The sequence below is a fragment of the Schistocerca piceifrons genome, chromosome 11, assembly GCF_021461385.2.
Source record: "Schistocerca piceifrons isolate TAMUIC-IGC-003096 chromosome 11, iqSchPice1.1, whole genome shotgun sequence".
In the NCBI taxonomy this organism is placed as follows: Eukaryota; Metazoa; Arthropoda; class Insecta; order Orthoptera; family Acrididae; genus Schistocerca; species Schistocerca piceifrons.
In genome coordinates, this window is record NC_060148.1 from 36,718,462 (window position 1) to 36,790,550 (window position 72,089).

General features: G+C 42.4%; 1 protein-coding gene across 1 annotated transcript; it reads left to right on the top strand.

Moving 5' to 3' along the window:
- Window positions 1-11,367: 11,367 nt before the first annotated feature.
- LOC124720347 (ankyrin-2-like) lies at window positions 11,368-47,032 on the top strand. Its single transcript, XM_047245676.1, has 4 exons — window positions 11,368-11,454; window positions 22,744-23,320; window positions 30,097-30,237; window positions 46,331-47,032. The coding sequence occupies exons 2-4, from the start codon at window positions 22,755-22,757 to the stop codon at window positions 46,833-46,835; spliced, it is 1,212 nt and encodes a 403-aa protein (XP_047101632.1). The 5' UTR covers window positions 11,368-11,454; window positions 22,744-22,754; the 3' UTR covers window positions 46,836-47,032.
- Window positions 47,033-72,089: the final 25,057 nt, after the last annotated feature.

Genomic DNA, 72,089 nt, shown 5'->3' on the forward strand with positions numbered 1-72,089 from the left:
GCGATTCGGCGTAGATCCCTCAGAGTGGTTGGTGTGTCACGTCGCACATTAACAGCCCTTTTCAATCTGTCCCAGCCATGTTCGATAGGGCTTATGTCTGGAGAACATGCTGGCCGTGAGATACAGGAGGATTCCAGTTACATTACGTTATAGTCAGGCAGAGGTTCCGAAATTAGGTATTGGATTGTAAGGCATACCCAGTAGCAGTTATAGACTCAGCTCACAATTTAATAGTGGTGAAGAGTAGACTGAAGTTTGAAACATTAGTCAGGAAGGAACACTACGCAAAAAAGTGGAATACGTAAGTACTAAGTAATGGAGAGGCAAGCTTAAATGTCTCCGAAGCTACTGATACTGCAATATAGCGCATTATCCAGTTCAGTAGAATAAGAACGACACTTCTACAAAAGGGCGATCAGAGAGAAACGGTCCAGTAAACTAAGTTCTAAAATGCATACCTTACGAGCTATGAGCACTTTTTCACGTTCGATACTGTGGAACGAGCACTAAGTAGTTTACCTCTCACTCTTTTTGACGTGTCAGTCCTTTTATATTTCGTTCTTTGTACCTTAAGAATATGTCTATACTAGTGGAAAAGGCCAGTCACTTGTGTGCTGATAGCAAAATTTAATCATCCTCCACTCGACCGTCATTTCAGCATCGTCAGAGTTCTGAGGTGCAGCGATCATGGTTCATTAAGTTACTTCCTCAGTTTGCACACATACCTGCAAATACCATCGCTATCCTCCGGTGGAAATGATGAAAGTAACTGTGACTGTTGACATGTATGAGATACACGTGGTCATTATCGAGGCATTTCGAGCCACGGAATAGAGAATAATTTTAGGAACCGGAAAATATATTTTAGAAAATGCTGCTTGTTCCAGATATAGGCACAGAAGCTCAGGACGACGCACGAGAAATATGCACAGACAGTCCAGTTACGCTGGATTCCCTGAAAAATTGCAGCAATCTTAGATAAATAAGGGCATAAATGAGAACTGCGCAAGGGGGAGTGGCACCTCATCTTGGAATGATCAGAAGTAAAAGTCTGCAGTCCTGAGAATGAATCAGGACACAAGCCGGCCAAAGAGCGAGCCCGAGAAAGTGCAACAGGAAACTAGAGCGGAAATTTTGCGTCAGTGAGGAAATGACAGATGCAGCGCGAAAGAGAAGTGAGAAAGAGTGGTCTGAAACCATGAAAGAGACTAAAAAAAATTTTTTTTCAGCTGTTCAACATCGCCATTCTACCATTTACGACTGTCGCCTAGTGTTACAGCTGTGTCGGCTGTGCAGGGGAGATTAAAGGCTCTCTCCAGCTTGCTGAGACAGTTGAGTCTGGTTGGCCTGGAGGAGGGGCGCGCGCCCGGAAACCGAGGCGTCACTCGACGAACTCTCCTCGGGTTATCAGCCGAGTGGCGTCGTCGTCTCGTCCCAACACTCTTTTATACTATGGCTAGCAACTCGCGATCTCGTAAAAGCAGTGGAATTTGGGGTTTCTTCGCCGATTTAGGTGATGGCAAATCAAAGTGCAGCTGTCGTTCTAAGTGTGTTTCATATAAAGGAGGAAATACGTGTAATCTAGCGCGTCATGTTCGAGTGCTGCATCCGACAGTGTCATTGTCAGTCAGGCGCTTAGCGCCCCCTGCTCCTGCATCTTCCGATATTTCTTGGACAAATGACCCGGACAATCCGGAACCAACACCAGCAATTGTCAGAAGCGAACAGCAGTCGGTGCCAGAAAATAACAGTATCACTTCAGTATCAGACAGCAGGCATCAATAACACAGGACATTACCTACGTATTTTTCGAAACCTCCTTCGAACAAAAGAAATCAGGAGATAGATTTCACACTTCTGGAGATTGTTGTAAAGGATTATTTACCCTTCAACATAGTGGAAAGCAAACATTTCCAAAGTTTTGTAGGCAAACTAAATGGTGCTTACAGAATGCCAGCTCGGAAGACCATTTCCAATACACTACTACAACAACAGTACACCATGATGAAAGAAATTGTAAGAGTCAAAATAAATTCTGCGGTAGCGGTTGTGCTGACAATGGATGGGTGGACCTCAACCACAAATGAGAGTTATTTGTTGGTGACAGCACTCTACGTTAAAGACCTGGAGCTGGCATCTACCCTCCTAGAGTGCTTTAAATACGACGAAAGGCACACGTCAGGAAAACTCTCCGAAGAACTGCGACATGTCACAAGGGAATGGGGCATTCCAGAAAAAGTCGTGTGTGTTGTTAGTTACAATGCTGCTAATATTGTGGCAGCTATAAGACTCACAGCCTGGAAACACATCCTCTGCTTTGCGCACACACTCAATTTAATTGTTCAGAATGGGCTTCCGCACATTCAACCCATTCTGAATAAAGTAAAAAAAAAATTGTTCAATTTTTTAAAAGAATTTCATAGGCCTGCACGAAACTGAAAATGATGCAGGAATTTTAAACATAAAACATGTTATGCTATAGTTGCTCTCTTTTATGCTACCTTTTTGTATTTTGTATCTGAAGAAGTCTCGTCAATGATCTGAAACTAGTAATCAGTAGAGGAGTTTTAGCGATCTTGAAATACGACTTTTATCCACACATTTTAACATAACAGATCGCCCATAATCCCTTGTGAAAATGGGAAATAATAACGAAAAAAAACTTTAACTTTTGTGCCCAAGGGCATATTTTGCACTGGGTTGACGCCAGCTGCGACCGCAATTCTAATTCGGTCTAAATTTCTTTTGGCAACCCAGAACGCAAGTTTGATGGCGCATTGTTGAATGTCTAGTTGCTTAGTTTCATTTTCATGGTTGATTTATAGACTAACCATTATTATTAGCAGTTTGTCACAGTTGAGCAAACGTGTTTCTTTTGAGGAAGATTTTCTACAATGAGTCATAGAGACCTGAATGAGGCGGAAATTTTCGCTTAACATCTAATAGGCGAACAACTATCAGAGTTAAGGGATTTCGAGTCGAATTATATAGACATTGAAGAGAATAAAAATAAAGAAGATACGGGGAGGGGTGGGGGCAATGAAGAAACAATGCACACGACAACACTCCCAATATGCTACAAGTTCTGGTAGAGTGCATCCAGAAGCAGCTCCAAGAATACGTAAAAGTGGTTCAGCGAACTTGGCCCATAAACCTCAGCGAAGAAGTACAGCTGGGAAAGAAGTATCTGAATCAATTAAAAAAATTATCACTCCTGAAAACAGAAAAACAACTGACGATACAATTGTGTCATGTGAATGCAAAAAATTGATCTCTTGTTAGCGATCCTGGACTATACGCTGTACAGTAACACATACTACAATATACTGCCCTACTTAACGTAATCTGTTACATCAGTTTGCTTTTAGCATGTAAGATCTACGTACTCACTTTGCATTTGACGATGTATTCGTTGTGACGCCTGATTTGAAACGAACAATCTGCAGAAATCGAATGTTTGAAAATAAGAGATACCTCCCAAAATAAGCAAAAAAAAAACTAACATTGGATCCTACAACCGATACATTTGTCCGAAAATGGAACAAAAATACGTAATTTTATTCGGTAAGTCGCAAAAAGAGACGTCCTAAGGGACTTTATAAATACAGCGTTCATGTAGGGTTTAGATGAGACCATTAGATTCCTGTGTTATAGCCTAAATAGAGCATTCATGTACGGTTTAGATAGAACCATTAGATTTCGATGTTATAGCCAATAAGTCGTTAAAAGTGATGTCGCTACGAACGGTCTCGACTGAATGTATCCACAGGACGTGTGGCATGTAATTGAAAAAGTGTTTGGAATTTCGTGTGTGGTGGGGCATTATGCGGCCACGTGCAACACTGCAGCATGTTGTTGAAGACAAAGGGAGTTGTGCCTGGAGTATTTGTTCTATCATATCCTACCCGGCTAAGGAATGCAAATAAGGAAGCAGTTCTTGGCGTAATCTTTATTCGAAAACTACTCTATAGCTCAAAGTACTCTAAAATTTTGCCATGTGGTGATTTTAACACAGAATTTTTTTTTTTTTTTTTTTTCGTGCTCTGCAGTATTGTAAACCTTTCCCAATCAGGTTTATAACTACACAACATTACAAAAAGCTAGTAAGAAGGATTACAAATTTCTTGCAAAAATAAAAGAAACGTTTCATGACTATTTCAAAATGTGTAAAAATTTAGGGAGGTAGTCTGTGAGGCAAAGAAACTGTACAACAGACAGTTTATACTCTAGGAATAAATATAAAGCCATGTGGGGAGTTAAAATGATAAAAAACGGTATGCTGCTAGTCTACAATTTAACATAGAATGGCATTTTCCATAAATTTAAGATAAAACAACACGAATTAAGAAACAACGTAAAGCCTAGAAGAAGTACTGGTCAAGTGTCTTGTAATCAAAAAAGATTGTTTCACGGAAGGCGGGTTTGTTAAATTCTGCTAAACCTGTCAATATATTTGAAACAAAATATTTAATTCAAGACTGGCCAAATTTGCCTGCTTAATCAGCTTTAAGTAAGTATATACGTATGTTCGTATGTATATAGCATTGAGAGATCTAACAGCGTCGAATTTCGTAAACAACACTAAAATGTTGAATTCGGCTTAAAGTGCACATTTCTATAGCCACATTCACACTGAAGTACCTTATATTCAGCTTTTCTATGCGGTTTTCGGGATACCAACTTTCTTGGAGTACCAGTTCTCTGTTATCTCATGTTCGGCTCTTTATTGTGACATAATGCAATTCGTGCCAGAAAATGAAAATGTAGACTTGAAACTGAACGAAGTTGACACTAGCCAGTAATGTGAAATGGAACACTTAGTTTCAAACAAATTGAGTGCCTCGGCGGAAAAGATTAATAGAATCAAATTTCTCTAGCAAACTGACAAAAATAAATTAAGACGATTAATGGTTTATTGCTAATAACGTGGGAATAATATAAAATCAGAAAATTGAAACTACTAATTTTAGTCTTCCGTGATAGTGGGAATATATATATATACAAAAGAAAGTCGTGTTATTTACACTATTTATAACTAAAGAACGGCTGGACCGATTTGGCTGAAAATTGGTGGAGAGGTAGCTTAGAACCAGGAGACGGGCATAGGATACTTTTTATTCCGTTCGACCGCTATAAAACGTGGTATAACAAAAACGCATCTGGCATGGAATAACAAAAGGCAAATGACAGCAAAACGTCCGTGGTTAAGTGTCAGTGTATATACTTAATTAAAAATTTAAAGGAATAATTTGCATTTTCTTTGAATCATCATTAACAATGCCGCGACCAAGACGATCGAATATTTCTCGACAAAGCCGTAATGCAAGAAGGATACAAAACATTGCGATTGAAAGGACTGAAGAAAAATTACAAATTGCCCGTGAAGAGCGCCGCGTTAGTATGGCTCGACTTCGTGCTTCTCAATCACAAGAGCAAAATGAGAGCAGCACGTGAAACGGTTCGGATGGCAATGCGAAATCGTCGAGCGAACAACAGAGATCAACATGTAGATAATTTTCGACGCACAAGAAGAGATTTATCACGTGATGATTTGAATCGAGCAGCGTTTAGATACGATTGCAGCACTGATTACTTCCTGCATCCTTGCGTTTGCATTGGGCCGGTGGACTTTGTTTGCTAGTATTGTGGCGCATTGAAGTTTTCCGGAGAAACGCACGGATTGTGCTGCCTTAGTGGGAAAGTGAAATTGCCATTATTGACTCCGCCACCTGAGCCATTGCATTCACTGCTTTGTGGCGAAACACCCGAATCACGTCATTTTCTTGCAGACACCCAAAAATACAATAGTTGTTTCCAAATGACCTCATTTGGGGCAGATAGTATCGAAGAACGAGAATTTAATCCGACATTAAAGGTGTTTATTTATTTTTGTACTTACACACAATATAGTAGAAGAATAACTTACTATACTTATTCGTACGTATTACGTTTGCTAATTCTAAAAAATTACAAACTACAAAAGTAATGAATGGTTGAGTGAGCGAGCAATTTTAGCGGCTAAGAATAAAGATCTAGATGACCTAAACTACATAATTCAGAATGAGATCATTGGTAAAATGCATTCATTCATATCTATTGACTGATGAGGCCACCACCTATCCAATTGAATTTTTAAACTCCTAGGATGTGCCTGGCTTACCACTGCACAATTTACGCCTAAAAGTTGGCTCCGTAGTAATCATGCTTCGAAACATAAACCACCCAAAACTGTGCAACGATACGTGTTTGGTGGTAAGTAAATTGATGAACATTGTTATTTACGCGACGATACTCAAAGGAAAATTCGAAGGTGAGGAAGTTCTCATTCCGAGGATCCCGATGGTCCCAACCGATATGCCGTTTGAGTTTAAAAGACTTCAATTTCCGATCCGTCTTGCATTCGCCATGACCATTAACAAATGACTAGGCCAATCCTTGAAAGTTTGTGGTTTAAATGTGGAATATCTATGTTTTTCACATGGTCAGTTGTATGTGGCATGTTCACGGGTCGAAAGACCATTTGCATTGTTTGTTCATGCGCCTGATCATAAAACAAAAAATGTCGTGTATCACAAGGTACTTAATTGAAGAGTGGGAGCTATGCACCAAAAAACATAATCATTAAAATACTTAATTTTTTATTACAATTTCCTAACAACAAATTGAACTTTACATTCAAAATCTGATTATTTATTGGCTTTAAGGCGGAACAGAGTTCACCGGGTCAGCTGTGGTTCCCAGCCACAGAAACATTTTCTGTTTTCATTTGGCGTGGGAGGTGTAAACCGAGAGAACAGCAATATCACAAAACGTATACACGGGTCACGTGGAGAATAACCCCCATGCACACACACTATAAATCGTATTTCTTTGCGCATGCGCGAATCTGGCAGCTTGGGCGCGCCAAAAAAAGTTTTCTGCGTAGCATCTGGCGACTTCTTGCTGCTACTGCTCACACTGCAAACAGCCTCTCCTCAAGTAGCCAGAAGTGGGAGAAGGCACTGGTCATATGAGAATTCAGCTCTGCACATGCGTACGAGCCCACTGGCAACTGCTCGAACGAACCTACACTAAATCATTGCCGTGCGGTTTGAGGCGGCATGTTACAGACTGCGCGGCCCTTACCGAGGGAGGCTAGTGTCCTCCCTTGGGGTGTGGGTGGGTGTTTTTTTTTATCTTAGCATAAGTTAAAGTAGTGTATAAGCCTAGGGACTGATGACCTCAACTGTTTGGTCCTATTTGTATTCACACCCACTGAACTTTTTGAACTAAATCATTTACCTTTCATCTTAAAAATAAAAGTTAAAAAAATCTCTTTCGTTCTGAACTTTAGTTTGGCGTTAAAGTTGATGGTGGTGGGGAAGCAGTTGAGGTAAGTGAGTGGTGTTGGGCGGGGGTGGGAGGGGGGTGGGGGTACTAAGTAATACCGGATTGCACCCATCCTCCCAGGGAGAGTGGTCTAAGAAAGGTTGAGTCACTGACATAGACCATCATGTGTTGTGGCCTTCAGTCCAGAGACTGGTTTGATGCAGCTCTCTATGCTACTCTATCCTGTGAAAGCTTCTTCATCTCCCAGTACCTACTGCAACCTACATCCTTCTGAATCTGCTTAGTGTATTCATTTCTTGGTCTCCCTCTACGACTTTTACCCTCCACGCTGCCCTCCAGTACAAAATTAGTGATCCCTTGATGCCTCAGAACATGTCCTACCTACCTACCTACCTTCTTCCAGTCAAGTTGTGCCACAATTTCTTCTTCTCCCCAATTCTGTTCAGTACCTCCTCATTAGTTACGTCATCTACCCATCTAATCTCCAGCATTCTTCAACAGCACCACATTTCGAAAGAGTTTATTCTCTTTTTGTGTAAACTATTTATCATCCATGTTTCACTTCCATACATGGCTACACTCCATACAAATACTTTCAGAATAGACTTGCTGGCAGGCAGAGTACAAATAGTGATCCTCTACCATATGGAACAAATCGGGTACAAGATTTGAAGAGCCAGTCTGTAATGTTATGTGAGCCTCACTGCCCTTTTCTTAACTAATTTGTGCCTAATTTTATTCTGAGAAACGTTGTAATGTATGTAAATATCGTAAATGCAGATTTGATTCAAAAAGTACTTGAAGAGCAACTTGACAGCAAGAAACTCTTTAGGGCGCAACCCCCGCAACGGTAGTAGTCGTAAATCTTTGAGTACAGACTCAAAGACAATTGATTTATTAAAAAAAGGGCTGTTAATCTTTATCTTGTGGAAAGAGTGCGTGTTGCTAGGCCGTATTGTTACATTTAATGAAAATTGCTATTTCAGTGTAAAACAAAGTATGTGTATGAGTTGCCAAACATTTATGTATACAAATTTTCTGGAAGTGAAGAATAGAAATATCTTGTATTTGGATAAGGAAGTGAACTTGATTGTCGTCGCCGGCTATCAATCGACAGAACTGTAAGTGTACAAATTTCAATAAAATACAGGAAAGGAAATGCATTCTCTATAGTTTTAATTCAATACGTAACAACCTCTCTTCATTTCTTAAGTGCAGTAATTGGATTACGTTCTTTTATAATAGTATGGAGCAGAACTCCGCCGACCAATTTTGATGCAACAGGACATGTACTTTGAAGGAAGTTTGTGTGCCAAGCAATCTCCTTTTCTCACGAGAAGCAGCTTGCTGTTTGATCTTATTTACATACGTCAGTGGTCCCTTTAGGTATGAAAAGCTACAAAAACTTGGGCTCAAAGCTATCTGCAATACGGCCAAGTAACCAACAGAGTCGTAATTTAAATCTTATTCCTCCAAATTGCAATACGTCACCAGCTGGTGCAGAGGCTGATCATTTAAGGAGGCAGCAACCAAAATTCTGGTACCAGTTAAAAGTTAAACTAAAGTCTCAATCAAAAATCAATCTCTCTCTGTCCAAACACATATATAAATATTCATATTATTAAGATAAAAGTCATTTTATAAGTGCTGTGGAAACGATCTCACTAAATGATTTAAAAAAGAAAACAAGTTTGAAATTCTGTCCTAGTCTTCCTGAAGAGCTTTTTTTACGTCTTCCTCGTTAGAAATTTGTCTTTTTAGATTGTCTCCCAGCACTTTCCAAGGGTATCCTGTGGTATTAATATCTGGGCTTCGAGGAGACGTGTTGTTTCGGTAGATTATATTGTAAGATGTTTATATAAATTTTTTGATCGATCAGACCCTCCACAAAATGTAGTTGATAGACACCTCCAGCAGTCAGACATCCACACGCCACCAGGAAACCCCTACCGTGTTTCCCAGTGGGCGCAAGCTTCGGCGGCAGCCTATCTGTGTTCCTATTACGCCTCACCATTCGCTCACAATGCGGTATATCTACTTTATCAGAAAATACGACTATCCAGAAGACTACATTCTTGAATCCATGTTCAAGGGTAAAATATAAATATTTCTTTAGATTTCGACTGTCCCAAAATTTCTTTTTAGGTATGCAGCCATTATATCCGTAGGTCTTGCAGGTATATTTGACTGTGTTGGGACATACTTTCTTGCCCATCAAATACACAGAAAGATTGTAACATTTATCTGGATTTCTCTGATGATAAACCTGACGTGTTCATAGTAAGTGCGCAAGGGTGTCCGGTCCGTGATGGGTTTCCGTGTTCTGGCTACGCAAAAGCGTCCTGTTACCGATTTAACCATTGCTCTATACAGGGTGTTACAAAAAGGTACGGCCAAACTTTAAGCAAAAACATTCCTCACACACAAAGAAAGAAAAGATGTTATGTGGATTATGTGGACATGTGTCCGGAAACGCTTAATTTCCATGTTAGAGCTCATTTTAGTTTCGTCAGTATGTAGTGTACTTCCTCGATTCACCGCCAGTTGGCCCAATTGAAGGAAGGTAATGTTGACTTCGGTGCTTGTGTTAACATGCGACTCATTGCTCTACAGTACTAGCATCAAGCACATCAGTACGTAGCATCAACAGGTTAGTGTTCATCACGAACGTGGTTTTGCAGTCAGTGCAATGTTTACCAATGCGGAGTTTGCAGATGCCCATTTGATGTACGGATTAGCACGGGGTAATAACCGTGGCGTGGTACGTTTGTATCGAGACAGATTTCCAGAACGGAGGTGTCCCGACGAAGACGTTCGAAGCAATTGATCGACGTCTTAGGGAGCACGGAACATTCCAGCCTATGACTCGTGACTGGGGAAGACCTAGAATGACGAGGACACCCGCAATGGACGAGGCAATTCTTCGTGCAGTTGACGATAACCCTAATGTCCGCATCAGAGAAGTCGCTGCTGTACAAGGTAACGTTGACCACGTCACTGTATGGAGAGTGCTACGGGAGAACCAGTTGTTTCCGTACCGTGTACAGCGTGTGCAGGCACTATCAGCAGCTGATTGGCCTCCACGGGTACACTTCTGCGAATGGTTCATCCAGCAATGTGTCAATCCTCATTTCAGGGCAATTGTTCTCTTTACGGATGAGGCTTCATTCCGACGTGATCAAATTGTAAATTTTCACAATCGACACGTGTGGGCTAACGAGAATCCGCACGCAATTGTGCAGTCACGTCATCGACACAGATTTTCTCTGAACGTTTGGGCAGGCATTGTTGGTGATGTCTCGATTGGGCCCCATGTTCTTCCACCTACGCTCAATGGAGCATGTTACCATGATTTCATACGGGATACTCTACCTGTGCTGCTAGAACATGTGCCTTTACAAGTACGACACAACATGTGGTTCATGCACGATGGAGCTCCTGCACATTTCGGTCGAAGTGTTCGTACGCTTCTCGACAACAGATTCGGTGACCGATGAATTGGTAGAGGCGCACCAATTCCATGGCCTCCACGCTCCCCTGACCTCAACCCTCTTGACTTTCATTTATGGGGGCATTTGAAAGCTTGTCTACGCAACCCCGGTACCAAATGTAGAGACTCTTCGTGCTCATATTGTGGACGGCTGTGATACAATACGCCATTCTGCAGGGCTGCATCGGCGCATCAGGGATTCCGTGCGACGGAGGTTGGATACACGTATCCTCGCCAACGGAGGACATTTTGAACATTTCCTGTAACAAAGTGTTTGAAGTCACGCTGGTATGTTCTGTTGCTGTGTTTTTCCATTCCATGATTACAGTGATTTGAAGGGAAGTAATAAAATGAGCTCTAACATGGAAAGTAAGCGTTTCCGGACACATGTCCACATAACATATTTTCTTTCTTTGTGTGTGGGGAATGTTTCCTGAAAGTTTGGCCGTACCTTTTTGTAACACCCTGTATATACCGACCACTTAAGCAGTCTCGTAAAGGGTTGTGCGCTGATTATGCAAGCTTAGAATGTTTTGTTTGTTAGGGTCGCGCCACTAACCTCACGGCCCACGTCGCAGACTGCACTGTCTGGGCACCGTGCAAAACAGGCGGCAGAGAGACTGTGGCTGCGCCAGGTACAGTATTTTCTTTTTGACATTTTGTTAACCTTGCTATTTGCTAAAAATGTTCTTTGTTCCTTGTTAATCACTAAAAATGATTTACTGGTGTACTTTCCACAGCATTGGTATTTCAGATTTTGTATTGGTTTCATTTTACATGCCACAGATGTACTTTTTTAAGGGGGGTAGGACGTCAAACAGGCCGATTTGGAGCAGGAGAGGCATCACAGGACATTTTAATTTCCAGTGTCTATAATTTTACAAATAAATTCATAAAACTTAGTCAGCAAGACCAGGAAAGGTTCAGGATTCACTCTCATTGCAGTGGAAGTTCGAAAACATAGCAAAATGAATTTTTTTACGTGCGAAATTTCATCATTTTTTCACTTACTAATGGCTGCATTTGTTGCTATAGGTACACTTTTCTTCATAAGTTAGAGAGATTCTTCGATGAATTTTGCAGAGCATACATACCATACGCACAGATGTATGAAACTCTTAGAATTTATTTAATTTATGAAAAAACGAATGAACTGCTATATTTTAAACTTCATGTTTAGAAAAAACACAAATATTATAGTTAATTACCTCAATTTTTTACCACGGTTTTTAATAGATTTGGAAAATTCTACAGTTTTATACACCTTTAAGTGTGGTTTGTGTGCTGTGCAAAATTCATCGAAGAATCTCTCTTACTTACGAAAAAAAGTGTACCTATAGCAACAAATACTGCCATTAGCAAGTGGAAAAACATGATGAAATTTCACACGTAATAAAAATCATTTCGTTATGTTTTCGGACTTCCACTCCTATGAGTGTGAATTCTGAATCGTTCCTGGTCATGCTGACAAATTTTTCTGAATTTATTTGTAAAAGTATAGACAGTGGAAATTAAAATGTCCTGTGGTGCCTCTCCTGCCCCAAGTCGGCCCGTTTCACGTCCTATCCCCCTTGAACAAGTGTGCAGCTAGATGAATATTTTTTGGATACACTGTAGCAGGCTTCCCAGTCTGCCTGTCAGAAGACCGTAGCGCAAGATACATTGACATGTGAGCGGCAGCACAGCCCAATGCAAAATGTACATATATTATGAATAATAACCAACCCAAAAGCGGTTCACTACAGGGCTTTCCCTTCCATGATACAAAACAGTACGTGGTGGTTTCCGCAGTTAGTCTCTACCACAAAATATGCAGCTTAATTGGTGCATGACATCAAAGTACTCTCCAAAACGTCTCTTCTTTAGGGAGACGAGTTGTTCCAAAGTCTTGGGAAATGACATCACCTGCTGAAAAGGAGCCACACTAACACAATTCCATAAAAAGGCTGCCATTTTGAGGGATGAGTAGCAGCCGTGTCTGCGTACACACACACACAGCTTTAATGGGGGAGTAACGTTATTTGTGTCGCAGGAACGTTCACAGTATTTCTGTATTCTGGATGGTTTAAATTCTTAAGGTGTTTGTCCACTTGCAAGATTTGTCATAGTTAACTGAAATTTCTCAATGCTGTGTCTCGCTTCGTATTGTTTCCACCATTAGTAGATGTGATCCGTGGGGGGACAGTGGTGAGGTGTTTCCCTGAGGTGCGGAATAATGTGTGGGTAACGCGTTGGACTGCTTCTGTGTGTTTTTGTAAAATACGGTTAACATACATTTCAGGTTCATGTATCAGACGATGTGGCCGCAAAACATATAGGAATTGGTTAATTAAAAATGTACAGTTCTCCATTTCTGGCATGTGTTTACATTTGCATTTCACTTTCGTTGAAGTATTTACCACTGATTACGCCAAGGAAATACCAGTATTTTCACTACAGGCAACTGCCTGAACTGGGATAGCTCGAACCTAGCACTCGGTATAGCCCAATGTCTAGGCTACGTTGACAGGTCAGCCAGTCGGGCGATCTGCTGTCTTATATTTTAATACCTTCCACTACTTTTAGATTCAGTGTCCGTCATGATACCCCATATGACCGTACTTTCGACAATAAGCGTAGGTGGGATACTGAGTCAAATGCTTTCCAGAAATCAAGAAACACTGCACCTACCTGGTTGCCTTGATCCAAAGCTTTCAGTACGTCCTGTGAGAAAAGTGCGAGTTGAGTTTCACATGATCGATGTTTTCGAAAACGATGCCCATTGGCACTGAGGAGGTCATTCTATTCAACATACTTGATCATGTTTGAGCCCTGAAAATGTTCCAAGATCCTACAACAAATAGATGTCAAGGATATTGGACAGTACTTTTGTGGATCACTTCTACTACCTTTCTTATACACGGGTATGACCTGTACCTTTCTCCAAGAACTGGAAGCGGTTTTTTGTTCCAGGCATCCACGATAGAATAGAGGGGCTAACTCAGCAGCAAATTCAGTGATGGTAAGAACAAAAAAAAAAAAATGGTTCAAATGGCTCTGAGCACTATGGGACTCAACTTCTGAGGTCATTAGTCCCCTAGACTTAGAACTACTTAAACGTAAGTAACATATGGACATCAGACACATCCATGCCCGAGGCAGGATTCGAACCTGCGACTGTAGCAGTCGCGCAGTTCCACACTGCTGCGCCTAGAACCGCACGGCCACTTCGGCCGGCTGGTAAGAACAACCGGTTTTTTTAATCTTCGTAACAAGATTTTCGGTTGGTTATTGGAGTCGGGTATAATCGCTTTGGAGTCGGGTATAATCGCTTTTTTGAAGGAAAAAATAGATAACCAATAAACAGCGAATGAAAACGGGTAAAAATTCGAGCTGTATCAGTGGTACTAAAAACTGCTGTTTCTAAATTAAGAAATTGGAAATTTGTGGTAAGTTCTTATGGGACCAAACTACTGAGATCATCGGTCCCTAAACTTACACACTACTCAATCTAAGTTAAACTAACTCGCACTAAGTACAACACGCGCGCGCACATATGCCCGAAGGAGGACTCGAACCTCCGATGGGAGAAGCCGCGCGAACCGTGACAAGATGCTTCAGACCTAAATTAAGTTTTGATTTGTAAAATTTCCACTGGTCTCACATACTCGATTATTAAAAACAAAGTAACGCAAACCGTGCTCGTTTAATAACAACCCCGAGCAACAGTCATGTGACACTAGAAATGTGGCGCCCATGCAAGTTACATTGCCCTACTAGACGGCACACGCTGCACGCTCTCGTTTATTCCTTTGTGGAAAAGGCAGTTTAAAAAAGAACTACCGTACGATACATTGGAGAGGCGTAACTACACTACTGGCCATTAAAATTGCTACACCAAGAGGAGATGCAGATGATAAACGGGTATTCATTGGACAAATATGTTATACTACAACTGACATGTGATTACATTTTCACGCAATTTGGGTGCATAGATGAGAAATCAGTACCCAGAACAACCACCTCTGGCCGTAATAACGGCCTTGATACGCCTGGGCATCGAGTCAAACAGAGCTTGGATGGCGTGCACAGGTACAGCTGCCCATGCAGCTTCAACACGATACCACAGTTCATCAAGAGTAGTGACTGGCGTATTGTGACGAGCCAGTTGCTCGGCCGCCATTGACCAGACGTTTTCAGTTGGTGAGAGATCTGGAGAATGTGCTAGCCAGGGCAGCAGTTGAACATTTTCTGTATCGAGAAAAGCCCGTACAGGAACTGCAACGTGCGGTCGTGCATTATCCTGCTGAAATGTAGGGTATCGCAGGGATTGAATGAAGGTAGAGCCACGGGTCGTAACACATCTGAAATGTAACGTACACTGTTCAAAGTGCCGTCAAGGCGAACAAGAGGTGGCGGAGACATGTAACCGATGGCACCCCGTACCATGACGCCGGGCGATACGCCAGTATGGCGATGACGAATACACGCTTCCAATGTGCGTTCACCGCGATGTCGCCAAACATGGATGCAACCATCATGGTGCTGCAAACAGAACCTGGATTCATCCGAAAAAATGACGTTTTGCCATTCGTGCACCCAGATTCGTCGTCGAGTACACCATTGCAGGCACTCCTGTCTGTGATGCATCGTCAAGGGTAATCGCAGCCACGGTCTCAGGGCTGATAGTCCATGCTGCTGCAAACGTCATCGAACTGTTCGTGCAGATGGTTTTGTCTCGCAAACGTCCCCATCTGTTGGCTCAGGGATCGAGACGTGGCTGCACGATCCGTTACAGCCGTGCGGATAAGATGCCTGTCTTCTCGACTGCTAGTGATACGAGGCCGTTGGGATCCAGCACGGCGTTCCGTATTACCCTCCTGAACCCACCGATTCCATATTCTGCTAACAGTCATTGGATCTCGACCATCGCGAGCAGCAGTTTCGCGATACGATAAACCGCAATCGCGATAGGCTACACTCCGACCTTTATCAAAGTCAGGAATGTGATGGTACGCATTTCTCCTCCTTACACGAGGCATCACAACAACGTTTCACCAGGCAACGCCAGTCAACTGCTGTTTGTGCATGAGAAATCGGTTGGAAACTTTCCTCTTGTCAGCACGTTGTAGGTGTTGCCACCGGCGCCAACCTTGTGTGAATGCTCTGAGAAGCTAATCATTTGCATTTCACAGCGTTTTCTTCTTGTCGGTTAAATTTCGCGTCTTTAGCACGTCATCTTCGTGGTGTAGCAATTTTAATGGCCAGTAGTGTATAATATTGTGGACTTTACAACACTGACCTCTGTTATGAGTCGATGACTGATGAACGTTGCCGTCCTCGGACATATTCTAAAACACAGTATGAGAGAAAATGTATTTTACAATAGCAGTATAATATTTTCAACTGAGCGTCCTGGGAGATCCAGACTAAAGATGGGCGAACTCGTTCATCCTTGGGAAGTAGTTCACTGGTGATTACTATTTTTTGGGAACCGTTCATTTTTACTCATTCACCGTTCATTTGTGCTTGGTATGTGGTTCTTATGAAAAATTGAAAATTAGTGGCATAAGTGACTGAAGGATTTGGGAGGGGGGGGGGGGGGGGCGGGCGCTAAGATGGAGCATTTGCCACACCCCTGGAGTACAGAATTTTTATTCATGACAGAATTCTCACACATTTCCAATTTTCGTGATCCTGAAAACATCTCTATAGCGTTATGTGGCTGACCGCAGTGAAATAATATAAGGTGGCGCACGAAAAACCGGTCCCAAGTATAGACTGCTCACCAATTACGCACGATTTGTTGACAGCTACGAGCAGAATAGATAAACATGTAATAATTAGGCACTGGAGAAAAAACAAATAAGCTAATGGAAACAACTACTTCGGAACAATAGATGGCGATTGGTGGGCGACAATGAGCAGTCTAGTACTCGGGGCCGATTTTTCGTACGCCACGCTGTACTACTGAAATGATACGCCATTCTGTTTCCTGAAAAGATGTATGTATTACATACCAAGTAATTTTTATGTAATTTACGTAATTATAAAGTACATTTTAATTACCGGTTGTGGACCCTGAATAGAATACGAAAAGAACCAGAAGTTCAGACTTCAAAAAAGGTTTGAAACAGATCTAGAATGGGCATGCGCAGTGAACAAAATGAATAACTCCTCGATACTGAAGTAACTATGAGCAGTCGGCAGTGGAACTGCGACGAGTGGCCACGTGAAGGAGGACGAGTCCGGCCGAGCGAGACCAATGGGAACGGGACCGAGGCTGGAACGAGACCGGCTGACATGCCATTGCAGGAACGAGACCGACCGTTTCCCGTTCCTGGGAACTGTAAGTATAAAGCCGCGACCGAAGTGAACTATGAAAGACCGTTCCTTAGAATTCGTTCCTCACTCGTTTCGCACACATTGATGAACTGTTCCTTTGGGCCCGTTAGTTCACGAACGACCCATCACTAATCTCCCCCCCCCCCCCCCCCGCCTCCATATGAGGCTTGGGCTTGAGGTATTTTGGATTTTGCCACTCCTGCCCTCGCCTCCCCCCCCCCCCACCCCCACCCCCACACCCCCCACCCCGCCCCCTCCGGGGCCTCCGGATACCACACTAATCACTTGCCTATATGTCGGTGCTTATATACCTATGTCAGAGTTGCGCGACGTTGAATATACACTGGAGCAACACACTCAAATGGAAACTTTTTGATCACCCCTTGTATTTTGAGCAACTGTTGGAAACCCTTAAGGCAGTAGACTGTGAGTCGTTGGTGCTTATTCACAATACTTTATATTGGATGTTGCAATGTCTTTTAAGTAGATCCAAAACTAAATAAGTGTTACCTGATTATTCCGAAACAAGTACGAAACCTTTCCTACTTGGCCCTCGGCGTACATTAGGTAAAGGACATTTTATTTCAATTGGTACAAGGTTAGCTGCATTTTTTACTTGAGTTGATTACATTGATTCACAATTAGCTCGTTTCGGCGTAAACGTCATTTTAAAATGTTGCTGTTGATATGTAATTATTGTGGTATATGTATGTCTATGTAATACTAAATTACATTGTGCTTACATCTTGGCGGAATGACGTTCATAATGCATCTTGAAGCGACTTTTCTATCTGGTAACATGTATGTCATTATTGTGAATGATTGCTTTGTATTGAATGTTCACTGGATCTCTGGTCGACTCTACGCCATCAGTCCTGGGATGTGTGGAACTTGGAATGGTTTGGCCTGGGCTCCCCGAACTGAAGACAAGAAGAGAGATGACGACATGGCAGTCTTCCCTTTGTTCTTCTTGCAGGGAATCCACTGTCTTGTCAGCTATGCATTCGGCACACTTCACTGACCCACAGCCACATTCTCTGAAGTGAGTACCCACCTTACCTGATGGTGGGCCACATCCAACTAGATTGCCTGAATTTGGCTGCTTTGTGGTGATCTCTCAACCTACCTGATATGGTACCTTTTGTGCTAGCAGATGACACCAAAGTGGCTGACATGATTTTTACATTTTACCCATGAAAGTGGTTTCTACTTGCCTCTGAGGTGGGGCACTTCAATCTCCATGATTGCCCTGAGACGTTGGAATAGAAAGGGTCCCATTGCAGCCCTTTCATGGCAGTATGGCTGGCCCCGCTATCCTGTCGACCATTTTATTTTCCTTGATCTTTTCCATTTTCTGTTTTTGATGTTATATCTTACCTAGACTTTTATCATCTCGTCCGTGTTGCTAATTTTCTTGATGTAATGGAGGGTGAGGTGGTGATGTTGGGATGCAGAAGGTCTCTCTTCCTTAGCATACCCTGCTCTGGGGACGTCAAACAGTATTCTGGGCAGAGCAGTTAGGCCACCTTACCTCTCTCACTCACCTCCAACTTCTCCTCTATTTTATCTGTCTTATTATATTTTGCTTAAAACAGGGCTTTCCTGGATTTGTCTCTTCTCTTCATGAGGGTTATTCCTGATTCCATAGATATAGGATAAAGGGGCTGATGACCTCTCAGATTGCTCCCTTTAATTGCACTAACCAATCAACCAATCTCCTGACATTGCTTGCAGCTGGTTGCCAGAGCTCGGACTGGTTCAGTACACACCAGTTCACAAATGTTCAGTGCCAACTGCACAGAACAGCCAGCAGGGAACCACACAGTGAGTCTGGCTTCTGACGCCAGGCATTGTACACGGAACACTGTATTGGCTGTGGAAGGTTAAGATCATACATAGAGAAATTATAATCACCGGTAATGATGCAGGAAGAGGGAAAGCAGTCAGCCAAAAGACTGAGGCCTGTGGTAAGGAACCGTGTGCCAGCTGGAAAATCATTTTAATGACATGCCCAAGAAATTTTGAAGAGATTTCATGTAAAGTTGGTGTGGGCTTCTGAAAGAGGTAAAGTATTGAAGTGTCAGTTAGTTCCTCATACATTTATGTGTGCATGCATGCAAAGACCACCTTCTTTACTGTGCAGTCCGATGGCTGTTTGGCAGTGGATTTCCAATCTTCACATCGTTCAGCCTCCATTATCTCAGTGTAGGAGCTGCAGCTGACATCTATAATTCGAAATACGTACTCCAGTCGTGGTTTTTCTCTGCTTCTTTTTCCACTAACAGGTTCTATTGCTGTTTCCAAATGCCCGTTATGTGACAACAGATAAGCAGGCTAACATTCCTTCTCAGATTCTGTTTTTTTCTGCAATTGTAGGCGATGGTAACAAGGTCAAACTTTTTAAACTACAAACACACACACAGTTGCGTTGGTAGTATTCACACTCTTTTATTTACAATGTTCCTGTAACCAAGTTGGCGAAATTAGTAACAAAAAGTACCTGTCATTGTCTGTTGAGCTGGTAACTGTTCATCTAACTGAACAAATCTTAGTTGCACAGCACCATTACCTCTTGCGTAGTGATGATCATAATGTTCTCTCTGTGGGGCTCTGATATCAACCTTCCAGTACTGGTTGTATCTTCTCCCTCAAGTACTTCACATCTGTTGATATTTGAGTCAAGGCTGAACACTCTTGGCTGCGATGAAGGCATGGCCATTAATGGCGACCTCCATCCACATATGTGTAGCCCACTGTTGTCCAGTCTGCAGCGGCCGAACTCGTTTGGCACGATAGCACAGTCATGTGTGTGGTATACGTAAACACTGCCAATCCTGAAAATTTCTCGTTTTGTCTTTTTTAAGCCAAAGTAAGTTTTTGAGAATGTGGCTTCACTGTTTTGAGGAAATGAAGTTACTATTTCTGGTGGATAGACACATAGCTTAATTGTCCAGTACTTTTTTCCCTTTTAAAATCATTGTTCCTGTAGGGATGGAAATTAAGATTTTTCTCAAGATCTGTGCATAGTCTTTCTTGTTTCTTTATGTAACACACAATAGCTTGTAGCCAGATTTTCATTTTGATTGCTCCCTCATCAAGATGTTCTGCAGACATATTGTCTGTACTTGGGGCTTTGGCAGTTCCCACCTTATTCAGAGCTGTTGTGAATATGTTTTAAAATGGATTCACCAACAACTGTTGCTTATGAAGAACAGTAAATTCAGTAAATGAATTGTGATTTGCTGTCTCCTTCAAAGTACCAATCTGGGCATCTAATACAGGCCTTCTACACTCTCTGTATTTAGGAGGACTGAGAATTAGATAACCTGAGAAATTACATCAGCGAGCTCTATGTACCATTAAGAGTACCAATGCTGTTGTGCCGTGACATCACTTACAAAACAACAGTATACAGGGTGTTATAGAAAGGTATGGCCAAACTTTCAGGAAACATTCCTCACACACAAAGAAAGAAAATATGTTATGTGGACATGTGTGCGGAAACGCTTACTTTCCATGTTAGAGCTCATTTTATTACTTCTCTTCAAATCACATTAATCATGGAATGGAAACACACAGCAACAGAATGTACCAGCGTGACTTCAAACACTTTGTTACAGGAAATGTTCAAAATGTCCTCCGTTAGCGAGGATACATGCATCCACACTTCGTCACATGGAATCCCTGATGCGCTGATGCAGTCCTGGAGAATGGCGTATTGTATCACAGCCATCCACAATACGAGCATGAAGAGTCTCTACATTTGGTACCGGGGTTGCGTAGACAAGAGCTTTCAAATGCACCCACAAATGAATCAAGAGGGTTGAGATCAGGAGAGCGTGAAGGCCACGGAATTAGTCCGCCTCTACCAATCCATCGGTCACCAAATCTGTTGTTGAGAAGCGTACGAACACTTGGACTGAAATGTGCAGGAGCTCCATCGTGCACGAACCACATGTTGTGTCGTACTTGTAAAGGCACATGTTCTAGCAGCACAGGTAGAGTATCCCGCATGAAATCATGATAACGTGCTCCATTGAGCGTAGGTGGAAGAACGTGGGGCCCAATCGTGACATCACCAACAATGCCTGCCCAAACGTTCACAGAAAATCTGTGTCTATGACGTGATTGCACAATTGCGTTGGAATGAAGCCTCATCTGTAAAGAGAACATCTGGAGTGAAATGAGGATTGACACATTGTTGGATAAACCATTTGCAGAAGTGTACCCGTGGAGGCCAATCAGCTGCTTATAGTGCCTGCACACGCTGTACACGGTATGAAAACAACTGATTCTCCCGTAGCACTCTCCATACAGTGACGTGGTCAACGTTACCTTGTACAGCAGCGACTTCTCTGATGCGGACATTAGGGTTATCGTCAACTGCACGAAGAATTGCCTCGTCCATTGCAGGTGTCCTCGTCATTCTAGGTCTTCCCCAGTCACGAGTCATAGGCTGGAATGTTCCGTGCTCCCTAAGACGTCGATCAATTGCTTCGAACGTCTTCGTCGGGACACCTTTGTTCTGGAAATCTGTCTCGATACAAACGTACCACGCCACGGTTATTACCCCGTGCTAATCCGTACATCAAATGGGCATCTGCAAACTCCGCATTGGTAAACATTGCACTGACTGCAAAACCACGTTCGTGATGAACACTAACCTGTTGATGCTACGTACTGATGTGCTTGATGCTAGTACTGTAGAGCAATGAGTCGCATGTCAACACAAGCACCGAAGTCAACATTACCTTCCCTCAATTGGGCCAACTGGCGGTGAATCGAGGAAGTACAGTACATACTGACGAAACTAAAATGAGCTCTAACATGGAAATTAAGCGTTTCCGGACACATGTCCACATAACATCTTTTCTTTCTTTGTGTGTGAGGAATGTTTCCTGAAAGTTTGGCTGTACCTTTTTGTAACACCCTGTATATGCTAGTTGAAGGGAAAGGATATTCTCTGTGACTGGCTGTGACGTATTGTGCTGTGCGTGGTTCCTTTATGTTGCCATGTCGGGCTATTTGAGAATTAGTTAAAGGCTGAATAGGTAATGTTTCCCAGAAATATGACCCAGGCTTAGTAGATGTCTGATCCCCTGTGTGAAGCAACTTCTGCATGGCTACAAGTATGGCCGCTGGTTAGGAGTAGAATAATAGAAATTCCAGTCAGAAAATATTATTGTTTCTCTAAATAATTGGAGAAGTAAATAGAACAACTCTTCGGATAAAGTACTGCTATAGGTCCTAATGACCTTGTTAGTATTATGGCAAATGTGCATTTCAAAAGATTTCCAGGTCAAGTATGATTGCAGTGTAGAAAGACATTATCAAAATCAAATCTTCATCTTTTCTGAGGCTTGTTGTGCAAACGAAATGTGCAGAAATAAAAAGGTAACTCTTTAAAATGGTATTATTAAATATCTGCAGCTATTCACTAATGGCATCAGTTTGACACAGCAAGGATAGTATGGTATTGGAACTGATTGGTGATGAGTCACATTTATCAACCGTTGCTGGAGATGGATCTGCTTGTAGCTCATAGAACTTCTGAGGGTGACTGTAAAGACAGTGGGCTACACACTGATGTCGTGTTTCAGAATCGTCCACAATGGAAGCAGTTAAGGGCACTAAGGAGACAACGGCTGTGGGCATCGGTGCCTTTCTCGACGCCGGGGACTGCGCCATGGTGATCTTGGTGGCGGGAGACACGCGGCTGGTGGTGCACAGGGCAGTCCTGGCGGACAGGAGCCCCGTGTTCGCCGCAATGTTCAGGCATGACACGCTGGAGGCCAGCAGTGGTGAGGTGAACATTGAGGACGTGGGGGGGCCAGTGCTGCGTGAGCTGGTCTCGTACCTGTACACGCTGCAGGCCCCCCAGCTGCCCGGCACGGCCCAGCAGCTGCTGGCTGCAGCAGACAAGTACGGCGTGTCGCGGCTGAAGGCAGAGTGCGAGCGGCAGGTGGCCGCTGAGCTGACTGTGGAGACCGCGGCAGCTGCAGCCGTCCTCGCAGTCCGCCACTCCTGCAGTGACCTCAGGCGCGCCGCACTGGCGTTCATTAAGACCTGTCCGTTCGAGGTGATGGCCACTCGAGGCTGGGCAGATGCAATGCTCAATCAGCCTAAAGACTTGATTCAAGTCAGTCAATTGCTTAATGATCCACCACCACAAACCAGGTAAGCATGAGAGACCTCACTTCTTTCTCATTTCTACATGTGGGTGTATTTCCAAGCCCACAATTTTTGCTACTGAGTTTCCTTAGATGTGTCTCTACTGTAAAATACACTATCATAGACGATCATTTCCTGATAGCTCATGATGCTATCATATCCTCCTTGTAACAGGCTCACTGAATCTCTAATCTGAACCCAGTCCATTACCAGATAAATAGCTAACAAAAATCATGAAAGAGCCAATTTGTAGACATTAACTTTCTTAAACTACGTGCGTACAAAAGTTGTTTTTAGGTTTTGGCATAAAGTGAATAAAAAGTTCACTCACTGTGTGAATACAGTATGAACCATTCTGCAGTGGACACAGAGTTGTCTTGCCCAGCACAGTAATCACTATTCACACCTCAGTACTACAGCCTTGTCTGTGGCATAGTTGTCGTTCACTTTTTCCTACGTGCATGCCATGTGCCTGTAACTTTCTCAAAATAATTCTTTGTTCTCTCCAAATCCAAACAGTACATGTAAGATTATGGATTACATTAAAGGCACATTATACGAAAGAATAACATGTTTCTCTGTCAGGGCTTGTATGGAAGATGGGCAGAAACCAGATAAAGTAAGCACCTGTACTCAAATATGTGGCTGCTCACACCTCACGCAGCATGAGACCACCTCATGGGACCACAAACTTGGCTGTTCCACAAAATTCTGAAACTTCCCATCTAATTTTGTTCCACTCTTTTCAGCAATTACATAAAGCTCACACATTCCCCTATGTGACACACAGAATAACATGCTTAGCTGTGTCCTCAATGAATGGGCATCAAACCTCCAGCTGCCTATCTCAATTGCACTATGATCTGTGCTATTCACTCAGTGAATACCTCAGAATTTCATTCTACTGTGGCACTCCTTATGACATCTATCCCATTTATTGCTGTTGCTGTTCCATCTCTGGTAATACGAACATTTTTTCTGCACCACATTAGTTATGTATGCACCTAAAAGTCTAGTAGCCATTGACACTGATAAATTGTCTTTATTTTTCAGCTAGATTTTTAATATTTATGCAGTACATTATGAGCTACTTGTCATACTGGAAACCTTGTGCATGAGATGACACTCCTTGCATTCCTTCATGCAATTGTGATGAACTCATAGCATGTATTGGAAATCATTCAGTGTGTTTCTCTTTTATTCAGTAAAGAGTAACAAGAAAATTTAACTCTGAATCAACAAACTTATTACAGTTGCTATGTATGTTCCTGGAAAAAAAAGGAGAGAAAAGCACATCACACCTAAATTATTCTCTGTATTACTCCATTGCTGTGGGAAAAAACACTAGTTCTTACATTTGAAAAAAAAAATTTAGTAATTGCAATCTCTGTGTACATTTCACAAATTTTCTTGGTGACATACGTAAGATTCTTGTTGCAATTCCTGACCTTCACCTTCTTCACTGTCTCATACTTTAGACCACTGGGTAGTAGTTGCTGCAGGTACGTACACACTGTTTGGTTCTGGAGCTGCCAGGGTGTTCAGTTGTCAGACTCCCCCCTTCTCCCTCTCTCTTCCTCATAATGACACTTAACATCACACATTTTATATGCCACACATGCCTAGAATTTTAATAATTACAATAAGATATATTGCATGTAAGCAGCATATTGTTTTACTGCATTGGCTGACACTGTTCTTTTGCATTTTCTGGAGAGGGCTTCTTGTGACTCCATGATTAATTTTCCTCACCTTGTGTCCATGCCAGACTTTCTTAACATTGATTTCTTATGGAATTTACAATAGTCAGTCAGTCAGTCAGTCAGTCAAGACTGTGTCTTCTCCAGACAGGAAGATATCACAGCTTACTTTAACCACCCACTTCATGGTCCCATGGATGCTTACAAAATGAGAATGCTCATTTGAAAAATTCTTAAATTTATGTTAACTATAGTTATTGTATGAAATTTTGATTTATATGTGATTTTTCCTACCAAATAAATTCTGCAGTACCATCGCCTCTTTCTGTCATTAAATCATGATTTTCATCTTGCTCCCCTGTTCACTGCTCTGAATGACTTCTCCAGCTCAGTTCAAAACTCGCTGTCGACCTTTCCATTATCTGTAGCTTTCAAAGCCCAGTCTTTAATACATGCTTTGAACACCGTCTGATCATAGTGTCACGTTAATACTTTTTTCTTTTTTTTTACAGCCAGATGAGTGCCTGTCCAATTCAAAGGCATTTGTTGATTCTGTGAACTGACATGCTCAAAAGTAGCCAAATTACTTAAATTGTATTCTGTCTGGTTTGTATGCAACCACATAGTGTAACTGTCTTGAAATTCGTCTGCTATTTCCAGTACAGTTGTCACATATACAAAGTTATTACTACAAGAAACCAACAGAGAGAACTGTTCTCTATGGCTATCAGTCAAGGTAAAAACCAATACGACAATAATGTAAAATCTCATTACTGGAGATAACAGTGCTCAATGCTTGAGAACTCAAATTTATTACAATGATATTTCGAAAAGCAAGATTCAAATTTAAATTACTTACTGTTGTGTTGGGCTGGGACCGAGGACTCCAATCCTGCCATTACTGTTTCTGCTAACTAACCACAAGATATCTTAACTATCATTTTAACCACAAGTAACAATGTGTGTGCATGTTTAAACTTAATGTGATGTGGCGTAAAGTTTTGTTTTGGGCAGGGATTCAACTCCAGCACCTAATAGGGTTGTTAGTGAAGCTCAATAAAATGTTACATAACGAAACATTTCACCACTAGAGGGATAATCAAACTGAAATAACTTGACAACAAAATTTCGCCCAACCATGTTTGAAACCCACTATAGACCATAATTTTCAGGCCATGAACAGTTATAGAATGTCAGTTTATTTCAACACTAGTGAGATATGTTAGTGTCTCATCTAGGAATTATGCAATGAAAAGTTCTGTGCTGACTAGGACTCTTTAACTATGTACATACAATTGCTATTTACTACATACGAATAGATGTTGACTATCAAATGCTCTTTCACCAATAGCTAGAAGTGGAATTGATTATGATAAAAGGTTCTGTGCGTGAGAGTAAAAACCTGTGCCAATCGTTATTTTTGACAATGCGTGCAGAAATGTTAAAAATGGTAATTGCTTTTCACCTATGGTTTCATGTACATTTGTAATTGAGATAGTGTGTCATTGTCCAGAGGAGTTAATTATTTTCTAGTTCTTTATTTTTGTGCTAGAGATTTGTTAATTTACTAAAAGAAGAGATGCATTTGATTTATAAGGACGTCAGTCATTGGTAGTCACTACTCTATTCTGAGAATGGGTCCATTATTGTTCATGAAGTGTTCTTTTATTGTAGTTTAAAGAGGAATTTATTTTTTACCATCAAATGTTATTAAGTTGCAAAGAGGCTTTATGTATCCAGCATAATACACTGAAGAGACAAAGTGGTACACCTGCCTAATATCATGTAGTGACCTTGCAAGCATTCAGAAGTGTTGCAATACAGTGTGGCATGGACTTGAGTAATGTCTGTAGTGGTGGTGGAGGGCAGTGACACCATGATTCCTGCAGGGCTGTCAATAAATCTGTAAGAGTACGAGGGGGTGGAGATCTCTTCTGAACAGCATGTGGCAAGGCATTCCAGATATGCCCAATAAGGTTAATGTCTGGGGAGTTTTGTGGCCAGTCAAAGTGGTTAAACTCAGAACTGTTCTGGAGCGCCACTGTAGCAATTCTGTACATGTGGGTTGTCACGTTATCCTGCTGGAATTGCCCAAGCCCATCGGAATGCAAAATGGACATGAATGGATGCAGGTGATCACATAGGGTACATGTTACCTGTCAGTCATATCTAGATGTATCAGGAATTCCATATAACTCCAACTGCATGTGTCCTAAATCATTACAGAGCCTCCACCAGCTTGAACAATCCCCTGCTGACATACAGGGTCCATGAATTCATGAGGTTGTCTCCATACCTGTACACGTTCATCCACTCAATACACTTTGAAACGACTCTTACAACCAGGCAACGTATTTCCAGTCATCAACAGTCCAATGTCATTCAACATAGAAGTTTTCTGGGTCTGGTACCACGTCATAATGTATAAAACTACTGCTGCTGGACACAAACCAACGTTTCGGCCACGGTTGCAGTGGCCTTCTTCTACCAGTAGACCCAGAAGAAGACTGCTGCAACCATGCCCAAAATGTTTGTTTTTGTCCAGCAGCAGTAGTTTCATACATTATGTGGTACCATACCCAGAAAACTTTTATGTCAACTGACTCTGGCTGTGAAAGCCTATGCAATTATATCACGTTTTGTTGTTTATGGACCCAGGCGAGGTGTAAAGCTTTTTGTCGTGCAGAAGCCCCTATCGATGATGTTTTGTTGAAGCTCTTCACACGCTGACACTTGATAGCCCAGCATTGAAATCTGCAGCAATCTGTGGAAGGATTGCACTCTAATCACACTGAACAACTCTCTTCAGTCGTTGTTGGTCCCATTCTTGCAGGATCTGTTTCTGGCTGCAGTGATGTCAGAGATGTGAAGTTTTATCAGATTCCTGATATTCATGGTACATTCACAAAAGGGTCATACAGGAAAACCCCCACTTCATCGTTATCTCGAAGATGCTGTCTCTCATCACTTGTGTGCTGGCTGTAACACCATTTTCAAACTCTATTAAATCTTGATAACCTGCCATTGTTGCAGCAGTATCTGATCTAACAACTGCACCAGATACTTGTTATATGTAGGTGTTGCCACATTCTGCCTGGTTACATATCTCTGTATTTATATATCACTATTATACCAGTTTATTTGGTGCTTCAGTGTAGTTTCTTGAAGAGGTCATTCATTATTATTATTTCTTCTGTTACTATTTACACCATTGATCGTGGCAAAGACCAGGGTAGCCTTAAGCAAATGTAACTTTAGTAGCATAGATGATCACTTTGGATAAATTCCATGTGGAAAAATTTACCGAAGCCAGTAGTGTGGAAGGAGTCCTAATAAAAGTACCATGCAATTGCTTTAGAAAATGCATAATTTTTTTCTCATGTAGCATATACATTGATGTTTATAACCTAGCAGAGCAAAATTAATTTAAACAAGTAGGTTCATACATAAGATAATTCAGATTTATCATTTGTCAGTTTTTATTTGAGATTCTAAATTGTTCTTTCAGTGACTTACCGGATGTTGTACATTTGAAAGTAGTGAGGATTATTGTGTAAGCATCAGAAAGTGGTGCATGAAATGTCCGTGGTGAGTGCATTGAAGAAATCATGTCAGAAAATAGTTTACTCATATTAAGTTGTTGTGATGGGCACACCAGTATGGTCCAATCAGTTACTGGCAAATGTGATGCAGTCTGATAGTTTAAGCCTTTGTGAGACATTTGCATTTGATGGGCTGTGGACTGTGTTGAGGAAGGAAGAAAGAAGTAATTTAGGGTCAAATGTGCCATTGACTGCAAGACCTTTAGAGACAAGCAGAAGCTACATATTGCCAAGTGTGGGGAAGGAAATCAGTAGTGCCCTGTCAAAGGAAATGTCTCAGAATTTGTGTTAAATGATTTAAGGAAGTGATGGAAAAGAAATCAGGATGGTGAGGTGGAGGTTTGAACCACTGGGTCATAATTTCATAGAAAGAAAATGTTTGTCCCTGACAAAAAAAATCCAAGCAAAGGCCAATGTGTGTGCTCAGAATGTAACATTACGTACCTGCTGGAATGATGTTTTTTGCTAAGAAATGCTTCTCAGAGGCGTGTCCTGAGCCGTTGGCATCTGTTGAAATAGTGGTCGGATGCAATAATTTTCATGTCATGTCAAGCTGTAATGTGCACATAAAATCAAAAAAGAAGAATAATTATGATTTTTTTATTTGGTGTATCTTGTCAACAATGGCAGTTGGTGTTGGTTTAGACTTCCACATACAAAACTTTTCAAGGCATCATTTCAGTGTCAAACATGCCACTCCTAGCAACTGGTGAAAAAGAATTCGATAGTCAACTTCTCTTTGTGTGCAGTCAATAATGATGTTATGTGCAGGGTTTGACTCCCACTCAGCACAGAACTTTTCATTGCATTATTTCCAGTCACAACATGTGCACATTTCACTACATGTGAAGTACGCCAATATTTAACATTTATTTGTGGCTAGAAATCAATTATAGGTGCTGGGTTCAACTCAAAGTGAGGTAACAAACTACTGTCTCATCATTTCAGTTTTTCATCTCACTGCTGGTGAAATATTTGGGTACCTAACACATTATTGTGCATAATTAACAAGCCTAATATTTTCTGGGATCGAATCGTCATCCAACACCATACTTTACCATCATTTCAACATGAAAACACAAGCACACTTGTTTACCCATTTTTGAAATGATATTTAAGATCTTTAGTATGTAGTTAACAGAGACACTAGTTGTTAGATTGGAGTCCTGGATGCCAGTCTAGTAAAGTTTTAGTCTCATAATTTCATGTTGAAACTTGGTTTTAGAAATGTCATTTAATGCAATAAATTTGAGTTTACAAGTGCACTTGCTGAGAGGAAACTCGGGTGGTTCAACTGAATACAATTAGCTCACTGGTAAGTCATTTGTATTAGCAGGACTGCTACTCTCATTGTCACTGTTCGTTTCACGTGTTGTTTGTGTTTGGACAGTCACTCAGCAATGCTGGATGCAGTGAGACACCCCCAGGTCCCCCCATGGTCACTCTTGCTGACACTATTCCCCTCTCTGTGTGTGCACAGTGCACCAGCTGCTACATCGCTGAGGCCCGCCATCACCACTGCTACTGCTACTGCTACTGCTGGTGCACCTTGTCAGACTCGTGCCACAGTTGTGCTGCCCACATATCCTCCACCTGACGAAGCCACTGTCTCTCAGATGCGGTAAGTTCTCTCACTATACATGTGCTGCATGTACACAAACTACGATTATGTTGTAAAGGAGATGGAAAAACTGAAAAAGGAAATGTAAAGGCTCAGCCTAGATTTAATGAGGGTAACTAAAGTGAAGTGGAAAGAAAATCAGAGCATATTGTCAGAAGAACAATGGGGCAGTATCTAGAGGATGAGGAAGTTGTATAATGAGAGATTACTTAAGAATCGGTTGGTGGGGAAAATAGTGACTTATTCTCACCAGAATCAGCAAACCAATGACAACAATAATTATGGCATGTAAGTGACATCATATGGAGGAAATCTAGTGACAGGGAGAGAGAATGACTCGACTGAATTTGTAACCCTCCATGTAAAGAGATGAACATCTAACAGTCGTGGGGTGTTGGAATGGTTTGGTAGGGGGACAGATAAACACATGTTCATGAGACCATTTGGGGGTGGTTATTAGGAATCACAGAGGAGAAAGAAACCTACAGTTGACCAAAAAATTTCTGCTAGTAACAATAAATACAGTCATCAAGAATCAAAACAGAAGCAAATGTCGGTAGCTCACCACGGTGTGGACCACCTAGGTTGCACCACGATACTTAGGTGTGACAGCCAGCCCCAGTAATCAAAGATCAGAAACTTCACCTTCTGTAGATGATGGGTCTGTGTGAACAACAGATTGAGTACCATGAGCACCCAAAGTCCTCAGTTATTTATGATATGTATTCCTATCCCTGTCTTGCCCTACACTTTCAACCCTCTACAGCTTTCTCTATTACCATGGCAATTATTTCCTGTTGCCTTCACATATACCCTATTATGGTGCCCTTCTTCTTGCCACAGTTTTCCATATATTGCTGTTGTCAACTATTCTGCAGAGATGTCTCACAGTTCCTCTCTCTCCAACTTTACCTAATTTCAACATCCTTCTATACCACCCCTTTTAGAATGCTCTGATACTCTTCCTGTTTTTCCCGTAGTACATGATTCATTTTCATACAGTACTGTGCTCCTATCATACATTCAGATATTTCTTACCCAAATGAAGCCTTGTTTTGTGAGGAATGTCTTTTTTTTTCCTGTGCTACATCACAACCTTGCTTTGTCCCTCCGTGTAAATTGGCTTTACGGGTTGCAGAATCTGTACAATTTGTCTACTTTGTGGTCCTTACTTTTGATGGTAAATTTGTCACCAATGTTGTTTCTGCTACTCTCCAATACTTTCCTCTTTCTTCTGTTCATAAATCGTAATTTGATGCTCATTTGACTGATTACATGCAGCAACTATGGTAATTCTTTCTCACTTTCAGTATACAAACCAATGTCACCAGTGAATTTTATCAATGAAATCCTTTTCACCTTCAATTTTAATTACATTTCGGGAAGTTTCTTCAGTTTCACCAATGATTCATCAGGGTTCAGTCTGAACATTTTGTTAATTATTGTATATATTATATGTTACCTGCTGTTCCATATGTCTTACACCTATTTTTAAAATTTCGTATGTTGTCACTGTGTCATATTGTCAAATGCCATTTAAAGATTGACAAATACAATAAGGATATCTTTTTTAATTTTCTTACATATTTCTTCCATTATCACGTCAGGTCAGATCGGCCTCCCTGGAGCTAAATCTAAACTTGGTGTCCTCTATCAGACACTTAGTTTTGTCTTCCATTCCGCTGCATTTTATTATTATTATTATTATTATTATTATTGTCAATAATGTGGATTCATGAGCTGTTCAGCTCATTGTGCAAAATTTATTGCACTTATCAGCTCTTACTCACTTCTGTAGTGTGTAGATGATATTTTTCTAGCAGTCTGTTATGACTCCTGTCTCATGGACTGTACAGCCCAATTTGAATAGCCATTAGGTTGCCACCTTCCCCAACAATCATGTAAGTTCTGAAGGAATGTTGTCAAACCATTCTGCCTTGTTTGTGTGGAAGATTTGATAAATTCTCAGTCTAATAGTCCCTAAGTTTCCCAATTTGACTTCCATTTCTACTTCTATAACACATTGTGATAGTTCCTCCAACTTGTACAGGTCTTTAATGTACTTCTATCTGCCATTTACACTCTCCTCCACATTTACCAGTGGAATTTCTTTTGAACTCTTGTTGATACCTTTGCACTTAATTTCACCAAAAACTGTTAAGACTTTTCTTTGTACTGAATTAGTCCTTTCTATAATTTGTTCCAGTTTCTTCTAATTCTTCCGGCAGTCATTCTACTTTTACTTCCCTCAAACTTCAGTTTGATTTCATTCCTTAGTGACCTGTAATGCTGCGTTCCTATCTTTCCCTGAATATTGTTGTATTTTTTCTTTTCATCTAACAATTTCAGTGTATTTTTCAGTTTGCCAAGGTTTCTTCAGAGTTCCTTTCCTTCTACCTACATTTTTTTGTCAAACTTTGGCTATTGGCATTTTCACAGACACAAACAGCTGTTTAGCTGAACTTCCAACTGTGGCATTCGTTATCGCATTATCTACAGAATCAAAGAAGTTAAAATTCCCATTCTATTCATCAGTACTTCTGTATCCCATCTATTTACACATTTATTCCTCATGACAATTCTCTTAAGCTTCACTTCACTCATCATCATAACTACTTTTGATCTGGCTCTCCATCTGTTCCTGGGTACACTTTACAATTCAATATCTGATTTTGCAATGTCTGTCTGGTTGTGATGTACTCCAGCTGGAATCTCTTTCACCGACTATACCTCCGCCTCCCTCCTTAAAAGCCAAAAACACTCAGGCACAGAAGCAGCCATCCGAATGTCGCAGAATACAGGGTGAAGACTTGCAGTAACTACACTATGCAAAACGTGTTTCAATAGGGCAAGGAGGCTCTTCCACAATATTGGTGTGGGGAGAACCATCTGGTAAAGATCACTTTCTGGAAAATGTACTTTAGTGATCATTGTATGTGGTAAGCCAAATTTCTTGAAATGTCTCCAAGTGGTGCTGCCCCCCATCTTGTAAATATTTGAAAACTGATTGTTAAATAAGGAGTTTTGTCAGAAGCTTGATGTGGTAATCATGATGTTTTTTACTCTTGAAATGATCCTTAACATTTGACTGTCTTTTAGCATTGTAACAGCTATAAAAATACAAATGCTAGTACTTGAAGCATGTTGGTTGGTCCACGCCAGTCTGATGCCTCATGTGAAGGAGTGATTTGAGTCCTGGGACACTCTAATCTGACCTTCGGATGATAGTGCAGTCTGTGATTTTGAACAAAGTCTTGCCATTGCTAGTGTTCGCTGTGAAACTGTATGGACACACCAGAGCCAGGTGGAGGTTCACCACCTCCACTATGGCCACAGCTAGCAGATCCCAGTGGGTTTCAAAATCAGATCCCAGCTGTTAAAACTTGAGTTGTTTATGATTTACATTTTCTGTATCATCAGTTGACAGGAAAAAAGAAGGGGAAGTGTTTTTTCATTAATTTTTGATTTCTTTGGAGGGATTAATTTTCAGCTGGAACAGTTGCATTATCATCTTCGTGTGTAATATTTGTAGAGAATGTCTCAGAGTATTTGGGGCATGAATGTTAAGTTGATCAGCTGTAAAAGCTCTGCTGGAATGAAATAAATACTTTGTATTTGTTCTACATTGGCAGAGAAGTGGACACATTTTAGTTCTTAGCACATGTGACACGCAGTTTGCAGTATTAGAATGTACGTATTCTCTGCTGGGTGATTCTAGTGAGGCTGCCAGATATAAGTGACACGGAGCATTTCTCAGTATGGAGATCAGTGGCATGAGGTAGGGAGTGTCTTCAGCAAGCCCATGTTTGTTCACAGGATGATTTCTAATGCTGATGGAAAAAACATAAAAAATTCATTTACTGTGGCAGACTACAGGTTTTGCAGAAGCGAGCAGACATCCGGAAGCAACAATAATGTTGTGAGGAGTGCGCGTGCGTGTGCGCGTGCGCGTGCGCGTGCGTGTGCGCGTGCGCGTGCGCGTGCGCGTGTCCGTGCGCTCACGCACGAGCGAGCAAGTGAGCGAGCAAGGATTAGTGAACACTATTATCGGCTTCAGAGTGAGTGTGTGCTATCACGCTCAAAAGTATCCAAACGACCGGAATTGTTTTGCCTGGTTTGTATGCAACGCACATAACTCATTCTGGTACAGTGTTTTGACTACACAAAATGGTTACTGCCAGAGGCCACAATGGATGACTGCTCCGTATGGCTATAAGTCCAGATGGAAATTAATACAATCATAATGCAAATACTAGGAAACACCTTAAGAGATTACACAGCCTTCATGCTTGTTAATTCAAATTTATTACAATAAATGACATTTCTAAAAGCAACTTTCTCCTTGAAATTATAACAGAAAATTTCTGTACTGAACCGGAAATCGTACGGCGACTAAAAGGAGTTTCAACCATTTCGGCCTTCCATGTGATGGTCCCCCTTGTGGTTTGACCTCCTTTTTTCAAAATTCTACAGAAGTACGAGCCTTTTGGGGAAGGACGCCTTACGTGGTGTATCACTGGTCCTCAGTGCACTAAGACCTTGGCACTCAGCATTGTAACGGCGTTGTAACCACACCCATTATTCCTCAAATTGGGCCTAAACGACTGATGGGTTGCACAAGTTACGCCCATAGTGCGTCCCCATCTGCACCTACGATCATGATGGACTTTCCATGGCACCCGAAATCCAGCACGGTAGCCAGCCCGTTGTGGTGGGGTCGTCATGTACCCTCTAGGTTGTAGCCCTCTGACAACACAGGGATCGTACTGCCGATACCTGAGCTGCACCCTCCCCACGTCGGCCAAGGAGTAGATGCCCGTCTCCTTGGGGGATCGGGACTCCCGGCAACGGTCATCCTGCCAGGTGGCCCTTGCTGAGGCTGGGTGGCGCCCGTGGGGAGAGCCCCTGGTCGGAGTGGGTGGTATCGGGGCGGACGTTTCGCAGATGAAATGTCAACATGTATCAGGTCGCTCTGCAGCAGAGTCTTTTAGAAAGAAAGGTACTGTCTCTGGTTCTGGTTCTCCTGCCCTTTCCCCCTTGGCCACTTCCTGGGAGGAAGGACAGGCCCGCCGGCTTGGGGCGAAGTACTTGCCCCGCTATTTAGTCTGTTCTCGGACCGATGGGGGGACGTTCGCCACCTCCAAGCCTATGTTCTTTGTTCAGCACATCGAGGGCATCTTCGGGGAAATCGAGGCTCTCAGTAAAATGCGTTCGGGGTCCGTTCTTATCAAGACCACCTCTGCCACACAGTCGGCGGCGCTCCAGGCGTGCGACCGCCTAGGGGACATCCCAGTGTCCATTGTCCCACATCTGGCACTAAATAGGACGCAGGGGGTTATTTTTCATTGGGACCTCCTGCTGCAATCTGATAAGGAGCTCCGGGCCAACCTGGAGCGCCGAGGTGTGCATTTCGTCCGGCGAGTTCAGCGCGACCCCAAAGACTGTCGCATCGACACCGGAACCTTTATCCTCGCCTTCGAGGGGGACGTACTCCCAGCGGAGGTAAAGGTGATGTGCTACCGGTGCGACGTGCGACCTTACGTCCCGCCCTCTATGCGCTGCTTTCGGTGTTTGTGCTTTGGGCACATTTCGTCCCGGTGTGAGGCTGAGCTCCTTTGTGGCGATTGCGGACGTCCTTTTCGCGAGGAACATACATGCACCCCACCACCTCGGTGCGTCAATTGTCCTGGCATCCACTCGCCTAGATCTTTAGACTGCCCCACGTATCAGAAGGAGAAGAAGGTTCAAGAATTAAAAACTTTGGATCGACTCTCTTATTCTGAGGCCAGGAAGAAGTATGACCGCCTCCATCCCGTGATGTTGACAACTTCGGTTGCCTCAGTCATGTCCACTCCTTCCACAGTATCCTCACCCCTATCCTGTCCCCCCTCCACACCCCATCCGGGGTCTATGCCTCCGCCTCCGGCTTCCGAGGTCCGGCGTTCCAAAACAAACCTCGCACATGAGGACCTTCTTCGGGTCCAGCCCACCATCCCCGTGCCTCATCGGCCTTCCAAGAAGGCCTCCAAGAAGAAATCTTTATCCCCCTCTCGACCCCGGCGCATTTCGTCTGACGCTCCATCCGTGAGTCGCTGCTCCTGGCTGTCCTCAGTTTCTCTGCTGCCAGGCGCTCTGCTGGCCTCTCATCTGCAAATGATGCTGCCCCTCCTACGCAACCAGGGACAGCAGCTGCCGCTGGCGATGACTCGGTGGAACAGGATCCGCCTCCCGCCGGTTGTAGCGTTGTTCCCTCGACACCTGGCCCTCCGCGGCCGTCAAGGTGACCAGCTCTTCCCCCGTCTCGTTCCCCCTCTTTTCTGACTAGCGATGGCTTTGTTACATTGGAACGTAAGAGGTATTCGATCTAATCTGGAGGAATTACAACTGCTCCTCCGCCTGCACTGTCCGCTCGTCCTTGGTCTCCAGGAAACCAAGTTGCGTCCAACTGACCGTATTGCTTTTACCCACTATACCTCGGAGCGGTCTGACCTCCCCCCTGTGGACGGTATTCCAGCTCATGGTGGGGTCATGTTGCTCGTTCGGGACAATGTCTGTTACCATCCCCTCCCATTGACCACCTCACTCCAAGCAATAGCTGTCCGTATTACTCTTTCTGCCTTTACTTTTTCTGTTTGTACCGTCTACACTTCATCATCATCCGCAGTTAGTCTGGCTGACATGATGCACCTGATTGTTCAGCTTCCTCCGCCGTTTTTATTGTTTGGCGACTTCAATGCCCATCATCCCCTTTGGGGCTCTCCTGCATCCTGTCAGAGAGGCTCCCTCTTGACAGATGTCTTCAACCATCTCAATCTTGTCTGCCTCAATACTGGCACCCCGACTTTCCTCTCGGACTCTACTCATACCTACTCCCACTTGGACCTCTCGATCTGTTCTACCACTCTTGCCCGTCAGTTCGAGTGTTATGTCCTTTCTGACACCTATTCGAGCAACCACTTCCCCTGTGTCGTTCGTCTCCTGCACCACAGCCCATCCCCACGTCCTTCGAGCTGTAACATACCGAAAGCTGACTGGGGACTTTACTCCTCCCTGGCGACCTTTCCGGACCACGATTTTCTCAGTTGTGACAGTCAGGTCGAATACCTCACGGCTGTTATCATCAATGCTGCCGAACGTTCCATTCCTCGTACTACCTCTTCTTCACGTCGCGTTTCCGTCCCCTGGTGGAATGAGGCTTGTAGAGACGCTATCCGTGCTCGACGACGTGCTTTACGCATCTTTCGCCGCCATCCTACGTTGGCGAATTGTATTGGATACAAACGACTCCGAGCGCAATGCCGTAGAGTCATCAAAAAAACCAAAAAACTTGTTGGGCCTCTTTCACCAGCTCCTTTAACAGTTTTACTCCCTCTTACGTCGTCTGGGGTGGCCTGCGCCGGCTATCTGGCATTAAGGCCCACTCCTTGGTACCTGGCCTGACTTCAGGTGATGAGGTCCTTGTTGATCCTGTGGATATCTCCAACGCCTTCGGCCGCTTTTTCGCGGAGGTTTCAAGCTCCGCCCATTACCACCCTGCCTTCCTTCCCAGGAAAGAGGCAGAAGAGGCTTAACAACCTTCCTTCCACTCGCTGAATCTGGAAAATTATAATGCCCCCTTTACTAAGCGGGAACTCGAATGTGCACTTGCACTGTCCCAGTCCTCTGTTCCGGGGCCAGATGCCATTCACGTTCAGATGCTGGCACACCTTTCTCCGGCAGGCAAAAGCTTCCTTCTTCGTACCTACAATCGCGTCTGGACCGAAGGTCAAGTCCCCATGCGTTGGCGTGACGCCGTCGTTGTTCCTATACCCAAACCCGGGAAGGATAGACACCTTCCTTCTAGTTACCGCCCCATTTCTCTTACAAGCTGTGTCTGTAAGGTGATGGAGCGCATGGTTAACGCTCAGTTAGTTTGGATTCTTGAATCTCGACGGCTACTTATCAATGTTCAATGCGGCTTTCGTCGCCGCCGCTCTGCTGTTGACCACCTTGTGACCTTGTCGACATTCATCATGAACAACTTTTTGCAAAAGCGCCAAATGGTCGCCGTGTTCTTCGATTTGGAGAAGGCTTATGATACCTGTTGGAGAGGAGGTATCCTCCGCACTATGCACAGGTGGGGTCTACGCGGTCGCCTGCCCCTTTTTATTGATTCCTTTTTAACAGATCGAAAGTTTAGGGTACGTGTGGGTTCCGTATTGTCCGATGTCTTCCTCCAGGAGAACGGAGTGCCTCAGGGCTCCGTCTTGAGCGTAGCCCTTTTTGCCGTAGCGATCAATCCCATTATGGATTGCATTCCACCTAATGTCTCAGGCTCTCTTTTTGTCGATGACTTCGCGATCTACTGCAGTGCCCAGAGAACATGCCTCCTGGAGCGCTGCCTTCAGCGTTGTCTTGACAGCCTATACTCATGGAGTGTGGCAAATGGCTTCCGGTTCTCTGAAGAGAAGACGGTTTGCATCAACTTTTGGCGATACAAAGCGTTCCTTCCGCCATCCTTACATCTCCGTCGCGTTGTTCTCCCATTCGTGGAAACAACTAAGTTTCTAGGGCTCACACTGGACAGGAAACTTCGTTGGTCTCTGCACGTCTCTTATTTGGCTGCTCGTTGTACACGTTCCCTTAATGTCCTCAGTTCTTAGTGGTTCATCTTGGGGAGCGGATCGCACTGTCCTGCTTCGCTTGTATCGGTCCATAGTCCGATCAAAGCTGGATTATGGGAGCCTCGTCTACTCGTCTGCTCGGCCATCCCTCTTACGCCGTCTCAACTGCATCCACCATAGGGGGTTACGTCTTGCGACCGGAGCTTTCTACACTAGTCCCGTCGAGAGTCTTTATGCTGAAGCTGCCGAATTACCATTGACCTACCGGCGCGACATACTGCTTTGTCGGTATGCCTGCCGGCTGTTGTCAATGCCCGACCACCCCTCTTATCAGTCCTTCTTCGCTGATTCTCTCGACCGTCAGTATGGGTTGTATGTGTCTGCCCTGCTGCCCCCTGGAGTCCGCTTTCATCGCCTGCTTCGACAATTGGATTTTGCGCTCCCTACCACCTTCAGAGAGGGTGAGAGCCCGACACCACCTTGGCTCCAGCCTCCGGTTCATGTTTATCTCGACCTCAGCTCGCTCCTGAAGGAGGGTACTCCGACTGCAGTGTATTGCTCACGGTTTGTCGAACTTCGTGCGCGACTTGCCAGTCACACCTTTATTTGCACTGATGGCTCCAAAACTGACGATGGTGTCGGCTGTGCCTTTGTTGTCGGGGCCGTCACCTTTAAATACCGGCTCCTTGACCAATGTTCCAGCTTTACGGCCGAGCTTTTTGCTCTCCATCAGGCCGTTCAGTATGCCTGCCACCACCGCCATTCATCATATGTACTCTGCTCTGATTCACTCAGTGCTCTTCAGAGCCTTGGAGCTCCATATCTGGTCCATCCCTTGGTGCAACAGCTCCAGCAGTCCCTCCATTCTTTCGCTGAGGGTGGCTCTCCTGTCAGCTTTCTGTGGGTTCCCGGACATGTAGGAGTGCCTGGGAATGAGGCTGCTGATGCTGCAGCCAAGGCTGCAGTCCTCCTGCCTCGGCCAGCCTCCCGTTGCGTCCCGTCATCTGACGTTAGTGGGGTTGTTTGTAAGAGGCTTGTGTCCTTGTGGTGGGATACTTGGTCCTCACTTCAAGGAAACAAGCTCCGGGCAGTCAAACCGTTCCCAACTGCTTGGACAACCTCCTCCCGACCATCTCGGCGAGAAGAGGTCCTTCTGACCAGGTTGCGGATTGGGCATTGCCGGTTTAGCCACCGCTACCTGCTCTCCGGTGACCCAGCCCCGCAGTGCCCTTGTGGTCATGCATTAACAGTGCGCCATGTTTTATTGTCGTGTCCCCGTTTTAGTCAATCTCGTGTTGTCCTGTCTCTGCCATCTACTTTACAGGATATTTTAGCGGATGACGCTCGAGCAGCTGCTCGTGTTCTTCGTTTCATTACTTTGACGGGGTTGTCCAAAGACATCTAACTCTTTCACTTATTTTATCTGCCTCTTTGTAAGAACTTTCTGGTGTCCCCCCCCCCCCTTGAGTTTTACTACATTATATGTGCTCTAACAATTGTGACTGGGCGCTAATGACCTCAGTAGTTGAGCCCCCTTAAACCACAAAGAAGAAAAAAAAAAAAAAAAAAAAAAAAAACCAACTGGATACAGATCACAAGTATACAAAACATTTATTACCAGATACCCAGAATTAAAATTTCTAACAGAACAATGACTAGCTGATCATATCCGTGTAGTAATCAAAAATAACAGGATACCCCAGTCAGAATAAGAAAATATCAAACAACAAGTACATCAAATACTGGAACAAAATAATGTGCAATCAGAAGAAGAAGAAAATACAGTAATGAACTCAAACATCCCGGAGCAAACAAACGAAGAACAAAACGCATCAATTAAACAATCAGAGGAAAACGACATCTTAAGACAGCCACCAGAACAAGCACAAATAGAACACGAAGTGACACACATGTTAGATATAGAAGAAAAATTTCAGCTGGCATATATAGAATACAAAGACACAAATACAGACATTAGACCGTTCTTGCATAGACCACCAAATTACCCACAAGTCAAAACAACAATAACAACTATCAACACAATCATACACAACAAAATAAATGAAAATGCAACTATGGAAGAGTTACAACTACTGGTTTATATAGGAGCACTCACTACACTAAATATACACACTAGGCAGAGATCAGAACCAACCAACACACACAGAAGAAACCCACAAAACCAGCATGGCAACACAGGCTACAGATCAGAATAGAAAAACTGAGAAAAGACATCGGACAGCTAACACAATTTATAAGAAATGAAATGTCAGAAAAAAAAACGAAAAAGGTTAGGTAAAAATCTCACAACAAGAAGCAATAGAGCAATTAGATGAAAAGAAGCAGGAATTACAAGCATTGGCCAAACGACTTAGAAGGTACGAAAAAAGTGAAAATAGAGGGAAACAAAACCAAACATTCAACACAAACCAAAAGAGATTTTACCAGACAATAGATAACACACACATTAAAATAGACAATCCACCAAACATATCAGACATGGAACACTTATGGAGCAACATATGGTCAAACCCGGTACAGCATAACAGACATGCATGGTGGATACAAGCAGAAACACACATACAAGATGATACCACAAATGCCTGAAGTGATAATTTTGAAACGTGAAGTCACCCGAGCAATTAATTCTACGCACAATTGGAAAGCCCTTGGAAAAGACAAAATGGCAAATTTCTGGCTAAAGAAGTTCACCTCAACACATTCACATACAACTGAATTATTTAACAGTTACATTGCAGACCCATACACATTCCCTGATACACTTACACATGGAATAACTTATCCGAAACCTAAAGATCAAGCAGACACAGCAAACTCAGCTAAATATCGCCCCATAACATGCCTACCAACAATATACAAAATATTAACTTCAGTCATTACACAGAAATTAATGACACATACAACACAGAACAAAATTATAAATGAAGAACAAAAAGGCTGCTGCAAAGGAGCACAAGGATGTAAAGAGCAACTGATAATAGATACAGAGGTGACATATCAAGCTAAAACTAAACAAAGGTCACATACATTGATTACCAAACAGCTTTTGATAGTGTACCCCCACTCGTGGTTGCTACAGATATTGGAAATATACAAAGTAAATCCTAAATTGATGCAGTTCCTAAACATAGTAATGAAAAATTGGAAACCACACTTAATATCCAAACAAATTCAAATAATATCACATCACAGCCAATACAGATTAAGCGTGGAATATACCAAGGAGACTCATTAAGTCCTTTCTGGTTCTGCCTTGCTCTGAACCCACTATCCAACGTGCTAAATAATACAAATTATGGATATAATATTACTGGAACATACCCACACAAAATCACACATTTGCTATACATGGATGATCTAAAACTACTGGCAGCAACCAATCAACAACTCAACCAATTACTAAAGATAACAGAAGTATTCAGCAATGATATAAATATGGCTTTTGGAACAGACAATTGAAGAAAAATAGCATAGTCAAGGGAAAACACACTAAACAAGAAGATTACATATTGAATAACCACAGTGACTCCATAGAAGCGATGGAAAAAACAGATGCCTATAAATATCTAGGATACAGACAAAAAATAGGAATAGATAATACAAATATTAAAGAAGAACTAAAAGAAAAATATAGACAAAGACTAACAAAAATACTGAAAACAGAATTGACAGCAAGAAGCAAGACAAAAGCTATAAATACTTATGCTACACCAATATTGACCTACTCATTTGGAGTAGTGAAATGGAGTAACACAGACCTAGAAGCACTCAATACACTTACACGATCACAATGCCACAAATATAGAATACATCACACACATTCAGCAACAGAAAGATTCACATTAAGCAGAAAGGAAGGAGGAAGGGGATTCATCAACATAAAAAACCTACATTATGGACAGGTAGACAATTTAAGAAAATTCTTTATAGAACGAGTAGAAACTATCAAAATTCACAAAGCAATCACTCATATAAATACATCGGCTACACCACTGCAATTTCATAATCACTTCTACAACCCTTTAGATCACATAACATCAACAGATACGAAGAAAGTAAATTGGAAAAAGAAAACACTATGTGGCAAGCACACGTATCATCTAACACAGCCACACATCGATCAAGACGCATCCGACACAAGGCTAAGAAAAGGCAATATATACAGTGAGATGGAAGGATTCATGATTGCAATACAGGATCAAACAATAAACACCAGATATTACAGCAAGCATATTATTAAAGATCCCAATACCACAACAGATAAACCGTACAGTTAAATGGAAGTCACGCTTGATGAAGGTCTGTGTCACTTTCCATTTTTAACCAGACATAACATCTGAGAAAGGAGAGAAATAATAATAATGTTATTTACTCATAATGTTACTGGTTGCAGGCGGTGCTAAAAAAGTGAATCACGATGAATGAGCCTCTTGTCTGCAGTACATGTAAGACACTAAAATCAGAAATAGTTAAAACAGCTACTGATGAGCAGGACCAAGTTAGAGAAGGCAGATACATTGCAACACTTATTCATAGCTTTAATATTGATTGTTTGTGGTGAAAGAGTTGAATTTATAAAATGTGGTATGTTATGGACGTGTCTCAAATCTACATGATTACAACTTTGAATGTCAACAGCATATGCAGCTTCCTACAATTAAGTAGCTTGAAAGACTTTATGAATGTGGCAGACATTGCTATTATTCTACTTAAAAAAGTAACGGACACTGCACTACATAATATCTTAGGGTATTGCACTGTAATTAATGCTGGAACTGGAAATGAATTGGGGACGGCGATACTCTTGAAAGAGGGTGTAATAGTCATGTTGAAGAACTGAGTACAACACCCGGGTAACTAATACATGTTCCATCTGCCAGCAGCAAACGACGCAAGCGAGCAGAGTTTTTTAAATATAAAATTTAAATTGTCCCCTCTTTGGAGTTCATTATGATGGTATCATTTTAGTAGGAGATTTTGGCTGTCCTACATCCCAATATAATCAGCAATTTTAACTCATCTGCTGAATTAGTGGGAGCACAGACAGTGACAAGCTTGGGTTTGCGTGAATTACTGACTGCTCAGCAAGTCGTGGGGGAGGGGGTGCAGGGAGGGCAGTTTCTGGAACAGAAAAACAGCTAAGTTTCATTTCCAGTGCCTGCAGGACCTGTACAGTCTCGACACCTCTGTCATTGGAAATGCGATCAAGCAAATCAAATCCAAAGTTTTGGTTCTGAGGCAAAAACAGCTTGGACTCCAAATGTGTGCGAGAACAAAGGGGGCTATTTTCGGTTAACAAACTTCAGTATTTTGTGTCATACGTGAACAGAAGACAGGATGCAGAATAATTATCACAGAACTTGAAAGAACTGGCAGGGCTGTCCTCACAACAGAGAACAGCATTAAAAAGGAAATCCGTGAGAATCTTGCTGACCTAATGTCGGGCAGTGCTGTTAGTTGTGAAGCACAAGAAGACGAAATCTTCAAGGAAGGCTTAGCACTGTGGCATCTCGGGGTCTTCTAGTAGACAGCGAATTAAAAATAAAAAGTAAGTGCATCACAAAAGAGCATATAGGTGACAGGTATAGGTATTGCACGGTGGCAAGGCCTTCGAATTCTAGACCACTGCCCTCTTTGTCGCCACCTGCCTGGCATTGATACACCAAAAATTAAAAGCTTTGGCACAGAGGACGTCGTGTGAAAGGAAAAGGATGGTGTAGTGGTTAAAAAATAAAATGAGGAAAAAAATCGCTAAGGCAGCTAGTTTCTAATCTGCATGTAGTGTGTTCGAATCCTGTCACTCCATGAATTCTAATTTCCCCACGATTTCAAAGTGCTGAAGATCTCCACGACAGGTGCATGTCTGAGTTCAAATTCCGGTTTGTCTTTTCAAGTTGTGGCATGCTCACACCAAACTACATGTGACAAATTATGATTTTTAATATCTCTGTGGTTTGTCAACAAATGATGATGGGTATTGTTTTCGCCTCCAAGCCAGACACACAACTTTTCGTCATATGTCAGGTTCAAACATGCCACTCCTAGGTACTGATGAAAAAGAATTTGATAGTCACCTCTTTGTATGTAGTCAATAATGATGTGTGTAGGGTTCGATTCCTAGTCGGTACCAAAATTTTTGCCATGTTATTTCCAGTTCAACATGTGCACTTTTCAGTGCTGGTCAAATTAACCAATATACTCGTGACTAGAACTCAATGTCAATAGATGCTGGGTTCAAATCCTGACTAGGTAAAACATTTTGCTCCCTTCATTTCAGTTTTTCATCTCGCTATGGTTAAAAATTAGGGATTTATAACATTTGATTGTGCTTTAACTTAACCATCCTATTAAGTACTGGGTTCGAATCTCTGGTCACCAGATAAGTTTATACCATGTCACTTCAAGTTTAAACATGCGCATTCTTTGTTACTTGTGACTGAAACCATATTTAAGATATTTCGTGTTTACTTAACAGGAACAATAGCTGCAAGTTGTATTCCAGATCCTAGTGCAGTAAAAATATTTTAGTCATATAATTTCATGGTGAATGTTGCTTTTTCAAATGTCATTTATCGTAATACATTTGTGTTTGCAAGTGTGATCTCTAGTAAAATGTTTCCTGATATTTGCATTATCGTGGTATTACTTTGCATTTAGACTGACAGCCATACAGAGAAGTTGTCTCTTGTGGCCTCTTGCAGTAACCATTTTGTGTGGTCAAATGACTGTACTGAAAAGAGGGCAGAGGACCTGCAAGACAGTTCAGTTAAGTGGATTGCATAGAAATCAGGTGAAGCACAATTCAGGTCATTGGTTTAGGTTTGAGCATAATAGTACATAACAAGATATGTGCATATGATAGCAGGCACAGAAAAACACACACACACGCATGCATGCATGCAAGTGTTGTCACCTCACTCTCTGTTATGTCAGAAATGATTTGACCAAATCGTTTTCTCTCTGTCATAAACTTTCAGTATTTGATGAGGCTGTGTCAAGAAATTGGCCAATAACCAGACTGACATTTTTTTGGCTGCATATTAGGAAAGTGCCTCTTTGAAAACCTGGAGATGGGATTCCTCTTGTGAGTGAGGCAGAGAACTAGTATTAGCTGTAAGAAGCATGTATTGTTGTGGAGGTGACTGGTTAGCCATACCGTTCTGAGATCAAAGAAGGTGACTTCCAGGAATCAATGTGGCAAATTGTGAGAACATAATTCCTTCAGAGGTTATATAAAGCAATTTTGAATGGTCAATGAATGAAGATATTAGAAGAGGGATAGAACAATTGTGCTGTACCTTCATACACGCAGAGTTGCCCACTGTTTTGTATTGTAGAAGGGATATGGTAGGTTTATGCAGGACAGATTTGTATTCAGAACAGTTCTGTTTTCTGGTATGGCAGTTTTCTTCATTATGTGTGTGTTGTGTACTTGTACCAGAGAGTGGGAATTTCTGTGTTCTGTGCAGGAGCCTCTCTACAAAGGAGAGAAACTGGAAGCTGTTCGAGGCGGCTTGGCAGGGGGCAGTGGGGGAGCTGAGGGCGCTGGTCGCCGCAGGGGCCGACGTGCTGGCAAAGGACGGGGGGTGTGGGTGGGATGGGACCGCCCTACACTGTGCAGCACAGCACGGACATGTGGAGGCGGCGAGGTTTCTCGTGGGTGCCGGTGCGGCAGTGGATGCCAGGGACGTCGACCAGAGGACGCCTATGCATTTCGCTGCAGAGAACGGCCACGCAGCTGTGGTGGAGGTGTTGCTAGCGGCCTCCGCTGACCCCAATGCCACGGATCTCACTGGGTGGACACCGCTGCTCTGGGCGGCAGCGAGGGACCACGCAGATGTGGCAGCTTTGCTGCTCGCAGCAGGGGCCGAGAGAGGGACCAGAAATGTCGATGGGCGCACAGCCCTAGATTTCGCCAGTGAGAACAACAATAGGAGGCTCATGGCGATGCTGTCTTTGAGGCAGCCAGCCTAACAAACTCCTGTACAATAAAACTTAAATAACTGCCCCACATCCATTTTTAATGTTTTTAAATTAAGAATGCAAAAATTAAATGCCACTGTCACTCACTAATTTTACCCTCCTCAAGTACCAAAATTAACACACAAAATCCAGCAACACTGCAGCTAAATTGCGACAACGCCAAATAAGAGTAAAGTAATGAAGGTAACAACAGGCAACTTTTCTCTCCAGAAGAATGGCTCGAGTACTCTTGCAGACTAAAATTCGCAAATGTCAACATAAACTGAAAAATAGCTCAGTTAATTTTGAATAAACACAATTATTCTAATATCTGATCACAGTATTTTGCACCACCCTACAAGCTGCTAGACCAGAATGTTGTAATATGCAGCTTGCCGAGATCACTGAGATAAGAGTTCTGTCATCAGAATTTTCGCCTCTCAGTTTAGTTCTGTACATTCAGCAAACATTTTACAGTACCATAGTTCCTGTGTTTAATTACAATTTCATATTAAAAGCAATATTCACACCACATAATGCGGTTATCATCTGGAACTATACAGCCAGTCCACATTTAACTTAAGAGAATCAAAGAATAATCTCATATCTTGCATTCCATACAGCTGTAATGCTGCCCTTGCAACACCGATCGCCATGTCGGACGATTTGGACCTTTACACTCATACTACATGGTAAGGTGGTAAACTTCCCCACTTTCTTCCATATCTCCCCCCCCCCCCCCGGTCAGTCCCTCAGCCAGGCACCGGCAGGGGTCGCCATGCTACCTGCCATGCCACTGCCGGCAGCAGCCTCACTGGTGCAGACAGCGGTCTGTCGAACTACGGCTCTCACCAGCTCTGCGACCGACACCGGAATGCAACGTCTATTCTACTAGCAAAGAACTAAAACCAATGGCACTGGTAATATGCTATGAAATGACTATGCACACTGAAAGAATTTTGCAGGTTGCAAAAATAAGACAACAGCAGCAGTCCCAGTGGTTAAACACTGAATTATAGCTGAGAACCAAACAGCACCTACAGCGTATCATCAAAACTATTGTTTACTGGCAGTGTAACGTAAACCTGGCAGAAATTAGCTGCAAAATTTACAGGTGGTTCATTGCAGACAACTTGGTTTATCAAGACATGCGAAAGTCACTACAAGTTGTAAAATAATCGGAAATTGGTGATGTCACACGCAAAATGTAAAGGAAATCCTGCCCTTATAGTATTGTTGTCTGTACTTGGCGTAAAAGATTGCAACAACCAAAGTAATTGTAGTTGTATTTGAGGCAGAATACACATGGCCAGATTTCAGCACATAAAAGCAAAACAAATTTCACATCACACAAGAGTCTTGTCACTCATCAGTCACAATGCAACTACAGGTAATAAAACTGCATTAACTTAAAAGAGCAGCTATTCCATATCGATACAGGTACCAACTGCCAGGGTCGACATTAGACATTCTGAGCCCCAGGTAAATGTTTCTAGGCCCATGCTCCAATTGTTTTATTTTAAAGTTTGTTAATTTGGATAACATCAAAGTGTTAACGCAAAGAAATGTATAAGATACTTTTTAAGAAATTTTAACTCTCAGTTTACATAAATTCGATACTTGACCAAAATTTTCTTTCTTTCTAGCTTTTTAGGAATTAGCTGTTTCATAAATCTGATACAACATAATCAGTGAACGAACTCTAAGCTTATTGCCATTGTAGCCAGTCCAACAAGCCGCTCTTGCCCCACTATCGTTCTGTAACAGTTCTTAACTCTTGCAGCAATGCTCAGTGGCCACTCTGCTTGTGCAATAGCAATGGGCAAAGTGCGGAAAAATCTGTAAGGCTGTCATTGTGTTTTGCAGTACGTAATTAAAATTGCACTTAGGAAGAGCATTGAGGAGGTGCAGAAGTAGTGGCTCCGACCGAAAATTAGTTGCATGAATCTTTATTAACAGCGAATTTCTCCTTTCAGAACCTGCTTATTAACGTCCACACTGTAGAAGAATTTGGTATTTTCTGTGTGCTCAGGTAGTGGAGAACTATGTTCACTTGTGTAGTTCCAGAGCAATCCAAATGTGGCCATGTTGTCTATGACAGCATAGATGAGTTTCCTATGACTGCGGTACATTGCATACATTTAGTTTTAATTTCAAGGACACGGGGAAGAGAAATAATGCAGAATCAATTCAACTGAAACACTTTTAATGTGCTGCTACAGTACACCATACCATTACGTACCGGTACCATTACTGGTGACGGTGATGGAGGCTGTTGTGAAAAGCTTGTGATTTTATTCAAATGTGATGTGGCAAGTTAACAGAACTTTTGATCCATGTGAGTAAAATTATTGTGTAAAATCGATAACGCAGCTTCTTACAGAAGACTCTTCAGGGCCCTTTGGACTCTTTCACCTACATGTCAACATATTTACTCCCTAATAGTATGTGTTGCTCGTAATAGGGGAAATTTTACTCTGTTCAGTGAAATGAACTTGCAAAATACTGGAAGTAAAAACAATGTCCATGTAGATTATACATCCCTGCCTGCGATTCAGAATGGAATTTCACATTCTGATCGAAAGTCTTTAACAGGTTGCTGCTAGACATCAGGCAGAACACTGAAAATCCTAAGATATTAAAAAAAAATGTGCAAAAAATACAAAGTCAAAAAATTATTTTATTAGCCTCTCCTCCTATAATTATAATGAAACATAATGTTTCGACTTACGGATGCATATGCTGGTTAACACTAAGGTTCAAATTAACAGGATTTTAATGTTGCCATTATATGTAGAGCTGACAATACTCATTGTAAAATTATGAAATGCTTTCTATAAAGTATGAAACAGCACTTGAATAAAAAAACCATTTCTAGCTTTCAGGGTCATTACTTCCTTCCTCTGGGAAGATGAATATGTTTTGTGACTGGAAATGAGGGGAAGATCACTTAGACCACCCGTATAGAAGACGTATGTGACACATTCATGAGTACTGCTCCAATGTTTGAGATGGAGGTCAGATTTAAGCAACACACTGAAGCAACTCAGAGGTTGGATGCTAGATAGGTTACCAGTAGTTTCAAACTATGTGCGAGTATTATGAAGTTGCTTGGCAAACACATGTGAGAAACCCTGGAGGGAAAAGAATGTTCTTTTTGTATACAACTGTTGAGAAAATTTAGAAGGCATGAGAAATCAGGGCTCGTATGGTAGATAGCCTTTCTTCCCTCTCTCTATTTGCAAGTGGAACAGAAAAGAAAATGATTTGTAGTGGTACAAGGTACCATTTGGTTGCTTGTGTAGTATGTATATACATCAAAATACGGAAGAAAATTGTGACTGCCTACTACATTACGAAGTAATAGTTGAACTAACCTAAAGCTTCGTGATTTACTTCAAATTTTCTTCAATTTACTTGAAATCTTTTGTCCCACTGATACACTCTGGCAATCAGTGACTTGCATCTATAGCAGTCTTACAATTTGGAGATGACAGTATTGCTTAGATCTATTAATATTCCCTCATTGAGGTCTTTTTATCGAAAGATCACGTAAACTGGATTTTTGAGAAACTACATACAGGAAGATGCGATTGGAATATAGCTGTTTGTTTACAGAAAAACAAAATTTAAGCATACCGGTAACACACACTAAGCAAGAGCGCATATCTGGGCTAGAGCACTATACTGGATTTCGGCCCCTTCCCTAGAAACCTTGGCTCGAGTAATAAGTTTATTTGTAGCATAGTCTGAGGTCTACATTAGGTTGAAAAGCGATAATTTCGTTGACAGTTGTGGAACACAGCGAATGAGTAACAAAGGTCGTGGTAACAGACAGGCGTGTGGCTTTGCCTAATATTTGTTTGTGGCATATTTAAATGCACTTTACCACATTTAAAGCATTACTCATAAATTGAACTACTAGGTCATCCCCAAAAAACATATATTAAAAAATGAACAAGCATCCGACGTGTTTTGATGCATATTACGTACAGCTATCGTACACAAACTGGGAAAATGCAATGGGCGTTCCACTACGTATCCTTTACCATATTTGATTTTTTTTTCCGCATTTGCTACTGCTGGTATGGGTTCAAATACAAATTCGTGCTGCAAACGTCTCGGTGGTATTTAGCCTACATTAGTAAGCTGAAGTTAATGCGTTAAAAACATTTAGACAGTTTGTCCTCAATGCGTAATATGTGTTATGCTATAAATCACTCTGCCTTTCGACCAATAATTTGTAATCAGTTGGCTTCAATCAATCACGTAAGACTCTCATATGTAACTTTGACTACGCTGCAGATTATTATGTCACCATAATCCAGATTATTCGCATTCAAACCTTCTTTCTACATTTAATTCTGTTAACGGAAGCTTCATTCAAACAATCTGGATTGATTTGACATTCCAAAACAACAGCTGAAGGCAAGTCTGTGTAAACGTTGTGGCCAACGTATGACGTCACTTACGTCAACAGAGTTGTTTACAGATCTAGTCACCAGGCAGCGCTGTCACACTTTCAGCCTTTCTGATGACGTCATGAAGCGAGTCCTCGGGGCCCGTGAGACGCATGTGCGAAATTCAGTCATGCTATTGCGCATGCTTAAAGACTACGTGCTGCCCGAGATGCATTGGGAAGCCAACGCTGGAAGCGCATAACATTAACTGCACTGGCGAGCAGCTTGCTCAAACACACACTATGTAAATATATGTATATTAATTTTGTAAAAGGGATCCAAACTGTAATAATTGTATTCAGTATATAGGTTTAGAAAGTAAGTGTTGACAAAGATTATCCCCTATGGATGCACGTGGCCTTTCCTATGAAAATATGTATATATTGACATTTAGGTGTATCTATTATATTGTTTACTAGCCTGCCACGCTAAATGTTTTAGCGTGACAGTCGAGGGGGCGATGTAGCGGGTCTTTGAATTTCGCCGCGCTACACTCGTTCCCTCAGATAAAAATTATACTGTCGCAGCGGTATGAGCACTCGACGGCAGAGAAAATACTAAAATTGTAACTCTTTTTTGCTTTTCTATCCGTTTCTTTATTGTCTCTCGAGAGCGGAAGCTTAATGCAGACGTGATCTGATGCTGACGTAAAAAACTTAATAGCTAGTCTTGATCTGATTTTAATGTGTAGACATATTGAGGAAGTTGTTATGAAATTTGGAGGAGGGAAGCAACGTAAAATAAATTGCATTTAATATCAATACGGTTTTGTGTACATTAGAAATTCCTGGACAATGGAACTTATTGCAAAACTTCGGAGCAGACTTTTCACGCACAAATGAAGTAGGAGATTTTTGAAGACCTGGACGCCGCACGAAACAAGAAGACATGTTAACATGGTAAAGAATTAACTCTAAGCTACGCCATTTCCCCCTGTCAGTTACATTTTGTTATTCTGTGTTCTTCTTCAATAATTTTTATAGTGGAAATTGGTTTAACTTTTGCTCAAAAACCCCACAAGGACCATTCCAACAATAGCTTTTTCAAATCACGAAGTCCGATAGCTTTTCTGTAACACGAAGTCCGATTTGCTTTTCATTCTTTCCCTTTTTCACGGTCATTAACGATTTTAAAAACCCCTTTTCATTCACCATTTCTTCCCACCATTTTCAACCTTTTATTTTCTTCTCTTCCTTTTCTTTTTTATTAACCACTACACGGAGTTCAGAGTGTCTTTAGATATATGTGATTTTTCGTTTAACCTAAATTTGTATTCATGTGGATGACCTCACAATCTCATTACTTGGAGTCAGTTCCTATATTTCCCACCATACAGATGTCCTGTCAGCATCATTTTGCTATCAGTTTTCACCTTCCGACGACTTTACTGGACGGTGAACAAGAGCATCAACTGCAAACAATGTACAAACTCACCTCGGATAGTCTCATAAACCGTTTATATAGACCAGGAACATTAGAGAGTCTGTAACACTTTCTTGGAGAATGTCAGCTATCACTTCTGTTATACTTGGCAGCTCTCAGTCAGTTACTACAAACTGTGACCCTTCGACAGAAATTCACAAATCCAGTCGTCTAACTGAAACGATACTCCCTGGATATGTAATTTGAAATCACTTATCAGGACTTGTATCGAAGGTCTTCTGGCAATGTAAAAATATTAAATAAATTTCAGTTCCCCTGTTGACAGCACTCTACACCGTTCGAATAAAGAGCTAGTTGTGTTCCACAAGAAATTTTCTGAATCGGTGGTGACTGTGTGAATAGTCCGCCTTCTTCGCGGTAATTCATAAGATTAAAACACATTACATGGTCCAAATCCTACTATGGATTGATGTCGTTGACTCAGCTGATTGCTTCTATTTCCTTTCATGAGCATTCGTGTTACCTATGCAACTATCGTGTCTTTAAGAACGCATGTTCTGTTCAGGGATCGGTTGTATATGACTGCCGAGTGTGAAGTTATTGCACACTGAAGAGATGAAGAAACCAGTACACCTGCCTAATGTAGTGTAGGGCCACCGCAACCACACAGAAGTGCCGCAAAATGACTAATGTCCGTAGTAGTGCTGGAGGGAATTGACACCATGAATCCTGCAGGGCTGTCCATAAATCCGTAAGAATACGAGGGGGTGGAGATCTCTTCCGGACAGCACGTTGCAAGGCATCCCAGATATGGTCAAAAATGTTCACGCCTGTAGAGTTTGTTGTCCATTGGAAGTGTTTGAACTCAGAAGCGTATTCCTTGAGCCATTCCGCAGCAATTCTGGACGTTTGTCCTGCTAGAATTTCCCAAGTCCGTCGAAATTCACAATGGACATGAATGGATGCAGCTGATCAGCTTACATATGTGTCACCTGTCAGAGTCGCATCTAGACGTATTACGGGTCCCGTATCACTCCAACTGCACACGCCCCACACCACTGCAGAGCCTCCACCAGCTTGAACAGCCCCTGCTGACATGCAGGGCCCATGGATTCATCAGGTTGTCTTCATACCCGTACACGCCCATCCGTTCGATACAATTTGAAACGTGGCTCATCCGACCAGGCAACACGTTTCCAGTCATCAACAGCCCAGTGTCGGTGTAGACGGGCCCATGCGAGGCGTAAAACTTTGTGTCGTGCCATCATCATGGGTACACGAGTGGGCCTTTGGCTCCGAAAGCCCATATCGATGATCTTTCGTTGAATGGTTCGCATGCTGACACTTCTTGAGGGCCCAGAATTGAAATCTGCAGCATTTTGTGAAGGGCTGCCCTTCTGTCACGTAGGACGATTCTCTTCAGTCGTCGTAAGTCCTGTTCTTGCAGGATCTTTTTCCGGCCACAGCCATGACGGAAATTTGATGTTTTACCCGACTCTTATATTCACAGTACATTCGAGAAATGGTTGTATGGGAAAATCCCCACTTCATCACTACCTCTGAGATTATGTGTCCCATCGCTCGTGCGCCGACTATAACACCACGTTCAAATCTTGATAACTCGGCTTTATAGCAGCAGTAATTGATATAACGATTGCACCAGACGCTTGTTGTCTTATACAGGGCTATTACAAATGACTGAAGCGATTTCATACATTCACTGTAGCTCCATTCATTGACATATGGTCACGACACACTACAGATACGTAGAAAAACTCATAAAGTTTTGTTCGGCTGAAGCCGCACTTCAGGTTTCTGCTACCAGAGCGCTCGAGAGCGCAGTGAGACAAAATGGCGACAGGAGCCGAGAAAGCGTATGTCGTACTTGAAATGCACTCACATCAGTCAGTCATAACAGTGCAACGACACTTCAGGACGAAGTTCAACAAATATCAACCAACTGCTAACTCCATTCGGCGATGGTATGCGCAGTTTAAAGCTTCTGGATGCCTCTGTAAGGGGAAATCAACGGGTCGGCCTGCAGTGAGCGCAGAAACGGTTGAACGCGTGCGGCCAAGTTTCACGCGTAGCCCGCGGAAGTCGACGAATAAAGCAAGCAGGGAGCTAAACGTACCACAGCCGACGGTTTGGAAAATCTTACGGAAAAGGCTAAAGCAGAAGCCTTGCCGTTTACAATTGCTACAAGCCCTGACACCCGATGACAAAGTCAAACGCTTTGAATTTTCGGCGCGGTTGCAACAGCTCGTGGAAGAGGATGCGTTCAGTGCGAAACTTGTTTTCAGTGATGAAGCAACATTTTTTGTTAATGGTGAAGTGAACAGACACAATGTGCGAAGCTGGGCGGTAGAGAATCCTCACGCATTCGTGCAGCAAATTCGCAATTCACCAAAAGTTAACGTGTTTTGTGCAGTCTCACGGTTTAAGGTTTACGGCCCCTTTTTCTTCTGCGAAAAAAACGTTACAGGACACGTGTATCTGGACATGCTGGAAAATTGGCTCATGCCACAACTGGAGACCGACAGCGCTGACTTCATCTTTCAACAGGATGGTGCTCCACAGCACTTCCATCATGATGTTCGGCATTTCTTAAACAGGAGATTGGAAAACCGATGGATCGGTCGTGGGGGAGATCATGATCAGCAATTCATGTCGTGGCCTCCACGCTCTCCCGACTTAACCCCGTGCGATTTCTATCTGTGGGGTTGTGTGAAAGATTCAGTGTTTAAACCTCCTCTACCAAGAAACATGCCAGAACTGAGAGCTCGCAACGATGCTTTCATACTCATTGATGGGGACATGCTGCGCCGAGTGTGGGAGGAACTTGATTATCGGCTTGATGTCTGCCGAATCACTAAAGGGGCACATATCGAACATTTGTGAATGCCTAAAAAAACTTTTCGAGTTTTTGTATGTGTGTGCAAAGCACTGTGAAAATATCTCAAATAATAAAGTTATCATAGAGCTGTGAAATCGCTTCAATCATTTGTAATAACCCTGTATAGACGTTGCCGACTGCAGTGCCGTATTCAGCCTGTTTACATATCTTTGTATTTAAATATGTGTGCCTATACCTGTTTCTTTGGCGTTTCAATGTATCAGCATACTCTCAAAGGAAGCTAACTGGTATGCAGTTTGGACCAAAAGAATTGCCTTTATTACGTGAATTAAGCTGCTTCGCTACACCGATGAAATCTACCTTCAAGTTACTCGTGTTTTTGCAGCTGTTCTCGATTATGATAGTGGAATACTTATTTTTCTTATTTTGTCAAGTTATTAAGGAATGTCGTCGGTACAATCATCATCATTGCGCATTGAGGGTACTGATGGTGTCTTGCAAGTGACTTACTTTACATACGAATAGAATTTGTGCGGGTAAAAATGTTCTCGGGTTTCCAGCCACGTCAGGTGGTTCAAGTTACACAAACTTTCGGCTAACCAATGTTTGGCCACTGTCGGATGGTATGACTGCCACTGGGATGCTGGCACGCCCCTTATACACACCAGCTGCCAGCTGTGACATCACTGGTGCTCACAGCATGGCGATACACGGGCATACGTTCACTCGACATTCGATGCGCCCGCTTCAGCCGTCTCTATTTAGGGTGCTATCAGTAATTTTTATTTCAATGGCTGGCTTCTTTAATTACACAATAGCAGAAATCGTTAGTGCGAGCTACCACGGACGTTTCAACAAATTTATTCTGGTGTGCGTTTTCTAAAGTATGCTTAGCTAATAGATTTCCCCGCATAGCTTAGGCGATAAAACCTTTCGTGCTCCTTCCTGCATTGTTACACAGTGCGTACTATTTGTCCGACGTAAGACTGGCCACTCTCGCAAGGTATCTTGAAGACCCCAGGTGTTCTGAGATTCGCTGCATCTTCGACTGGTCTCAGTAACTGACAGATTTTTGTCGGAGGCCTGAAGATCGATTTCATCTCGTGTCGTTCCAGCTGGTGGCTTATTCTGCCCGACATGGAGTGACAGAACGGCAATAAAGCAAGTTTCTGTTCCAGCTCCTCGTCGGTTGTCTTATTCTAGTCCTGCTTGAAATCACTTCATTTATTTGATGGACGCTGTAGCCGTCATTCCGGAAGACTTTGCTTTGGTTGCTCAGCTCATGGGGCAGGTTATCTGCGTCTGACATCATTCGTGTATGTCACACAGCCTACCCTCTTTACACAGTAGTAGTCAAAGAATTGTGACTGACGCCCGAACAACAGGGAACTAACATGCGTCGAGATTAAAAAATAGTGCATTGATAATGTCTATGCACTAGCCGAAATCTTGATTTCCGTAATAAAACCTGCAAGAAAAAGGACGACTGATCACTGTGCTCTGTAATTTATAAACGGAAACTGTGTTTCAGAAGAGAGTGAATTACGGTTGTAGCCTAACTCCCATGTTATGCAATCTTTACATCGAACAAGCAGCAAAGTAATACAAAGACAGATTCGGAGAAGAAAGTGATGTACAGGGAGAAGAAATGAAAACTTTCATGTTTGCCAATGACACTGTAATTCTGTCATACGCAGCGAAGGACTGTGGGCAATTGAACGAATCGATAGCGACTTGTAAGAAGAGTATAAGATGAACACCAACAAAGGCAAAGTAAGCGTAATGGAATGTCGCCGAATTAAATCAGGTGATGCTGAGGGTATTAGATTAGGGAACGAGATACAAGATGGAACATATAAGTTTTCCTGTTTGGGCAGGAAGAGGACACAGACAGGACGAAAGCACCACAGGAACAAAGGTACGAGCTGATACCAGTGCCACAGAGACTCGCCGCTTGCCCAAGTTCCACCATCCCAATGGGCGGCGCTGAGGATGAAGATATCGACTTCCCCTTGCCCAATTGCTGGCGTAGTACAGTCCGCCAATGACGGGACGACAACGGACACAAACCTACTCGGAAGACAGAAGGGCAGCTCTCGCCCACTCGGTTATAGATCATCATCCAGGGCTGACTTAGACAGGGAAAGTCCTCTAGTGAACTCTTACAAGGGAACTTCCCCATCGCACCCCCCTCAGATTTAGTTATAAGTTGGCACAGTGAATAGGCCTTGAAAAACTGAACACAGATCAACTGAGAAAATAGGAAGAAGTTGTGTGGAACTGTAAAAAAATAAGCAAAATATACAAACTGAGTAGTTCAAGGGAAGATAGGCAACATTAAGGACGATGGGAACGCATGAGCACAGTAGTCTCGTGGTAACGTGAGCAGCTGCGGAACGAAAGGTCCTTGGTTCAAATCTTCGATCGAGTGAAAAGTTTTATTTTTTATTTTCAGTTTATGTGACAAACTCCTATGTTTTCATCACTTTTTTGGGAGTGATTATCACATCCACAAGAAAACCTAAATCGGGCAAGGTAGAAGAATCTTTCTACCCATTCACCAAGTGTACAAGTTAGGTGGGTCGACAACTTATTCCTGTCATGTGACGCACATGCCGTCACCAGTGTCGTATAGAATATATCAGATGTGTTTTCCTGTGGAGGAATCGGTTGACCTATGACCTTGCGATCAAATGTTTTCTGTTCCCATTGGAGAGGCACGTCCTTTCGTCTACTAATCGCACGCTTTTGCGATGCGGTCGCAAAACACAGACACTAAACTTCTTACAGTGAACAGAGATGTCAATGAACGAATGGACAGATAATAACTATGCAAAAATAAAGAAAGTAAAATTTTCAGCCGAGGAAAGATTTGAACCAAGGACCTCTCGTTCCACAGCTGCTCACACTACCACGGGACCACGGCGCTCCTAACCTCACATACTCCAATATGTTGCTTATGTGGCCCATGGACTACTCAGTTTGAATATTTTGCTTATTTTTTCACAGTTCCACACAACTTCTTCCTGTTTTCTCAATTGATCTGTGTTCAGTTTATCAAGGCCTATCCACTGTGCCAACTTATAACTAAATCTAAGGGTGGTGCGATGGGGAGGTTCCCTTGTTAGAAGTGAACTTAGACAGGGAAAGTCCTTTAGTGAACCCTTAGAAGTGAACAGACAGTTTTTGTAAATTGCATCTGGTATGCACTGTGAAGTTTAGCTGCGATTATTTGTACTTAGGCATTGAGGGCCTTTTTTGTGTTGTATTACATGCAGTGTTCAGACTTGATGATTCAAGCTCGCATCTCGTGGTCGTGCGGTTGCATTCTCGCTTCCCGTGCCTGGGGTCCCAGGTTCGATTCCCGACGGGGTCAGGGATTTTCTCTGCCTCCTGATGGATGGGTGTTGTGTGCTGTCCTTAGGTTAGTTAGGTTTAAGTAGTTCTAAGTTATAGGGGACTGATGACCATAGATGTTAAGTCCCAAGTGCTCAGAGCCATTTGAACCTTTGATGATTCAACTAGTCACAAAGGTAAGTAAACATTTTAACTCGTTTGTGTGATATCTATCCTGTTACCTGACCGAGGTGGTTAGCTGTGTAATAGCGGCGGGGAGAAATCGTCTTAGCGGTGTACTGCACCAAATGCCGTTTCACGAACTCACAAACACAACCTGGCTTCACATCCGTAGCAACTTGGCCCCCACAGCAGTAGCGACGAGGTCTTCCCAAAACTGGCGGCGAGGGAAATGGGGAGAATAGCGAGTGTGAAGAATTTTTACCATCAAATATAGATCTAAGTGTTGGGAAGTCTCTTTTGAAGATACTTGTCTGATGTGTGGTCCTGCGTGGAAGCGAAATGTGGACGATGGGCGTTTCAGACACGAAGGGATTAGGGGCTTCTGAAATATGTTGATAGAAATGGATGCTGAAGATTAGGTGGATAGATTACATAACACATTAGGAAATACTGAATAAAATGGGGAGAAAAGAAATTTGTGGTATAACTTGACTAAAAGAAGAGATCGATTGATAAAACAAACTCTGAGAAGTCAAAGGATAGCCAATTTATACTCCTTTCATCATAAGAATAAACCTGATATAAACAAACACAAACGCAATGATTGATCAGAAGCCGAAGCGCAGGATACACTGGTGTTGTTACACTCTTGGAAGTAGGTCCTACTTATGTTTTAGATATCTTATTACTAAGTTACGTTAAATGAATCTTTAAGCTATTCTAATGTATTAACAGCCATCAACGTTTTTCTTTATCACGCTTTAGCTGTTTTTATTTCAAAAATCGTGTACAGTCACAGTCTCTGTGATGTCGTGCTGTGATTGTTGCGCCGTTAATATGCATTACGCTTTATGAAAATGGCTGAAGCTGCTTCATGTTACGTAGTAAAACATGCATGTGGAACACGGTTAAAAAGTGCCGAGAAATGTTTTTCACAAATTTACGGAAAAAATCAGCTTTCAAGTTTTACGAGGGGCTGTATTTAACACAACTGAGATTGAAATACACGATGGATGTATAGCGGAATAGGTAGCTCAGTTGATCGATAACCTAATCCAGTTCATGGATCGTTGGTTCTAGTTTCGCCTTGGTTATCCTTTTTTTCGTTCAATTTGAAATGCCAACATCTCGTCATTGTAAAATTCATCGTCATTTTTTATGAATAATGCACGTCTTCTTGTTTCTAATTATATATTGCACGCAAAATTCGTGTTTTCACTTCAAATATAAATTCTTAATTTATATTTCATGAAAGATTGTTAATAACGATTGCTTAAATTAAGAGAAACGTAACTTTAATTTTTAGGACAAAACTGAAAAATAAAACACTCCTTATTTAGACTGTGTCCGTTGTTTTATACCATAGATGTAGCCTCACACGAACCAGAGTGGTAAGTGTCGTAGAAACACAATCACTTTCACAGCATCGAGCACACCATACGAATGTTGCATTTTTACATTTGCCACTGTATCATTACAATACGAGCCCAATAGAACTTATCTGGAGCCACGTTCCGGGATTTGTCGCGAGAAATAACACCATTTTAAGTCGCCAGACGTACTGGAACTAACGCACGCACCTTCTTCGGATGCTGCCGCCGGACGTTAGCGGAATATAGAACGGCACGTAATAAAAGAAGAGGAGAAAATGGAGGGCGTCGGTGGCTTCGTGGATTCTGTTGTTGATAAGCTCGTTATCAACGTACCAGATGACACTTCCAGAACTGAAATGCATTTCTCGGATTCGGACAAGAAAGGAGCTAAGCGATTACCAGAGGACTGACTAATTAATACCTCCAGTGGCTTCAGTATTCAACAATACGGTGAAATCCCTGAAGTATGCTTTTGCATTGCACACAGCTCGTCCAGAAAAATTGCACTGTGTTTAAGTTAGGAACTTTCGTTACATGCTTTCCGGCTAGTCACCTAAGAACCGTGCTGTAGTGCTGGAGTTTTCCCGAATATTATTTCATTCTCTTTAAAAATTAAATGACATTCGAAGCTGTAGTGTTTCCCCCTCGTCTCTTTTCACGTCTCCATTGCAGGTAAGTTGGACCGCTGGCTGGACAGTGCTGTCCAAGTTAAATGCGGTGGTAGAGCTGGTGTCCAGCATTACCGCTCAGTCTATATTACTGTAACACAGCATAAAACGTATCCACATCATCGTAATTGACTGTACTGAACACAGCTTGGCTTCCGCTTCATATGAAACGAAATCCAATGGGAATCAAGGAAACGCGGAAGAATACATGGTGTAATGTTTGCATTAGGTTTATGCTTGTGATGGACAGAGTCCAGTACTGGATAGAAGCGTGAGTGGCGAATGTTACAGAGGGGCTAACACAGGACGTAGGTTGCAGTAGTTATTCGGAGATGAAGAGGGTCGCACATTATAGAGCTGTGTCAAACCACTCTTCGTACAAAAGACCACTATAACGACAACAACAGCAACACCTGCGTTGGCGGTGGAGGGGAGAAGGGACGGAGAAGTACCGGAGTAGATTTGAGAGTTTTTGACAAATAGTTCTGAGTGCACTTGCTTCTAAGTCAATATCCGTTGCATGGTGTGGTTGTTGTTGTTGTTGTTGTGGTCTTCAGTCCTGAGACTGGTTTGATGCAGCTCTCCATGCTACTCTATCCTGTGCAAGCTTCTTCATCTCCCAGTACCTACTGCAACCTACATCCTTCTGAATCTGCTTAGTGTATTCATCTCTTGGTCTCCCCCTACGATTTTTACCCTCCACACTGCCCTCCAATACTAAACTGGTGATCCTTTGATGCCTCAGAACATGTCCTACCAACCGATCCCTTCTTCTGGTCAAGCTGTGCCACAAACTTCTCTTCTCCCCAATCCTATTCAATACTTCCTCATTAGTTATGTGATCTACCCATCTAATCTTCAGCATTCTTCTGTAGCACCACATTTCGAAAGCTTCTATTCTCTTCTTGACCAAACTATTTACCGTCCATGTTTCACATCCATACATGGCTATACTCCATACAAATACTTTCAGAAATGACTTCCTGACACTTAAATCTATACTCGATGTTAACAAATTTCTCTTCTTCAGAAACGCTTTCCTTGCCATTGCCAGTCTACATTTTATATCCTCTCTACTTCGACCATCATCAGTTATTTTACTCCCTAAATAGCAAAACTCCTTTACTACTTTAAGTGTCTCATTTCCTAATCTAATTCCCTCAGCATCACCCGATTTAATTTGACTACATTCCATTATCCTCGTTTTGCTTTTGTTGATGTTCATCTTATATCCTCCCTTCAAGACATCATCCATTCCGTTCAACTGCTCTTGCAAGTCCTTTGCTGTCTCTGACAGAATTACAATGTCATCGGCGAACCTCAAAGTTTTTATTTCTTCTCCGTGTATTTTAATACCTACTCCGAACTTTTCTTTTGTTTCCTTTACTGCTTGCTCAATATACAGATTAAATAACATCGGGGAGAGGCTACAACCCTGTCTTACTCCCTTCCCGACCACTGCTTCCCTTTCATGTCCCTCGACTCTTATAACTGCCATCTGGTTTCTGTACAAATTGTAAATAGCATTTCGCTCCCTGTATTTTACCCCTGCCACCTTTAGAATTTGAAAGAGAGTATTCCAGTCAACATTGTCAAAAGCTTTCTCTAAGTCTACAAATGCTAGAAACGTAGGTTTGCCTTTCCTTAATCTTTCTTCTGAGATAAGTCGTAAGGTCAGTATTGCCTCACGTGTTCCAGTATTTCTACGGAATCCAAACTGATATTCCCCAAGGTCGGCTTCTACTAGTTTTTCCATTCGTCTGTAAAGAATTCGTGTTAGTATTTTGCAGCTGTGGCTTATTAAACTGATTGCTCGGTAATTTTCACATCTGTCAACACCTGCTTTCTTTGGGATTGGAATTATTATATTCTTCTTGAAGTCTGAGGATATTTCGCCTGTTTCATACATCTTGCGCACCAGATGGTAGAGTTTTGTCAGGACTGGCTCTCCCAAGGCCGTCAGTAGTTCCAATGGAATGTTGTCTACTCCTGGGGCCTTGTTTCGACTCAGGTCTTTAAGTGCTTTGTCAAACTCTTCACGCAGTATCGTGTCTCCCATTTCATCTTCATCTACATCCTGTTCCATTTCCATAATATTATCCTCAAGTACATCGCTCTTGTATAGACCCTCTATATACTCCTTCCACCTTTCTGCTTTCCCTTCTTTGCTTAGAACTGGGTTTCCATCTGAGCTCTTGATGTTCATACAAAAGGTTCTCTTATCTCCAAAGGTCTCTTTAATTTTCCTGTAAGCAGTATCTATCTTACCCCTAGTGAGATCAGCCTCTACATCCTTACATTTGTCCTCTAGCCATCCCTGCTTAGCCATTTTGCACTTCCTGTCGATCTCATTTTTGAGACGTTTGTAATCCTTTTTGCCTGCTTCATTTACTGCATTTTTATATTTTCTCCTTTCATCAATTAAATTCAATATTTCTTCTGTTACCCAAGGATTTCTACTAGCCCTCGTCTTTTTACCTACTTGATCCTCTGCTGCCTTCACTACTTCATCCCTCAAAGCTACCCACTCTTCTTCTACTGTATTTCTTTCCCCCATTCCTGTCAATTGTTCCCTTATGCTCTCCCTGAAACTCTGTACAACCTCTGGTTCTTTCAGTTTATCCAGGTCCCATCTCCTTAAATTCCCACCTTTTTGCAGTTTCTTCAGTTTCAATCTACAGGTCATAACCAATAGATTGTGGTCAGAGTCCACATCTGCCCCTGGAAATGTCTTACAATTTAAAACCTGGTTCCTAAATCTCTGTCTTACCATTGTATAATCTATCTGATACCTTTTAGTATCTCCAGGGTTCTTCCATGTATACAACCTTCTATCATGATTCTTAAACCAAGTGTTAGCTATGATTAAGTTGTGCTCTGTGCAAAATTCTAGCAGGCGGCTTCCTCTTTCATTTCTTAGCCCCAATCCATATTTACCTACTACGTTTCCTTCTCTCCCTTTTCCTACACTCGAATTCCAGTCACCCATGACTATTAAATTTTCGTCTCCCTTCACTGTCTGAATAATTTCTTTTATTTCATCATATATTTCTTCAATTTCTTCCTCATCTGCAGAGCTAGTTGGCATATAAACTTGAACTACTGTAGTAGGTGTGGGCTTCGTATCTATCTTGGCCACAATAATGCGTTCACTATGCTGTTTGTAGTAGCTTACCCGCATTCCTATTTTCCTATTCATTATTAAACCTACTCCTGCATTACCCCTATTTGACTTTGTGTTTATAACCCTGTAGTCACCTGACCAGAAGTCTTGTTTCTCCTGCCACCGAACTTCACTAATTCCCACTATATCTAACTTTAACCTATCCATTTCCCTTTTTAAATTTTCTAACCTACCTGCCCGATTAAGGGATCTGACATTCCACGCTCCGATCTGTAGAACGCCAGTTTTCTTTCTCCTGATAACGACATCCTCTTGAGTAGTCCCCGCTCGGAGATCCAAATGGGGGACTATTTTACCTCCGGAATATTTTACCCAAGAGGACGCCATCATCATTTAATCATACAGTAAAGCTGCATGCCCTCGGGAAAAATTACGGCCGTAGTTTCCCCTTGCTTTCAGCCGTTTGCAGTACCAGCACAGCAAGGCCGTTTTGGTTATTGTTACAAGGCCAGATCAGTCAATCATCCAGACTGTTGCCCTTGCAACTACTGAAAAGGCTGCTGCCCCTCTTCAGGAAGCACACGTTTGTCTGGCCTCTCAACAGATACCCCTCCGTTGTGGTTGTACCTACGATACGGCTATCTGTATCGCTGAGGCACGCAAGCCTCCCCACCAACGGCAAGGTCCATGGTTCATGGGGGTGGTATTGAACCGAAACATCTGACCATTTGTCGGCCTCGGATATGAGTTTGGTTTGTTTAGGCGACTAGTCCATCGAAGGCAGGTCTCCAGTCCCCTCCCCTCTTACCTCCAGCCAGTATTAACTCTCCTACTACCAGAATTTTTTTGGTACACTGAATACCACTAGGGTCAGTATGACCCCAAGTAATTAACACGGGATATATTGTCAGTATTTTATTTGTTTTAATGGATTGACATAAAAGCACACATTACTGGTTGAAACCAGGTAAACTATGTATACAAGCACTTACAGATCTTGTCTTAATCCTTGATCTTTCATTTAAAACAAAGCAACTCTTTACATTTAATACAAAGAATCTCTAAATGTTGGTTACAGAGGAAAAGAAAGCATCTTCTGTACGTTTCTAAATGTTTTCTGTCCACTGAACGTTCGCACAGGGAGCACCGCCCATGTCTTGTCCCCGTATGCACCTCTGCTGTGGGAGGAGGCTTTGCTGCGATGACTTCTCTTTTTCTGTGCTAGACTTGTTCGCAGTTCCAGAAGAAATTCTCTTTTGTAGTTTTTTTTTTTTTAATTCCAGTCAGGATTTAAGTCCAGTCAAATTATGAAAGCATGTAGGGCACTAATACCCAAAATATTATAAAAAATAACATGGGCATCTTCTTGTTATACGTTTTGTGGTGCAGGTCCTGACTAAATTGTCCATTGTGTCTACACCTGATTTAGTTGCATTATAGTCTAGGATTATAACAGGTTTTGCTGCTTCGCCTTCAACTATTTCCTCTCTGAAATGCATAGTAATTTGCAATGTCACTATCTTACTCTTTTTTGGGCAATAGTTGACTATTGTAGCTGATTCCTGGAATCTGAAGAGACATGAAGCTGCAGTTCTTCCCCTTCCTTCGATAAATTCCGCAGGTACATCACGACGACTTTTTCTTGGCGTTCCTAGCAGAGTTATTTGTTCTCATTCTAGTTCCTTTGCCAACTCCAAACCTGTAAATAAATTATCTGTTGTGATATTTCCACTACTCCCAGATAGATGTCCTGTCAATTCTAACACTACTCTTTTGCCCTGATTGATTTCTCTAGGTTTCGCCCTTTCCTGTGTACACCTGCAGGTGTGTGACATAACAATTACTGCTGTCACATGCTGCCCATATCTTTATACCATACTGTCCTGGTTTTGAGGGGCTGTACTGCTGAAATGAACACCTCCCTCTAAAAGTTACCAGTTCTTCATCAACTGTAATATTCTCATGTGGTTCGTATGTATCATATAATGTGCTTACCCCCTGTTCAAATAAATCCCTTACAGGAGCCAATTTATCAGGGCTATGATTCTGTCGCCGGTGCTGAGTATCATCAAACTGATGATATTTCATTAAAGCGGTTCCTAGCCATAGAACTATTGAAAACAGGTCGACCATGCTCTTCGTTTCATAAATTCGCTATGCCCTCATTGTGACCTTTGTACACTTCTGCAAGAATAATCAGGCCAAGAAAGCATTCTAATCCTTGACTATCAAGATGTGTCCGTTTGTTGCCGAAAGGAATGTTACCTTCTTTGTTGGTCCACTTCAAAATAATCTGGAAAATGCTGGGCTTCATAAATAATTCAAATGTTTACTGCATTGTATTTACGTTCCTTACAGTATGCCTTGTGGGACCTGGAGCCGTCTTATTTTACATACGTCATCATCATCATTAGTTATCTGCTATATTAGCAGGTCCTTTGCCTCTCCATTTTCTGCGATCCATTGCTTCCTTCTTAAGGCTGCTGTATGTTGTACTGTCCATCATGTCATCCAGTATCTGGAATCTCTTCCTTCCTCGCTTCCTTTTCCCTTCTACATAACCTTCTGAAACTGTTTTTATCAGTCCGTCATTCTTTCTTAATATATGCCCAATCCAATTTCTTTTTCTTCTCTTTATTACATCTAGTAACTGTCTTTTCCCTCCCAATCTTCTCAGTATCTCTTCATTTTTTACTCTGTCCATCCAACTTATTCTTTCCATCCTCCGCCATGTCCACATCTCAAAAGCCTCCAGCCTTTCTCTGTCTTTCTTCCTCATAGTCCAAGTTTCAACGCCACATAGAAGACCACTCCATACAAGACATTTTATGAGCCTCTATCTGAGTTCTCTGTCCAGACCGCTGCAGAAAATTCTTCTTTTCTTATAAAACGCCTCTTTTGCCATTGCTATCCTTGTTTTAATTTCTGTGGTGCACTTCCAGTCAGTGTCTATCCTGCTTCCAAGATACTTAAAATTTTGCACCTATTCTAGTGTTTCTCCATTCAGCATAATTTTTATTTCCTTATTTCCTCCTAGTGCCAATACTTTTATTTGTGTTAATTTTCATTACATATTTTTTTCCATTAGTTTTAATGGTGTCCACCAAATCCTGTAATTCTTTTTCCCCTGTGGCTAGAAGGACCATGTCATCAGCAAACCTCAAACACCCTACTCTTCCTCCTCCAATTTCGACGCCTTTCTCATATAATGAGCACTGGTCAACCATGTTTTCCAAGTGAAGGTTGAAAAGTGTAAGTGACAGACAGCATCATTTTTTTTACTTCTTTCCCTAGTCCGATCCAGCTTGTACTTTCTCCTCTCACTTTAATTGAAACTTTTTGATTAAGATATAATGAGTTTACAAGTCTTCTGGTTTTCCAGTCCACTCTATTTTCCCTCGTTATAGTCGCCAGCTTGTCCCAAACCACATTGTCAAATGCCTTTTCTAGATCGATGAAGCACATATATAGATCTATTCCTTTTTCAATAAACCTTTCTCCCAAGATTCATAGGAGCTTTATTGCATCACTGGTGCCCGTATTCCGTCTAAAGCCAAACTCCTCCTCGCCAAGATTCTCCTCCATTACTTTTGGAAGTCGTTTATTAATCATTCTTAATATCACTGAATATCATGTGAAATGAGGCTAATAGTCCTGTGCTCGCTGCATTTCTTGGTTCCTTGTTTTTTCGGTAATGGAATCATTACTGTTGTCAGAAAGTCCTCAGGCCATTCACCACTGTCATATATTTTATTACATAATCTCAATATTTCTCTTATCCCATCTTGGTTCAGGCATTTTAATATTTCTCCCGGTGTCGGATCTGTACCTGCCACTTTGCCATTTTTCATTGCAGCTATGGCAGAGTTTACTTCTTCGATTATGATGGTTGGTCCTTTCTCGTCATCACTTATACTGTTGTGTGATTCAAGTTCCATAGTTTCTGGTTTTGCTAATTGTGTCATATAGCTGTTTTAGATATTCTTCCCATCTCTGCAGGACATCGTCCCGATCTTTGTACACTACCTCTTCGTCTTTACTCAAAATTTCCATAGTAGCACTTGCTGTTCTGTTTGGTTCCCATGTCATAGTCTTTACTTTTTTGTATAGTAAGTCGTATCTTCCTTTCCTGTCCAGTTCTTCAATTTCATCACATTCCTCTTTTAGCCATTTTCTCCTAGCCTGCTCTGTTTCTCTTCGCAGTTCATTATTTAACCTTCGGCATATACATAGGTACTTACAAATTATTATTATTAGTACTATCATTAAGGCTTTTGCAAACATATGGTAGAGTATATATAGTTACTTGAAAACATTCTGATTAGAGAGGTCAACAACTTCAGAGAGTACAGTTTGCAAATCTCGAAACAGCTTCATCAGAATCTTCAGTTGACTGACTACCTCCAGAAAAAATAGCATCAATCTCTTCATCGGCATCAGATGGTATATCTCCTAATTACTCTTCTTCATTCAAAATTGCTTGTACTTCAGCACTACTCAAAAGTTTTCTAGTCATGATGTAGTTCTTGCACACGCTGCGCCAAAACACTAGCAAGAAGTGAGGCAATACACAACAATGGATGAGGCACGAAACGGCAACAATGGGTCTAAATAATAAGTGGGAAATGTTAGTTTCATTGTTGCAGGTGTTTCGAATAACATCTGTTCAACGTAACATTTGTCATTCTGTCTTCATAATGTTGTATTCAGAAAACAAAACAAAATTTAGATTGAGGTCATGCTGACCCCAGTGGTACTCAGTGCATAGCCCATGATTAAAATTTAATATGTTGTAGATGTAAATTTTGAGAATAATCATTTTGAAAACAAGGGAGATATATACAGGGTGATACAAAAAGAATACCACAACTTTAAAAATGTGTATTTAATGAAAGAAACATAATATAACCTTCTGTTATACATCATTACAAAGCGTATTTAAAAAGGTTTTTTTTTTCACTCAAAAACAAGTTCAGAGATGTTCAATATGGACCCGATACTACAACTCGTTCCACACTCTCTGTAGCATGTCAGGCGTAACAGTTTGGATAGCTGCTGTTATTTCTCGTTTCAAATCATCAATGGTGGCTGGGAGAAGTGGCCGAAACACCATATCCTTAACATACCCCCATAAGAAAAAATCGCAGGGGGTAAGATCAGGGCTTCTTGGAGGCCAGTGATGAAGTGCTCTGTCACGGGCTGCCTGGCGGCCGATAAGGTTTCATAACTAACCTTTTTCGTAGGACTCTCCATACAGTTGATTGTGGAATTTGCAGCTCTCTGCTAGCTCTGCGAGTCGATTTTCCTGGGCTACGAACAAATGCTTGCTGGATGCGTGCTACATTTTCATCACTCGTTCTCGGCCGTCCAGAACTTTTCCCTTTGCACAAACACCCATTCTCTGTAAACTGTTTATACCAACGTTTAATACACCGCCTATCAGGAGGTTTAACACCACACTTGGTTCGAAATGCACGCTGAACAACTGTCGTCGATTCACTTCTGCCGTACTCAATAACACAAAAAGCTTTCTGTTGAGCGGTCGCCATCTTAGCATCAACTGACGCTGACGCCTAGTCAAATGTACAACTAAATGAAACTTTATAGCTCCCTTAATTCGCCGACAGATAGTGCTTAGCTCTGCCTTTTGTCGTTGCAGAGTTTTAAATTCCTAAAGTTGTGGTATTCTTTTTGAATCACCCTGTATATTTCAAATGTGCTTATGGGGTCACATTGAACCCAGTGGTACTAGGAGGGGCGCCTTTATTGGGAAGCTGCTATACCAGTATCGCGTATTCTCAGCTCCAAGTCGTATTCGCGGTATCTGACCTCGTGCAGCTGCCCCACGCGCTTCTGTGTGAGTGCGTGTTTACGGCGGAAGCGCGGCCGCGAGTGCTGGCGTCGTATCTCCGCTGTGGCCAGAGGCTGCCGGCGGCCGGCAGATAGCAGCCTGCCTGCGCCGTCCGCCGCTTCCCTCTTGCGACAGCCCGGCTGTGGGCGGGAGCAGCCGCGAGGCGTGGGAGGACAGCCGCGTCACTGTTGCGACATACTGAGGCTACAATGTGGGCCAACACAGAAAGAACACGGCGATGAAAAATACTACACCATGTGATCAAAAGTATCCAGACACCCCCAAAAACATACCTCTTTCATATTAGGTGCATTGTGCTGCCACCTACTGCCACGTACTCCATATCAGCGACCTCAGTAGTCATTAGACATCGTGAGAGAGCAGAATGGGGCGCTCCGCGGAACTCTCCGACTTCGAACGTGCCAGGTGATTGGGTGTCACTTGTGTCAACGTCTGTACGCGATATTTCCACACTCCTAAACACCCCTAGGTCAACTGGTGACAGTGAAGTGGTAACTTGAAGGGACACGCACAGCACAAAAGCGTACAGGCCGACCTCGTCTGTTGACTGACAGACACCGCCGACAGTTGAAGTCGGTCGTAATGTGCGATAGGTAGACATCTGTCCAGACCATCATATAGGAATTTGTATCAGGATCCGCTGCAAGTACTATGACAGTTAGGCGATAGGGGAGAAAACTTGGACTTCATGGTCAAGCGGCTGTTCATAAGCCACACATCGCGCCGGTAAATGCCAAACGACGCCTCGCTTGGTGTAAGAAGCGTAAACATTGGACGATTAAACAGTGGAAAAACGTTGTGTGGACTGACGGATCACGTTATACCATGTGGCGATACGATGGCAGGGTGTGGGTATGGCGAATGCCCAGTGAACGTCATCTGCCAGCATGTGTAGAGCGAACAGTAAAATTCGGAGGCGGTCGTATTACGGTGTGGCCGTGTTTTTCATTGATGGGGCTTGAACCCATGTGGTTTTGCGTGGCACTATCACAGCACTGGCCTACATTGATGATTTAAGCAACTTCTCGCTTCCCAGTGTTGAAGAGCAATTATGGGATGGCGACTGCATCTTTCAACACGATCGAACACCTGTTCATAGTGCACGGCCGGCGGCAGAGTGGCTACACGACAGTAACATCCCCGTAATGGACTGGCCTGCACAGAGCACTGGCGTGAACCCTATAAAACACGTTTGGGATGTTTTGGTACTCCGACTTCGTGCCAGGCCTCACTGACCGACATCGATACCTCTCCTCAGTGCAGCACTCCGTGAAGAATGGGCTGCCATTCCCCAAGAAACCCTCCAGAACCTGATTTAACGTATGCGTGCGTGAGTGGAAGCTGTCATCAAGGCTAAGGATGGCCCAACACCATACTGAATTCCAGCATTACCGATGGACGGCACCACGAACTTGTCATTTTCAGCCATGTGTCCGGATACTTTTGATGACATAGTGTATATTGCCTTCAATGCACGGTATCCTAGAAAGAACGGGTGCGTCGTCCACATCTGCAAGGCGTAAAGACGGCGACGTGACCATTTTCCTGACATTTCGCACAATTTCAGTCTCTAGTACCAGCAACTGGCTACGTCTCAATCCTTCCTGTTTTGTTTACTTAATTGCTGAAAACTGCCACTAAGTGACATTAGGGCTTTTCTGGGACTCGCTAACTGTATGGATTTTGGCTTCGTTGTCTGGGTCCTGGCTGAGTATCATTTACGGCATACACAAAGCTCAGTATAAAATCAATAAAGTTATCGACAGATGCCTTGAAACTACTTACGAACACATCGCAGCACTTCATACATTCTAAAGAGTAGCACGCTGACAAAATTTGATTCGTGGTGAACTAATAAATGGTTATTAACGGGTGAATGGTTATCTAGAAAGTGATTTGCAAACAGAAACTGCGGGAAGGTAGCCAATGTGGAGCTCTCCAGTCTACTTGTATGCCACCAAATTTTTCTGGGTCGCCACCCAATTTGATACAAGAAATGAATTAATCACT

What these genes read in the sequence shown, in the direction of transcription:
- LOC124720347 (XM_047245676.1), top strand. Translation starts at nt 22,755, where the DNA reads ATGGAAGCAGTTAAGGGCACTAAGGAGACAACGGCTGTGGGCATCGGT. An exon ending in GATCCACCACCACAAACCAG is followed by an intron (nt 23,321 to 30,096) that starts GTAAGCATGAGA and finishes GTGTGTGCACAG; the next exon opens with TGCACCAGCTGCTACATCGC. An exon ending in GCCACTGTCTCTCAGATGCG is followed by an intron (nt 30,238 to 46,330) that starts GTAAGTTCTCTC and finishes TGTTCTGTGCAG; the next exon opens with GAGCCTCTCTACAAAGGAGA.